At 38.4% G+C, this 72089-nt stretch overlaps 2 protein-coding genes and 1 long non-coding RNA gene across 3 annotated transcripts; 1 reads left to right on the top strand and 2 right to left on the bottom strand.

Moving 5' to 3' along the window:
* Positions 1 to 16151: 16151 nt before the first annotated feature.
* LOC311074838 lies at positions 16152 to 18695 on the bottom strand. Its single transcript, XR_014604373.1, has 3 exons — positions 18367 to 18695; positions 17830 to 18253; positions 16152 to 16607 (listed from the first exon to the last, which is right to left on the bottom strand). It is a non-coding gene; the product is annotated as an uncharacterized lncRNA (long non-coding RNA).
* LOC311074830 (uncharacterized protein) lies at positions 16509 to 20240 on the top strand. The gene is made up of 4 exons (XM_084101733.1): positions 16509 to 16619; positions 17837 to 18274; positions 18689 to 18907; positions 19787 to 20240. Exons 2-4 carry the CDS (start codon positions 17837 to 17839, stop codon positions 20006 to 20008), a joined length of 879 nt encoding a protein of 292 aa, XP_083957859.1. The 5' UTR covers positions 16509 to 16619; the 3' UTR covers positions 20009 to 20240.
* Positions 20241 to 30530: 10290 nt separating this feature from the next.
* Positions 30531 to 66804, bottom strand: LOC311077874 (adhesion G protein-coupled receptor E3-like). The gene is made up of 11 exons (XM_084106509.1): positions 66411 to 66804; positions 66257 to 66331; positions 65563 to 66133; positions 33266 to 33447; positions 32995 to 33156; positions 32713 to 32919; positions 32403 to 32635; positions 32101 to 32167; positions 31924 to 32015; positions 31682 to 31844; positions 30531 to 31171 (listed from the first exon to the last, which is right to left on the bottom strand). The coding sequence occupies exons 3-11, from the start codon at positions 65666 to 65668 to the stop codon at positions 31115 to 31117; spliced, it is 1269 nt and encodes a 422-aa protein (XP_083962635.1). The 5' UTR covers positions 65669 to 66133; positions 66257 to 66331; positions 66411 to 66804; the 3' UTR covers positions 30531 to 31114.
* Between the last annotated feature and the right edge of the window lie 5285 nt (positions 66805 to 72089).

Genomic DNA, 72089 nt, shown 5'->3' with positions numbered 1-72089 from the left:
AACTTTAAACTAAATTAAACTTCAAACTATTTTAAACTTTCAACTAATTTAAACTTTAAACTAAATTAAACTTCAAACTATTTTAAACTTTCAACTAATTTACACTTTAAACTAAATTAAACTTTAAACTACTTTAAACTTTTTCAAACTTTATGGTCCAAACTTTCTCAAGCCAACTTAAAGTTTGTCTCGACGAACTTTCGCATCTAGTTATTATTATTCTTCTGAGCGGAAAAAAATCTGACTCAAACTCCTCCTAGAGCTTTAACTCTACATACTCCAAACTCGGCTCAGACACTCAAACTGTTCTGACTTAGTGTGCTATATCTTTTCAGACTGATCGGACTTACGGTTTTCCTAAAAATGACGATCAAAACTCGGAAAAACTCCCATTGACTTACATTGGGGAGTTCTAAAAAATTCAAATCCAGATTCAAACTCACCAACCGACGAAAATTCAAATCAAAATACCTTGAAGACTAAACCAAACTGCCGTTCTATATACTATATTAGCCAATGAGACTTATTTAAACTAATGAACTCTAAACTCATACACTTATAAACTAATTAACTTATAAACTCATGAATTCATAGACTTATGAACTCTTAAACTCATAAATTAATAAACTCTGAACTCTTAAACTCATTTAAACTTATAAACTCTAAACTCATTAAAACTTATAAACTCTAAACTCATTTAAAACTTATAAACTCTAAACTCAAAAACTCTAACACTTATAAACTCATCAATTTATACACTTAAAAACTCTAAACTCATAAACTCTGAGTGTGTGTGTGTGTGTGTGTGTGTGTGTGTGTGTGAACACACACACACACACACACACACACACACACACACTAAACTCATTTAAACTTAAACTCTAAACTCATTTAAACTTGTAAACTCAAAACTCGTAAACTACTTTAAACTTCAAACCACTTTAAACGTTTTAAGTTTAAAGCTTCAAGCTCCCAAGCAACTCCATAGCAACCAAACTTGAGTACCCTAGCAACCGTTTTGCAAGACCTATATCTCTGTATCAGAACATCGTATAGAGATGAGGTTTGGCTCTTTTGACTCATGCTAGCAAACAGCACTTCCAACATGCTACACATGCTAGCAGTGAATAGCTACATGCTAATATCAATTAGTTAAGTGCTAAATCATACCAAGATCATGCTAAGGACTCTATAAAAACTCCATAGTAACCATCTGTGACAACTACCAACCACCTAGCAACACCATAGCAACCGCCCAGAACACCCTAGCAACCACCTAGCAACATCATAGCAACCACCCAGAACACCCTAGCAACCACCCAGAATACCCTAGCAACCGCCTAGCAACACCATAGCAACCACCCAGAACACCCTAGCAACCGCCTAGCAACCACCCAGAACACCTTAGCAACAGCATAGCAACCACTCAGAACACCCTAGCAACTGCCTAGCAATCACCCACAATACCTTAGCAACCGCCTAGCAACACCATAGCAACCACCCAGAACACCCTAGCAACCACCTAGCAACCACCCAGAATACCCTAGCAACCGTCTAGCAACAGCATAGCAACCACCCAGAACACCCTAGCAACCGCCTAGCAACCACCCAGAATACCCTAGCAACCGCCTAGCAACACCCTAGCAACCACCCAGAACACCCTAGCAACCGCCTAGCAACACCATAGCAACCACTAAAACACCCTAGAAACCGCCTAGCAACCACCCAGAACACCCTAGCAACCACCCAGAACACCCTAGTAACCGCCTAGCAACCACCCAGAATACCTTAGTAACCGCCTAGCAACACCATAGCAACCACCCAGAACACCCTAGCAACCGCCTAGCAACCACCCAGAATACCCTAGCAACCACCCATAACACCCTAGCAACCGCCTAGCAACCACCCAAAATACCTTAGCAACGTCTAGCAACACCATAGCAACCACCCAGAACACCCTAGCAACCGCCCAGCAACACCCTAGCAACCACCCAAAATACCATAGCAACCGCCTAGCAACCACCCAGAACACCCTAGCAACCACCTAAAATACCTTAGCAACCGCCTAGCAACACCCTAGCAACCACCCAAAATACCCTATCAACCGCTTAGCAACACCCTAGCAACCACCCAGAATACCCTAGCAACCGCCTAGCAACACCATAGCAACCACCCAGAACACCCTAAACTAAACTAAATTAAACTTCAAACTATTTTAAACTTTCAACTAATTTAAACTTTAAACTAAATTAAACTTCAAACTACTTTAAACTTTCAACTATTTTAAACTTTAAACTAAATTAAACTTCAAACTATTTTAAACTTTCAACTAATTTAAACTTTAAACTAAATTAAACTTCAAACTATTTTAAACTTTCAACTAATTTACACTTTAAACTAAATTAAACTTTAAACTACTTTAAACTTTAAACTACTTTAAACTTTAAACTACTTTAAACTTTTTCAAACTTTATGGTCCAAACTTTCTCAAGCCAACTTAAAGTTTGTCTCGACGAACTTTCGCATCTAGTTATTATTATTCTTCTTACTAAAAATTTATCGCCTATCTCCTCCTAGAGCTTTAACTCTACATACTCCAAACTCGGCTCAGACCTTCAGACTATTCTGACTCGAGTTGCTTTATCTTTTCAGACTGATCGGACTTATGGTTTTCATAAAAATGCCTATCTAAACTCGGAAAAACTCCCATTGACTTGCATTGGGGAGTTCTAAAAAATTCAAATCCAGATTCAAACTGACCAACCGACGAAAATTTAAATCTAAACACCTTGAAGACTTATTCAAACTGCCGTTCTATATACAATATAAGCCATTGAGACTCAATTAAACTAATAAACTCATCTATCTATCTACTTCAAACTATTTTAAACTTTAAACTACTTTAAACTTCAAACTAAATTAAACTTCAAACTAATATAAACTTTAAACTACTTTAAACTTCAAACTTAAGCTTTAACTCTTTTAAACTTATAAACTGTAAACTCATTTAAACTTATAAACTGTAAACTAATTTAAACTTATAAACTCAAAACTCATTTAAACTTATAAACTAAACTCAAAAACTTGTACACTTATAAACTCTAAACTCATAAACTCTGAACACACACACACACACACACTCTAAACTCATTTAAACAAACTCTAAACTCATTTAAACTTATAAACGCAAAACTCAAAAACTCGTAAACTACTTTAAACTTCAAACCACTTTAAACTTCTTAAGTTTAAAGCTCCCAGCTCCTAAGCAACTCCATAGCAACCAAACTTGAGTACCCTAGCAACCGTTTTACAAGACCTATATCTCTGCATCAGAACATCGTATAGAGATGAGGTTTGACTCTTTTGACTCATGCTAGCAAACAGCACTTACAACATGCTACACATGCTAGCAGTGAATAGCTACATGCTAATAGCAATTAGTTAAGTGCTAAATCATGCCAAGATCATGCTAAGAACTCTATAAAAACTCCATAGTAACCATCTGTGACAACTACCAACCACCTAGTAACACCATAGCAACCACCAAAACACCCTAGCAACCACCTAAAATACCTTAGCAACCGCCTAGCAACACTTAAATCTAAACTTTAAACTAATTTAAACTTCTAAATTTATTTCATTTAAACGTATAAACTCTAAACTCATACACTAGACTTCATAGACTTATGAACTCTTAAACTCATAAATTAATAAACTCTGAACTCTTAAACTCATTTAAAATTATAAACTCTAAATTAATTTAAACTTATAAACTCTAAACTCAGAAACTCATTCACTTATAAACTCATCAATTTATATGTGTGTGTGGATTAAGAAAGACAAAATCAAGTAATTATGCTTCAAAAATGATTTTATTTAGTTAAAGCCCATTTGGATCGCACTTAGTCTGGAACCTCACCCGTAAGAAAGTCAAACTGGAGTAAAAAGCTCCAGAATTACTCACTCTTGGGATCACTGGAACAACACAAGCCTTTCCACCACGTCAAGGTGGCGATCGTTGGAAAGGACATTCACTCTCCATCCATTCCTTATCTAACAAACAAACAAACAAACAAACAGTCTATATGTAACACATTCACACACACATGCACACAAGTAGACATCGGGGACAGTTTTGTAGTATACATTTATTTGTATTAGTATTTTTTTCATGAAATAAAGATGTTATCTTACAGCAGGGTTGAATGTGTGATGCAGATTAGTGATGATATATTTGATGTTTCTACTCTAAAACACAATACACAGGATCATGATAGCTGTAATACGTCTGTAGAACTCCTGCTCTGACGTTTGAGTGTGCGCCGCTTATGAATACAGGATCTAGAAGAGTGTTTTTTTCTGTTGTCCCGGTGCTGATTAGCTGTGTGTATCCTCTATCTTCAAACAAATTCAGAATAGGTTTGTTGCAACGAGAAAGCTGATCTTCATTGAAGTCGCCACAAACGATTAGAGGCCTGAAATCAATTACCTCCAGAGATGTCAAGAGGGCGTTCAGGTGTGCCAAAAACTCTGCCAAATTATAACTTGGTGGTCTGTAGATTACAGCGAGAAGTGCTTGTTTGGGGGCTTCTATCTTCAAAACCAAATATTCCAAGTCAGTAACATTCTGTATATACATCAGAGGAGAAACTTGAAAGTTGTTTTTAACATAAATGGCCACTCCACCACCATTCTTGTTTGCCAAATGTGCATAGTTTGTGTAGGATGCATGCCTGTTGCGTTTGTACATAGTGTATCCATCCAGATGTAGATGTGCAGGAACAGCTGAGCCTGACAGGTGTGTTTCAGTGAGGCACAAAACATCAGCCAAGAGAAGCTCATGGTGGCATTTTAAATCCTCCATATGACACTCCAGTCCCTCTGTGTTATGATGAATGATTTTAAGAGCTGAATTCAGGTTGGAATCCTGTACAATATGTAGGATGGGCTGGATACTGTGAAAATCCGCTTTTGGCATGTTCTCCAAGGAAGCACTTATTTCTGGATTACAGAAGACTTTCTTTTCTTCAAAGTCAGTAATGTGCAGTCCATGGAGTGATGTTGTTCTGCTGAGTGCAACGTATGCCATGCCTGATTCGAATATGTGCTTCAGAGATACAACAGCGTGATCAGTTGTCATTCCTTGCACTTTATGGATGGTACATGCGAAAGCAAGCTTCATGGGAAATTGTCTTCGAACTGTTCCTTTTCTTTTCAGCGGTTCCTCTGACCTCTCAATATAGACAATGTTGTCATCTCTATCAGGTGCTTTGTTGCGATGTTTTTGTCCAGCAGTCATATTATCTAAATGAAGACCAATTAATTGAACAAATCCATCTCTGGCCTGAGTTGTTATTTTTGCCACCTTGCCAAAAGTGCCATTAACCAGTCCATCTTCCACATCAATATTTCTGGTTAGCATCACTCGTGCACCAATAGCAATCTGTAGTGTGTCAATAAGGTCACGATTGTCTCCTTTAAATGGTGCCGCTTGCCTTTTCATTTCTCCTGTCCGGGGATCTTTTTTGTAATCATGTGCATTAATGGTAATGACATTTGAAAAGCGGGTAGATATGGCTTCACTGTTGTGATTGTCTACCTCTTTATTGGTTGCATAGATGTGTAATGCATCAGTGGGACACTCTTCAGGGGAGGATCTTATGACTGTTTCTAACATGCACCTGTCTGCATCCATCAGCTTCTCATGTTTCTTTTTTACTCTCAGTCTGTTGAGCAGCTCAGCGTATGCAAGATCATCTCTCTGTCTCATGATCTGAGTCATAGTTATCATTTGAAAATGATCTGTCCAGAAGTCCAGCACATGGTCCTCATACACACAGAGTGGTTTTGCTCTTCCCACAGGTGGTAATTGATAATAATCTCCCACAGCTAATACAGATAAGCCACCAAAAGGTTTCTGGTTTCCTTTAATCTGTTGCAGTCTCCAGTTCACATAGGAAAACAAGTGTTTTGACACCATTGATATTTCGTCGATAATTAAAATGTGTGCATTAGAAAGGTCTGCCCTGATTTCATCCAAGCTGTTTCCCAGGCCTTGGTATGGAGGCTTCAAGCTTCTCGGGAGTTTCAGAAGACAATGCAGTGTTTTACCTGAGATGTTAAAGGCTGCAGTTCCTGTGAATGCTGTTAAAAGAACGGTTGGCTTGGAAATGTCAGTATGCTCTCGTATGCATGGAAGCCTGCGCAAAATCTTGGTTGCTTCTGCATAAATAGATTTGATAACGTGTGATTTACCAACTCCTGCTCCTCCATTCAGGAAATACAGAAATTGTTGTGGGTTTTCACCAGAGACACATCTTTTGCACCAGTCTCGGACTGCATAAAATATGGAAGCTTGTGTTTGATTCAAGCTTTGGTACATTTTGCGAATCTGTGCATGATTTTGTTGGGCAGCTTCCACGAGTGGCATGGCTGTGTTACTGACAGAGGTAGATGCTGTGTATTCAGGAATATCCTCCTGCTCGTTCACATCATTAGGATCAGTGGGTTCACGTTCCGATATGCTCTCCAAACGGATCAGTTCATTTGCTGGAGCCAATGTAGTCCATGCATCTTCAACTGGACCATTCTGTTCAAAATCCTCAATTGCCTTTTCTATAGCCTCGTTATGTTTTTCATATTTCTCACGGTTTTCGTTCACAATATTGTGCACACGCTGCAGTTCATCAGTTCCTGGTAGCTTTACAGAAGCAAATGCAAAAAATGATTCATATGTTGGAAATCTTGTGGACTTCAGCTGCTCATCTGAGCGATATGGCAAGTAAAGTTTTAGAAAAGTTCCATAGAATTTTTCTGGGGTTTTCTGCTGTGAGAAACGGGCAAATCTGATGACAGCAGGTTTTCCTCTCGTTCTTTTCTGTATGTGTCCCAAGTTTTTTTGAAGTGGCAAAACATTTTTACCTTTTTTCTGTCCTGCATAAACAATGCGGTATTCACTTGCAAATTCAGCCATGCACATGTTCTCAAATTCAGGTCTGTTAGGTCTGGCTTTGTACTTTTCTGGCAATCCTGTCATCCACACATTCTCTATGTCATCATCCATGCTCTCCAAGCACCTCATTGGTAAACTCATCTTTACAGCGTTGTCATCAGTAGGTATGAATATGACAGCACGTGATGATGATTTTAATTTCAGACTGCATGTGCGAGCGACTGCCTCCTGAGCACTGACTTCTCTGTTCTTTGAATAGGCATTCATGACCTGCTTCATGCACTCACGTTCAGACAGGTTATCATGGCTTGAGTCTTTTATCACTTTCTTAAGGTAATCACTCATCTCATGTTCAGCTTTTGAAATGTACGAGACAATATACATGATGCAGCTGTAGGGGTTCAGAATGAACTGTATGTCCATGTTTGCATCCCAGGCTCTTAACAACATTGGATTATAGCCATTAACCCAGCAGTCCTGTGGTCGTCTCTCCATAAATATCGAACTTGATGTAGAAATAGCATCAATATGTTTCTCATACTCTTCATAAGTCATGTTTACTTCATGAAGTAGCTGTGTAATGCTATCAAAACTCTGAGTTGAGTCATTCAGTAGATCCCACACCTTCTGTAGCTGTTCTTTTGCAAAACTGGCATCATTTCTTTCCTCTGATTCATTCCCTTCATTAGACTGATCTGCAGGAGGAGGCCTGGGGCGTGATATCATTGTTCTGTTAATGGGTGGTTTAGGAAATCCAAACCGGCAGTGCTTCTTGTTCTTTCTACAGGATTTTGAGTGGTTACGACTGTGCATCTGTACTTCACTTACAATTTTATGTAGTTCTGGGTCTTTGTCTGGGTCTGGTAATTTGCATGAGATGTATTTATCAATGAAATCACACACATCCTGATCTTGATCTTTTTCAAACTCTGGAGCATCTTTAACCCAAAATAAGCAGTGAATGTGTGGAGAGCCACGTAGCTGGAACTCTACTCTGTAAAAAAAGTCAATTACCTCACCGATAGGTCGAGCAGGTGAATTGATCAAATCTCTCATCAAGGCTTCAACTCGCTTTTCAAAAATTCTCATCGCTGTCACAGGGTTACTTCTGAGGATTTCACATTTTTCGGACCAGTCTAATTCAGCAAAGTTCACGGTTTCACCTTGTTGTGCTTTGATAGCAGTAATCACGTCAGGCCATCTCATCTCAGCAGCACTAAACGTACAGAAAAATGTAGGAGTGCCCAGCTGTCTCAGCATAGCAAAGAGATCGCGGAGAGATTTCTCCCAGTATGCTGGAGTCCCTCTTAATGGTTGCATGAATCGTGTAGCTTCCTTATTTATTATAAGCTTTTCTAACTCATGTTTGTCCTGCAGCATTGAGCAGTTTATTCTGCGTCCATCACGGGTCATGGGTTTTCCTTTCCGTAGTTGGATAGACATACTAGATGTGGCCATGTTCATTTCAGTTACAAACTGCGCAAAGAAGATGTAGTTGGTATCCTTCGCACAACGATTGTCAATAGAGAATAGTCTAGAGTTAAAGTATCTGCTGGGGGAAACATGTTTTGCTCTACCAGGCTCATCAAAGGTGTTCTTGCCATCTGGAAACTGCACTGGAAACGCCATAGACTCAAGTTTAGGAATTTTGAAAGTGTTTACAGGACTGTTTCTCTCTGCTGGGGCAATGCAAAATATTCCATCATCATAAGACAACAGCTGCTGGCCGAGATCTGGGGGCTGAAGACATGTGTCCAAGGCAAGGCCTCTCGATTGCTCTTCTGCAGTAGTGTCATCATTAGCATCATTGTGTTCATTCTCAATGCTCTGTTCTTCAGTGTTCTCAATTTCCATTTCCTCATCAGGAGCACTGATGTCATCTGCACACTCTTCATGCTCATTAAACATTTCTTCTTCAGACAGTTCTGCATTAATGAAGATATCTTTATATTCCGAATGGATATCTTTTAGCTTTCTTAAAGCAGACAAAACCTTTTGCATGTTCAAAGTCTGAAACTGATAGTGGCCTTGGTAACACAGACGTCTTTTCAGTTTCACTGTAAGCAGTTGTGATTCACTACTTGGTCTGGGTAAGGAATTCACTGTTGTTTCTACTTCAGATGCAACAGAAATCACGGCGCCTTTTATAGCTCTTTGCTGGCCTTTCGGTAGTGTAACAATCTTAGCAAAAGGAATGTACTTTGCAATAACATGTCTTTCAAGAACATTCAAATCGCAGAGTTCTGGAGGAATGGGAGCGAACTGAAGATTATTGGCTAAAGCAATGTCTGGCATCAGACCTCTCAATAGTGTGTTATGGCAGCAGTGACAGATCCACTCTGTTTTCCTGTTCTCCAAGGCACATTGATCAGGGCAGTTGGAGCAGATGTGAACATAGTTTCCAGTCAAGCAAACTGAAGCAACTATCGGGTTTGTCTGATAGCGCTCACGATCACATGATTTGACTTGATTTGAGAAGAGCGCTCTGGCACAGCATGTGCAGACATAAGTTGGTCCCTGTTTTATAACAGCTCTGAAAACATTTAAGGCTCTTAACACAGTCGGATCTTGTACTGCGTCAGGTTGGTTATTTTGTAACGCGTCTCTCTGCTGGCGTATCAGATTCATGTTTTTGTATTTGCGCTGTATGTCTTGTGCACAGCGTACTGTATGAAGTATCTTGAGTGCAGATATTTTGTTTTTAGATTTGAATAAGTTATATTCTTTCTGACGAGCCCTAAAATGTGCATCACAGTGATACCGTTGTTTAAAAATGTTCTTCCTTCTTTCATTGAAGTTAGGATCATTTTTGCATCGGTTTGTATAATGGTCTATTTGCCTTTGCCTAAAAATAGGATCCTTTAAATATCTATCAACAAGATATTGCATATGCTGTTCCTTGTATTTAGGATTATTCTTATAATTTCTTATGATATAAGTCTTTTGTCTCTCCCTGAACTGTGCATCATTCCTGTAGTTTCTAATTATATAGCTCTTTTGTCTCTCCCTGAATTGTTCATCATTCCTGTAGTTTCTAATTATATAGCTCTTTTGTCTCTCCCTGAATTGTTCATCATTCCTGTAGTTTCTAATTATATAGCTCTTTTGTCTCGCCCTAAACTGTTTGTCATTCTTGTAATTGCTGGTTACAGTACTCTTTTTTCTCTCTCTGTATTCATTAATATGTTTATAATTGTTTTTCATGGCTTGTTTGTGGTGTTCTCTGTAAATTGCATTATTCCAATATTTATTCTTCATGGCTTGTTTATGAATTTCCTTATATATTTTATAATTATGGATTTTGGATTTAGTCTGTTTTTTGATGGAACTAATTTTTTTGTACTTTTTTGAACTGTAAGCCTTTTGCCTTTGAGTCTTGTTCAGTTTTTTCAATTGCTTATTTAAGTCAGTTGGTTTTGAATATTGTTGATTTGGAGCTGACAATGCTATCGGCATAGATGTACTCTGTGAAAGCATATCAGGAAATGTTTTACTGAATGACACATTTTTATATCTGTCGGTATCCTGAGAGACGGAAGTTATAAGTTTGATTTTATACTGATCAGTCAAGTGGACTTGTTCATCAGTCGATGCGTCACTGTTAACGGTAGTCTCAGATAGTTGTTGAAATGGATCTTGGACTTGAACATCCAGTTGTGAGACATCAGCAGACCTGCATTGTTCTTTGTTTGACAGAGCTTCGTTCTCAAAAGAGGTGGATGGTTGCACATCTTGGACTTGAACATCCAGTTGTGAGACATCAGCAGACCTGCATTGTTCTTTGTTTGACAGAGCTTCGTTCTCAAAAGAGGTGGATGGTTGCACATCTTGGACTTGAACATACAGTTGTGAGACATCAGCAGACATGTATTGTTCATTGTTTGACAGAGCTTCGTTCTCAAAAGAGGTGGATGGTTGTACTTCACTTTCAAGCTCACAGCAGTTTAGGGAGACTTCAGGACGTACACTTCTTTCAGTTATCCGGTTAAAGAACGATACAGGCAGCAGATCAAATTGTTGCTGGTCTCTCAAATCAAAACACCCCTGAAACAATAGCATCAGCCTCTCAATCATGTCTTCTAAACGGAAGAAGGTCAACATCACGGCTGTACCTGTGCTTTCATCTTCAGGCATTCCATATGCTGATCTGCAGTGAGAATCAAAATAACCAAACCTCCCTGAGCGATCTCTGAATACGGCGATGCACGTGCATCCACACAGCAGCAACGCGTCACTCACATCAGCTCTGAGGCACTGCAGAGTATTCTCAAGGTTTTCATACTCGCCTAGGACAGGTGAATCTTTCAGAAATCCAACTCTCTGAGGATGTTTCAGGATGTTGTAGCAGTTTGAGTTTGTCTTAACTGTGTTTGGCAGCTCATCAAAGTTTAAAAAATTAGCCACAAATTGTCTTTTGCTCTGCAGTGTTCGTATGACACTAGTGTAAACTGCATCACCTCTCTGTAAAATGCGGTCTAAATCGAAACCGAGTAGCTCATTGCGTTCATTATGGAAAGCTAGGAACATTAAGGCATTGCATGTACACTGACGGCCTCTGGAGTAAATCTTGTACCTAGGATCGCTTTGACAGTGAGATGCTGTAACAGACAGAACATAAGCATTTTCATCATTCATACCTGATACAGAGTTGGTAGCGCTACTGGTGCCACATGAAGCTACTAGGTTTCTGCGCTGTTTCTGAGATTGACTTCTCTTTCCTTTTCTTGGCATGGTGATGTTTCAGCACTGGCAATCAAGCAAATATGTTTTAGGAATGGATAAAAATGTTTAAATTTACTGATACTCAGTATACTAGAACACAAAGATAATGCCTTTTATGTAACTTGATACACAAAAAGGTTAAATACTGTATATACAACAAGACAACAATGAATTAAATAATGTGAAGTTGATTAAACAATTAGTTGATATTCCGACAATTTTCTCCCTCTGTATCTGTAGTTCACAGTTCACAGTGTAGTCTCTGTATCCTAGTTCACCTGGGTTCAATGATCAAGTTTTTCAGAGGGTCAAGTTTTTCAGAGGGTCAAGTTTTTCAGAGGGTCAAGTTTTTCAATAGTCAGGTGTGTTTCTGGTTCATTATTTTCAAAGATGCGTGCAAGCATGCAGGTGCGTTTTTGGATCATGCGTTGGGAAATCGCGGTTTGCGTTTGGGGTGCAGGCAAGCGAAGCAGCAAGCAGTGCAGCAGCGTTTTTTTGATAGCAGCCAGTTTTTTTGGGTGTTAAGAGAAAGAATAGAATGGGCGAGAGATAGATATTCAAGCGAGATATTGTTTGAGTGAAAATGGATATAAAGGCATAGATAGGACAGCACAGTAAAGGACAGTAAAGGACACGCACAGAGAGAGACACAAACACACACACACAGAAGAAAACAAGTTAATTACATTCTTTATAGAAAACAGGAATACAAATTTGAACTTAAAACTTCACTGATCAGAAAATTGTGATAATATAATAATAATAAAAAACAATTATATTAAAATAATTATAAAATGATTTAGAGGGGAAGAGAAACAAATCTCACACAAATCAAGCTGTTCATTTAAGCTACAAAACCTAGTTTTTACTCAACACATTTACAAAAACTGCACATGTCCTACAAATAAATGAATTAACCTTCACTCCAATTTCTACTAATGGGCAAATGTGTAAAATATCACAAAGTTATTTACATTAAATACTAAGACAGCAATGTGTATTTGAACCCTACAGGACCTGTATAATTGTATATAAATCAATAAAAAGATATGATTAATGTGTCTGATTAACAGACTTGCATTGATTGTGTGTTACTTGCATTGACAGTCAAAGCAGCCTCAACACTATGGATCAGAGGTCGGCAACCTTTTTGTCATAAAGTGCCATTTTTAAGTTTCCGAGTTCATCACTGTGCCACAACACACACATAGCCTATATATATATATATATATATATATATATATATATATATATATATATATATATATATATACACACACACACTCATATAAATACACAAACATTTTCATAATGGCTTACACAGAAATAGTACAGAAATTTAAATATTTCTCTTGAAATTTGTTTTAGATTTAGATAGAGAATTTAATAGCATTTATAACTCCTAGATGCACCGATTACAACTTTCTAGGCCGATTCCGATTTCTCATTGAGTTTGACCTGCCGATACCGATTTTAGCCGATTCCGATTTCTTTTTTTCTAACCACTTTACAACACACAGAAATAAGTAAATTATATAAAATATATATTTTTAACCAAACTGAATAATAAAAACAAGTTTAAATGGGTAGGCCTACATTTTATATAATTATTTTTGAGTCTTCATTTTCTTTTATTTCTGATATAACCTAATCCAGTTCTTGTTAAAACACTAGGCATGCACATTCTGTGCATTTTGGGCACTTTTGTTTGAAATCATATTTATTTTGTCCATCAAATGTGTGCTTTCACTTTAATTGAGCGTGAGCAGCGCAGACAAAATAGAGTCGGCGGCGAAACCCTCGCTTCACTGCTGCTCACGCGACGCTCCTGTTGGGCGCTCACGCGCTGCTCCTGCTCCCGGTGTGAATGCACTCATTGATTAACATGCACGCCGAAAAAAATATGCGTGAAACGGCCGTAATTCACGAGGTTCCCTACATGTGCGTTCCGTGTGCACATGTGATGCTGGTGTTGTGCGATGTTAATCATGGGGAGCCCGAGTGCATTTGACCGGCATAAAATCGGCATATGTCAGACTGACCGGCCGATCACGTGAAAATCGGCTAATTTCGGTCACCAGCGGATCAATCGGTGCATCTCTACTCCTAACTTAATAAAATAAGCTTTTTACTATGAGGAATTATTACATCAAAATGTAGATCTGTGTGCAGGTAGACTACTTTATCTGAATGAAATACATACACTTCTCTCGCATTTGCTTGCGTGCCAGCGATTAACCCTCCGCGTGCCAGTGTTGGCACGCGTGCCTTAGGTTGCTGACGTCTGGATGAATGAAAATAAAAACAGCTATTGATACTGAATCATATCAAAAACAAAAAGAAAACAAACCATGCAAGAGAGGCATTGCTTATTTGTATCAGTGCTTACCTGGAAATGAAGGTGCTGATGGCAGTTGGCAGTGGGTAGTGGAGATAGTGGAGGAGATACGAAACCTAATAAAGTAAATTAAATAAGTAATTTTGATCCCAAAAAATGTTCTTCAAATCTTAAATGCTTAATAAAAGTGGTTATTAATATTCTGAAACATGCCGATGTAGATTGCCATTCCTTATCTATTGTAAATGCAAATACTGAATGTGACAGTCAGTTAAAAATATTACTTACCGCAATGGATGCAATGAACTGGCAAGATTTTTACAGACATGTGTTCAGTCACATAAAAGAAACAGGGAGAAATAGGTCAGATAATACACAGGTATGGATGGATGGACTGATATGTTTCTATTAATAAAAGTAACGTTAGCATTATTAGTTTGGCTTTGGTGACTTTTGCAGTCAAAAGTGCATGTTTTCTCATCGTGACTTAAGCATCAACATGACAATAAGATGAATACAATGGCGTTGATAAAATAACTTTTTTTATCGATCCCAGATGCTTCTTATCACAGAACGAGGCAGAAAATACATAACGTTAGTATTATACACAGTGATAAAAGCTAGGCTATGTCGATTCGCATTGCATTTAATATACATTATTCTTCAGAAAATACGAGATGACAAATATTCTGTCACCATCGTGTTTATTGTTTTCATGTTTCATCAGTCATAAGTCTCTATCAACTTTTTTTATTCAGCGTTAGCTTTATTGGAAAGATTCGTGACTGATTCATGTGTTTTATGACTGACTTTAGTCTAACTTGTGCACTTTCAGCGCCCCCCGGCGTCGAGTATGAATGAAACCGATATTAACTTTACGTTTACCAAAAGCGTATCTGACGGCGTCCGCATTTCATATAAACAGGAACAAAAAGTCCAATTTAATATCAAAATAACGAATACTAGGGATATAAGTAAATGTTTTTAACATAACGAACAAATTAGACGGAAGACATAGCCTAAATCGTTACACAATCCTCCTCAAGACGAGACATAATATCGTAATGCTTAATGGAAATAAACTATTATTAGTGTTTCAGCAGTTATAAACATTTATAATCCAATACGTTTAACTGCATTCAAATCGTTGACCCACACACATTTTAATTACCTCAGATATCTTTTCTTACTCACCCAACGCAAACAGCTGGCCTGGAAAATTCCAGAATGATCGCTCATTATTATGCAGCATTCAACAGTCTAATTGGCCAGCCGTTATTCGTTTAAATACTAAAACCTTATACCCTTATAATCAAGTTTAATTAGTCAAATTACATTTAATAGGGGTTTATTTTAAATATAAAATATTAGAATAAATAAAAATAATTAGGAGTTAAAAATATTTATAAAAACGCGCGTGCACATAGAACATGAGATGCCGGCTGCAGCCAGAGTCCATTAAAAGCCTCGCACAGCCTTTTATTTTAAATAACATTAATTACAAGTTAAAAAATATTCATTACAACAAAATAAATTACAAGTTAAAAATATTAATAAAAACGACACAGAATTTTTTGCGACCCTTTAAAGCCACTGGGCATAACAAATGGGGGCTCGTAAAACACAAAGGTTTAATAGGCCTATTAATAAAATAGGCAACAACTAGACATGTTAGAATTCAGCAAAAGGGTAATAGGAAATCCATGTAGATCGGTTTTAAATTAATTAGAAGTCAGCAAAAAGGGTAATAGGAAATCCATGAAGATCGGTTTTAATCATTCGTAATTAAATTAATACAAAAATTGCAAATTTAATACAAATTAGTTTTAACAAAAATCATTACAAGTTAAAAATATTTATTACAATAAATAAAAATAACTAGCCTACCAGTTAAACATGTATATCAAAACCATCAAAACGCGCCGCAACACACACAGACCGCGCAGGAGATGCGCTCACCCAGAGTCCATTAAAAGTGCACAGCCACAATGGGGGCTCATCCGTAATAAAAAACGAAAATGTTTAATTAGGAAACAATTAGACAAGTTAGAAGTCAGCAAAAAGGGTAATAGGAAAACCGTGTAGATCGGTTTTAATCATCCGTAATTTAATAAAAAAGAAAAAGAATTGGAGGCAAAACAGATTTAACAGGGATTTATTTTAAATAAATGTCATTACAAGAATAATAATAATAATAATATTTATTACAATAAATAATAATTAATCAATTTAAAAATATGAATAGCAATAAAATTAATTAAGTTCAAAATATTAATCAAAGTGTGCACTCCTGTGCACAGACACACACACAGAGCAGATGCTCGCAACCAGAGTCTGTTAAAAGCTGTGCAATTCCTTTTATTTTAAATAAATTAATTTCAAGTTACAAATATTCATTACAATACCGGTACATACAATTAATTACAAATTAATTACAAAAATAATTACAGGTTAAAAAAAATATTTATCAAAACGCGCCCGCGCTCTCACAGACCGCGCAGGAGATGCGCGCACCCAAAGTCCGTTAAAAGGTCGTACCATCACAGTCCACTTCATTGCGCAGGAGGACTCCGGAGACCGCACACACAAAACCAACTACAGATAGAGGTGAGATGGAAATATATAGAATGTATGATTGTTGAGTTAATTTCACAATAAATTATATTAAATTATTTTTAAATATTAAGACATTACAATAATGTAAGTTTTAACGTTACACTGATAGGAAAGTCTCTGACAGGGAAATATGTTAACGTTACCCTGATAGGACAGTCTCTGCCAGGGGATATGTGTTTTATTTCAATAGTGCTACTGTATTAACATTTCAAAAAGAAACAATAACAAACAAACAAAAAAACATTTTTCAGGTTAAAAAAGAAATCCATGCACTGTCAGAATCTTTACTTCACAATAAATTTTATCAATGACTTTTAAATAAGAATTTATTTATTTATTAATGTTATTTATTTACTTATTCATTTAAAATCATTGATAAATTGTTTTGTGGAGTAAAGATTTACCTCAAAAAATGAAAAACTGTCCTGTCAGACAGTGAGAAAAAGTTCTCTGACCAGACTTTTCTCTTTTTTATTTACTTCAAACAGAGAATTACTCTCTTTTTTTTACTTCATACTTTACATATTACATAAATAAATACATTTTTGTTAAGTATGAAGTAAAAAATTATAATAATTCTCTCAGTTTGAAGTAAAAAGAGAGGAATCCTGTCAGAGAGATTTTTTCACTGCCTGAGAGGACAGTTTATTTTTTTCGGTAAATCTTCACTTCACAATACATTTTATTAATGACTTTCAAATAAGAATTTATTTATTTATTAATGTTATTTATTTACTTATTCATTGAAAGTCATTGATAAAATGTTTTGTGAAGTAAAGATTTACCTCAAAAAATGAAACACTGTCCTGTCAGACAGTGAGAAAAAGTCCTCTGACAGTACAATAACTTTTGGAACTTGGAAATGTTTTGTTGTTGTTGTTTTCTTGCACTTGTGTAGTATTTACATGTATTTTATAAGGGTTTTCACTACATTAAGGTGTTATAATGAGTATATTGAAGTAAATTAAGCTGCATGTAAATTCTGGGTGATAGTTGAGAGCTCGAGTTGCCATGGCAACTCTGGCATGAAGATGCCCAGGGTTGCCACGGCAACTCAAGCTCTCAACTGTCACCCAGAATTTACATGCAGCTTAATTCATTTAAATTGTGGGTGACAGTTGAGAGCTTGAGTTGTGAATTTTTTTTAATAGATAATCTTTATTACAAGTATTCTTAAGTATTTTGTGTACTTTTCTCTTACCCTTTAGATGGCAACACAGAGCCCATACAGCCGGCCAGCACCCATCCGCTGCAAATGCATTAGTACAAGAAAAACATGCAGAGCAGTTTCATTTTCAGCTGTTGGGAAAAAAATTCAAATAGAATCACTTAAGGCGAGATCAAGTAGCGCCTTAAGCGATGGGAAAACCGTATATATTTCTTCAAACAACAATGAGAGACCCGATTTCGAAGAGGGGGTGACATACTTTTTAAAAAACATAACAATTGGCAACCGGTATGGGCGACAAAATTTATATTTCGGCCGGGGATCCACCAAATTCAGGGCAGCACCACTCCTTATCAGCGAGGAACAGGAAAAGGCTGCCAAAGACGCCCTATATCCTCCATCAGTCCAAGTCACAGGAGAGGAAGAGGACCTCTTTTCCCGGGGAGACTTTCTAAGTCTTCAAGGGCAGGTGGAAAAAGTGAGTTATTTAAATGCCATTACTGAATATCTTCTGCATTCCTCTGATGCTTACATGAATATGAAAATAAAGTATAAGGTTTATTTACTCACCCTCATGAAGTTGAAAACATAAAAGCAAATGACATATTAATATATTTTTAAAGGCATCACAGCAAAGTTTGAGATTCCATTAATGTGACAACATTAATCAAGATAACTGAGAATCTTTACAAAAAGGTTTAATTTTTCCATTGGCTAGAAACAATATTAAATTAGTAAAAAAATAATAATACAAAAATACAGCTGAACCATAAAAATAATACTCACACAACCATCTAGACAACTCAGCCACGGTCCCAAAGCTGAATGAGGGTAATTTGACCTGAATTACTTACCCCTAACACAACAGAACTATTGGGCTATTGTTCTGCAGATACAAGCGCTGAGGATGGCAGAGGTGCAGGGAAGCCCGGTGCCCGTTCTGGATCTGTCCCTTAGATGTGGCCAGAAGCTCCTGGACATTTCACTGTGGAGGGAGGAAGCCTTGAGTGAGCTCTACCTCGGAGATGAGGTAGAGCTCACACATCTCAAGGTGTTCGTATGGGACAGCGGAAATGGGAAGATGAATTCTTCGAACTACACCACTGTGAAGGTACACAATACAAAACACATTAGCTGCTTCTCTAGAACTGGGGATACACAATATTGGGTTTTTTGCCAATATCCAACATTTAAAAAAAAAAAATTTGCCAATAGTCAATGCTGTTATACATCTCTCTTTTTTTATATATATTAATTTACAAGTGTTATGTTTCAGAGTCAGACCATTAAGTCAAATCAGACTTGTGACTTTATGACATCAATTAGAGCTTAATTAATTCTTAAACATGCATACTGTAACTTAATGTTACTTATAGTCTAACAAGAACAGCACCCCTAAATAAAGCACTAGGACCCAGGGGAAGCTCTTGCTGGATCACACACCTGTTAAAGGAGAAGTTCACTTTTAAAATGAAAATTCTGTCATCATATACTCACCCTCATGATGTTTCAAACCTGTATGAATTTCTTTCTTCTGATGAACAGAAAAGAAGATATTTAGAAGATTATCAGTAACCAGACAGTTTGACTTCCCATTGACTTCCATAGTAGGAAAAAAAATACTATGGAAGTCAATGGGACCCAAAAACTGTCTGGTTACTGATAATCTTCTAAATATCTTCCTTTCTGTTCAGCAGAAGAAATACATACAGGTTTGAAACAACATGAGGGTGAGTATGATGACAGAATTTTCATTTTAAAAGTGAACTTCTCCTTTAAGCACCCAATAAAAAATTGATCAACCTATTCTTATAATTGTAGCATTAACCATTCTCATTGCTGGTTACATGGTTGCTATAATTTTCCTATAGCAATATGTCATTTTTCTAGTATAGGGTGCAATATCACTGATGTATAGCATTTAATTAATACATTGTGCTTTTAAGGAGATCTAAACCTGAATGTAAATTGTATTTTTGTTAACATCCAGACCGTTGAGAGGAAGGAGGAGACAGCTGAGGTGCAGGTGGTAGGGGTCTCAGAGGAAGACGGCAACCTTACACTGCTATGTGAGGACTTTACCGAGTTCGCTGTCCCAGCTGACCTCTACCATGGCAGTGTGGAGGATCTCATTGACAAGCTGCCGGTGCACCTAAAAATAAACCACATAAAAAAACGTGTAATATCAGTTAATTTCATGGATGAAGAGTAAAATCAATTTAATCAGTGTTAGTTTGTTTAGTTTATTCATTTTTTGTTCAACTTATTAGTTAAATCAGTTTTTATTAAATAGTAGTAGTTCAGTTAGTAGTTCAGTTAGTTTTCATTAGATGTATTAGTTCAGTAGTATGTTAATAAGTTAGTTTAGTAATAATAAGTTAGTTTAGTGTTTATTTGAAAGTGTTTTTGTTTTTATCGTGTTTGTTTCATTTTTAACTTTTGTAAATGTTTGTTTCGTCATGTTTTAAATTTTATAAACTATTTTGTGTTCAAAAAGTTGTTTGTGTGATATTTTTTAAACATATGCTTTTATAAATTACCTCAATAATTAGTCATGTCCAGCTGTGGAGCACATGCTAGCTTTAGCACTAACATCCTCAGCCTTTCACAAAAGAGGAAACAAAAGCCCTTGTTTATGTTCTTTATATTTTCCATAATCAACATTTATATAATATATATGCATTTTATTTTTCTCTTACCCTCAGGATAGAAACAATACATTAACACTGTGTTAACGTCCTTCGCTGTGACTAATTTTCCAGATACAGTATTGAGAGTGAGGAGTTGTCGTCACGGTATAGAGCCCCTCCCCTCGATCCCGACGATCCGCCATGTTGGCAGGATTCCAGCGGCAAAACATGATTGTTTACGTGTGTTGTTAACTCGGTAGTAGAGGAGGTTTTCGCAATTCCGCACTGTTTTACCATGCCTGGAAGTAAAAACTGCTCCAGTGTTTGTCACAAGAAGCCAAGCGCCGGCCGACATTAGGCATCTCAATAGCAAGTACGCAAAGTTCGGACTTCAATGCCAAGTCCAGCTCAGACTCCCGAGGACGCGCGTCACTCAGCTCGCTCTGCTACTCCGGTTATCTCTGTATGTACATTTTAGGCAACAATAAAACGAAATATGTTATAAAACACTACACTTCCTCTTTTCGTTTTCATTTAAATAAATCTTAAACATTACACCAATGTGGTTCAGGCAACGCGTATTATTATATTCACTACATGTAACGTTAGCATATTTATAACAAAACATTTTGTAAAAATTGTTACATTTAAATGGTTCTTTTCGTTTAAATTTAAAAAATATTAAACTTATTAATATGGTTCAGGCAACATATTATGTGCATTTGTACTCTGAACATCACTGTAACAAAATCAAATAAAAAAAAATACAAAACTAAACCCTGTCTCTTTTTGTTAAATTTCAGTTTTATCAATAATAGCCATTATAAAAGTAGCCTATAAGTAAAAAGTACAAGAAGCTATACAATAAGAAATAAAGCAAACAATTCAGGCAAACATACAAAGTCAGTGCTCTAACGTTACAAAATGGTATAGTTAAATAGCCTAAATATAAAGTTACGAAATTTCACTTAGCCCTCAGTTTGGCCAGGGAACAAGATTCACAAGACCAAAGATCGCCCGTTAGGGTCAACACAAGACGAATTATATCTCATGTTATATCTTCTCCAAATAGCCGCTGTTTTGCGCTTGGTGTGAGCTTGTTCCCGTAAGGTCCCTTTTCTTTTGCCTTATCTTTTTGCATTGCTTTACTTTCTTCCTTTTCTTTTTCGTATTCGTATATCAGTCTCTGTCCCGCCGAAATAATAAATAGCCTAATAATAATAGCCTAATAAATGCGCAAAAATTAAAGAGCTCCGGAATGTTTAGTCGCGCTTCTGTGAAGTTCTGAAGGCGTTGCCCCTGGCAACCGATAGCGTCTCCTACCATCATGGCCTACCGGCTCAGACCCCGCCCAAATCAACGCAAGTCGGCACGTGACTCCTCACTCATACACAAATATAAAACTTAACACAATAGCTGAGATTATATATACGTTCATGCATTCAAAAGCACAATGCCGTTTGTCAATTTTTGGTTAAAATCGACATTTCTTAAAAGACAGATAATGACTGAATTTTAATCTGGTGATACATTACTAATTTGAAGTAGTTTGAAGTTAAAAGTAGTTAGAAGTTTAAAGTAGTTAGAAATTTGAAGTAGTTTGAATTTCAATGACTCACTCAATAAAAGTGAATTGCTGCCACCTAGTGGCAGTTTTAATTTCACATTTAAAGTATAGTTTAAATTATTTAAAAACTGAATTTTTCGACGTTGTGTTTTTAAAACAAAGCATTATTAATGAATTATTAATAGCTATCAATTAGGTCATTATTACTATCTAACTGAAAAAACATTCCGATTATTGCTCTGGATATTGTAATAATGAATACAGTCGATTAAAACAATATTAAACGTTTTTTTTGTGAGAGGGAAATTTCATTCTTGTATGACAAGAACAATACCAGACATTGTTATTTTAGTAGCATGACAAAACAAAATAATTATTAATTCATATCTTACTTGCATATTACTTTTCCATGAGCGAATTGACGGTAACCAGTCGGAGTGTGTCTGACTGACTGACTGACTGGTTGAGGTGCAGCACTGGTCGTGAACGCGGCAAAAATTCCCGCGAATCCAAACTTTTTTTTCTTCATCGATAACTAATCTAAACTCATCTGATTGGGCATTGCATCATTAGATCAACAGAGTCGTGTGTGATTGGTTGTAATGCTCAACGCTGGGAAAAAAAAGTATAATAAAAAGTAATCTTGCGTGAGCATCTATAACGGTTACTGTAATGGCGCAACACATTTAATTTATTTTTACATTTCACTTAAAGAGTGACAATCGTAATAGATTACAAGATTTACTGTGTGGGGGGAATGTTTTACCCCCTTGTAGAATATGCATTTTGTCTATCTATCTATCTATCTATCTATCTATCTATCTATCTATCTATCTATCTATCTATCTATCTATCTATCTATCTATCTATCTATCTATCTATCTATCTAATTCATAGACTTATGAACTCTTAAACTCATAAATTAATAAACTCTGAACTCTTAAACTCATTTATACTTATGAACTCTAAACTCATTTAAACTTATAAACTCTAAACTCAAAAACTTGTACACTTATAAACTCATAAATATAAACTCTAAATTCATAAACTCTGAGTAAACTTCAAACTACTTAGCAACACCATAGCAACCACCCAGAACACTCTAGCAACTGCTTTACTCATTTAAACTAATTTAAACTTCAAACTATTTAAACTTTAAACTATTTAAACTTCAAATGATTTTAAACTTTTAAACTTTAAACTAATTTAAACTTTAAACTACTTTAAACTTTTTCAAACTTTATGGTCCAAACTTTCTCAAGCCAACTTAAAGTTTGTCTCGACGAACTTTTTAATCTAGTTCATCTTTGACGTCTGTCTGTTATTCAGATATTTTTGTTTAATAAAGAATTGTTGTAAATGTTACTCATTTTAAATGGATAACTTTTAAGGAATTAATTTGATTAATTATTACTCAATTCTAATTTGTTACATTTAATTAATAATATTGCTTGTAACCTGTTGCCACAATTTTTTTTGAGTAGATATAGTGTATTCCTTTTGAGCGAGCGGAGCGGAATATTCAGAAATGCGCTCTCCGCTCACAAGCTCTGATCGGAACAAAGCATGACAAATTCAAACTCTTTCATTTTCTCTGTAGCTTGAACACTCAGTGCATTAGGCATAAGAGCTTTAGTTAATGCTGTCCATTGATGCCCATTTTATTTCACGTTTTTAAGTACAATATTATGTCAAGAGTCAAACTGTCCAACTAAAGCAAACACTGAACATTTTCAATAAAACATTGACATCTAAACCTCTGTTAATTCTCACAAATAACTTCTGCTGAGATTTATTGTCTTCTTTTATTTCCAGTTTATTTCAGGCTGTTATAGTTCTGTGTTTCTTTTTCTGAGAAACATTGATTCAATGCTATTACCGTTACCGTACCATTTTTGGATGACATTTAAAAAAGCTAAACTCTGCAGAGCTGTGGCCCTCCAGGACCGAGTTTGCCCATCCCTGGGTTAGAGTAACACTGAAGCAGTGTTGCAGTAACTGAGATAATTAAGTGATGATTGATTATTAGTGATGAATACCTGCTGTTAACAAGCAGAATCTCTCTGTAGTGTGGATTTTGCTATGTGAGTGTTGTCAGCATAAAGATGAAAAGTTTCTTTAAAAAATCTATCTCACTGGACAACATTTATAATGAAAATAAAATCATAGCAAGAACTGATCCCTGGGGTACACCACATATGTTTGTTCAAAAAAGAAAATAACCATTTTAAAATAGCGCCCTGTAGTCCAACACAACTCTCCAAGAACATTGTGCTTGACCAAGTCAAAAGAGCTTAAATCTAAAAGCAACAAAACTGGAAATGTTTTCGCTATTAAAAAAAAAAAAAAAAAAAAAAATCAGAAATAACATGTAGCCTACTTTATCACAACCAGCTATTAATTACAAAACTGCAAAAACTGGTAGATTGATAGTTTCATTTAAAGCATTAAATTCTCATTTAAGCATGTAAAGAGAGACTCACCTGATCTGAGTTTCTTCATCCATCTAGACTGACTACACATAAATATGTGTGTCAGAAGATTATATCGCAGTTTTCTGTTCATCTAAAGAGGAAACAAACATATTTTGTCAACCCTTCCTGCTAAAATTCAAATTTACATTCAAATTTAGATGGAAAGCACACTGTTTACAAAAACATATGAAATTAATACAATGATCACATTTCTAAAAACATGGTACATTTGCTTTAAAGCAAATTTTAAAAAAGAAATCTATCCTTGTTATCATCTGAGGCCTTTATTCTCTTTATCCTTAGACCTTTATATCATCTTAGACCTTCATATTTGTCATTATGCATATTTTTGATAGTACAACATGAAGTTCTTGTTGTCACCCACATAGCAACATTGTGTCGGCCCAGATCCGGCCCACATCTGGCACACGTGGAAAGATGATCTGGCCCACATGCAGCATGGATCTACGGCACTTGAGTGGCCCACTCCTGTTTGCCAGATCTGGGCCACAAGCAGGCCATAGCAATGCCACATGTCAGCCAAGAGCAAAGAAATAAACCAGAACTGGACCTTATCTGAGCCACAAAGTCTGTGTATATTAAATATGAAGTCATCTCAGCCTTAATAAGCCTGTTAACAAGCAGAATCACTGAAGGAAAGAAGAGAACAGAAAAAGAGACGAGCAGAAACACAAGATCTATAACTGACTTCAGACACAGCCTTAGAGGAAATCAACTGAAGAGAAAAGAAGACATTAAATCTGTGAAGATCTCAGCAGAGGAGGATTAAACAACTCCACAAACAGCATTACCAGCTTCACTTATTACTAACCAGACTGACTTTATTTCTGTCAGACATCTACAGAAGCTTTTATTGAGAATTAACAGAGTTTAACTCTAATGTGTTTCATTTGAAGTCACCATAACAGTGATGAGTGCTTCCATTAGTTGGGCTCTTAACTCTTCTTATATCTTTTGTCTTCTTTGGCTGTTGTGACAGTGTGTTTATCAAACACATTTGCAGCAGCAAAGAAAGCTAAAGTGAAATGAGATCAGGTGATGATGGTTACCTGTTGATGGTTTTATAATCATCATGATATAACCTGTTTCACTGATGTCTTTGAAATCTAAAAATTATGTTGTTCAACTAATATATTCACATTACATACATCTGCATACATATGTAACATCTGCAGCGTGAGGTCCAGCAATATTATTACAATCAGTTAGCAGACTTTAACAAACATGAGCATGAAACATTACTGTTCGATGACAAACACAGACATCAATAATCAATGTATGAATCTCAACAATGGTGACAATCAAAAGTACCTTGCTGCAATGCATGCTGGGTACCATCATAGTACAAAACTCCCAGCATGCATTGCAACATGAATAAATTATGCAGCTGAATTGTCCTATAATTTTGTTTGATTCTAAATATTTGCTTTTATTTTTTTGCTGTTGTTTTTGTTGTGACATTTAGTAGCTTTTCAGTGATGTTCTGAATTATTCTGTTTATTTAAAAAAAAAATATTGTCACCATTGTTGAGATTCATGTGCTGATTTCTCATATCTCTGTGTGTCACCATTGCTTCATTTTTTGTGCTCATGTTTGTTAAAATCTTCTAACTGATTGTTATAATATTGCTAAATCTCACGCTGCAGTAACACAGGGTTTGTGATGAGAATATATTAATGGAACAAAACAATTGTTAGATTTCAAAGACATCAGTGAAAGGTTGGACATCAAGGTTATTTCATGATGAATATGAAATCATCAACTGGTAACCATCATCACCTGATCTCATTTCACTTTAGCTTTCTTTGCTGCTGCAAATGTGTTTGACAAACACACTGTCACAGTGGCCAAAAAAGACAAAAGATATAATAAGAGTTAAGAGCCCAACTAATGGAAGCACTCATCACTGTTATGGTGACTTCAAATGAAACACATTAGAGTTAAACTCTGTTAATTCTCAATAAGAGCTTCTGTAGACGTCTGACAGAAATAAAGTCAGTCTGGTTAGTAATAAGTGAAGCTGGTAATGCTGTTTGTGGAGTTGTTTAATCCTCCTCTGCTGAGATCTTCACAGATTTAATGTCTTCTTTTCTCTTCAGTTGATTTCCTCTAAGGCTGTGTCTGAAGTCAGTTGTAGTTCTTGTGTTTCTGTTTGTCTCTTTTTTCTGTTCTCTTCTTTCTTTCAGTGATTCTTTTTGTTAACTTATTAAGGCTGAGATGACTTCATATTTAATATACACAGACTTTGTGGCTCAGATAAGGTCCAGTTCTGGTTTATTTCTTTGCTCTTGGCTGACATGTGGCATTGCTATGGCCTGCTTGTGGCCCAGATCTGGCAAACAGGAGTGGGCCACTCAAGTGCCGTAGATCCATGCTGCATGTGGGCCAGATCATCTTTCCACGTGTGCCAGATGTGGGCCGGATCTGGGCCGACACAATGTTGCTATGTGGGCAGTGATCTGATTTTTAACATGAAGCACTTGGTGGCCAAAATTGAAAATCATACAGCTTTGGAAAAACAAAATGGTGAGTAAATTATAACAATTTTTATTTTGGAAATGTGTCACTTTAATGTGCCATTTGATAATGTTTTGAAAGCAGGAACCTTGAGAAGTAATCAGTGTTTCGACCCATCTCACTACTTTACATGTTGTATCAGTATCATTATGCAAATCTTAAAAGAGTCAACCCAAGTTTACCATATGTTAAACTTACAAAAATTATAAAAATGTGTGTAATATTATTTAACCATTTATTTGTTCAGATAAGTTGATTCAACAGGGGTAAAAAGGCAACAGATACACAAAAAAGCAACTAATTTTCATGATTTTTTCAGCATCTATAAACATTAGAAGTGAAAGAGGCAGATTCTGAAGAGATTCCTTTAAAAAGCTGCAATTTATAATATCTTGTGAATAGATTAACATGTCACATGTTTGTTATTAAAATTTTAATATTATTATCATGATGGATCTGTTATAAAAATTCTAATTGGTTTTTGAATAAAATCAATCCGATCATACTTCATATTTACTAGCAACTCAAAAATGCTGAAAAAAATCAAATGAAACATTCATAGATTTACTGATTAATATCAATAAGTATAAAAACAAAATCATCTACAATCTTCACACACTAAATATTTATGCACAATAATAGAGGTGATTAAAAGAAAACCAATTATAAGAGTCTCAAGTATAATATATCACACACGGGTCTAAAAAAGAAAGAAAGACCAATACAAGAATAAAAAGAAGAAACTAATAGTAAGAGATAATAGATCTTACGCTAAAAGTCTCTTACGCTACACGGCTAACCTGCTCCAGGTTTATGTTCTGGATTCAAGATCTCAGACTGAAATTTGACCAATAAGCTGTGAGCAAAGAAACATAGGTGATGTAACTAATTCCCAGCTTCCGTTCTCTGTTGCAATGGCTTCATCTTTTCTTCTGAATCCTGTGGACATCTCAACGCAAATTGTTAGACAAGCACTTCGTAGAGAAAGAATTTTTAGGAACAGACAAAATCCCCTTGACTCTCCTGATACTTACTTGTATGAAAGATACAGATTTTCCGCAGAAGGAATGTCTTATCTTTGCGAACTTCTTGAGCTGCACATAACAAATGTGATTCCTCCAATTCATGCACTTACTGTACCACAAATGACATGTATTGCGTTGCGTTTTTTTTTTTTTTTTTTTTTTTCGTTTTTCACATTGCGTTACGATCGCTGATGCAGAGAATCTAGGGAAAAACACGGTTTAACGAACCATTCGCAAGGCGATCCTCGCACTGCAGGGGTACATTAATAGCTTCATTGTGTTCCCTGGACATTTATCGAACATGTACATAAAAGAGGGCTTTTATAAAATTGCCGGTAAGATATATTTATAGGGTGACATGAACAAATCTTTTTAAATATTTTTTCTTCAAAAAGCAGATTATATCTTATATATACAGATACAGATTATATATATATCTATCTTCGAAAACAAGCAGGGAGTCCAGTATGGCGTCGACGGCTACGTGACTGACCTTATGTTTGCGGACGACAGCGACATCCTGGCCAATACAGATACGGAGGCCACCGACACCCTCCACAACGCTGCCCGTTTCGCCAAGCCGTTTGGACTAAAAATCTACATCGATAAAACCAAAATTATGAACACCGATATTGCTAGGATCCCTGGTCCAAGAAAAGAAGATCACCTCAACCGCCGAAGTTCTTAGCCGAATCAGCCAGGCAACAGCGGTTTTCTTGTTGAAGTGGTGTTTGTGGAAAAAGGCCAACATCACTACTGTGTCTAAAATAGGACTCTTCTGAACCCTGGTCATTCCTATCGTGTTATATCACTCAGTAACCTGGACCATTCTTAAGTCGTAACTCATCTAGCTCGAGGTCTTCCAAATGCAATGTCTCCAACAAATCCTCAGCGTCTCCCGGCGGGACCGACTCTGTAACGAATGTATCTGAAAAGAGTGTGGCGACCATCCTACAGTGGAAGAGGCCATCCAGAAGCAACGTCTGAATTGGTTTGGACACGTCTTAGCAGAGCACATCTTCTTCAGCATTGCTACATCTGAACACCAACTTTAGTTAATGTAGAAACACAATCCTCTACACTTGTTTTCCCCGTTTCCTCTGTGATGTGATCCGCTCTGAACAGCTGGAAGTCAGGCAGATGTTGAACTGAGCTTCACTCAGCCAGGTTTCAGTGAAGCACACTGCAGCAGAGTTAAGTCCTTGAAAAGTCCTTAATGCAGGTGAGAAGAAGTTAATCAGGCTTGTTAGGATGGGATCTGAGATTATCAAGATGAATGCTTTGGAGCGTGGTTCAGAACCTGCATTCCCGGAGCTTAACCAACGCACCGGCTTGTTTTCCCAGTCTGTGTCTGACTGCGCATTTGAACAGCACCGCTGCCCCTTCAACTAGAAATGTCCAACAAAACGTCTAAATAGTCAAAAACTGGAAAAATATTGTCTGGTATGTGTTGCGTAATGTTAAGGAGTTTTGTATCTGGTAAAACTAACAGAACAAAAAAAAAAAAAAAAAAAAACAACAGAAGAATTGGAGAGCACCACACCGAGGCCGCCTTTCGCAGCGCCATCTTGCATGCAACAAATATACAGTTCTCAGGGTTGTTTATGTTACATTTTAAAAACAGAAATGCTGTGGAAGATGACTTAATTTAGTATTTCATATACAAACTAGGATATTCCTCTTAAATCATTATGGAGCTTTTTTTTATTTTGTGCAACATGAGAAAAAAATATTATATCATTATTTATCTCAACGGACAGGAGACAGCACAGTTCTCAAAGGTTTATTTGCAGGTGGAAGAGATCGAGAGGAATAAACAGGTAAGTGTTCTGAATGATGGCATGTTGAATAACCTTAGCTTGATGGTAGTTGCCTCTTTATGCTTGCAGGTGCTGGGATTGTGCTGGCGGATGAAGAGCGGAAGATCTGGAGTGAAGATGAAGGACGTAGAAGGTGAGGATTCTCAAACGTGAGATGATCAGGTAAGGAGCCGGTGAAAGGAAAGGAGCCGGTGAAGTTAAGACGTAGTGATCAACAAGACCAGACGATTGTGAAGTGAGGGGTGACTGCTGATATAGGCAGTGCTGAAGAGTGATGACGAGGGTGACGGCTTGCAGGTGCAGGTGATGAGGAGTGTGTGCAGGTGATGGAGGAGTGTGTGCAGGTGATGAGGAGTGTGTGCAGGTGATGGAGGAGTGTGTGCAGGTGATAGAGGAGTGTGTGCAGGTGATGGAGGAGTGTGTGCAGGTGATGGAGGAGTGTGTGCAGGTGATGGAGGAGTGTGTGCAGGTGATGGAGGAGTGTGTGCAGGTGGTGAACAGGAATGATACTGGGAAGTGTAGTGCTGAGGGTGACTGAGCTGGTGACTTTGACAATCATCTTGTTAAGATATCTTGTAACAAAAATGCATTTGAATAATACAGGAAAGTGTGAATGTGACCTGAACAAAAGCAAAAATATTTCACGTGTTTTAATACAAAGAAATCAAGACACAGATTTAATTTGAATGAGACATTAGTTGCACATTTAATTATTTTTTATAGCTTAGTTTTTACATTTATATCACTATACCGATAAATCCTCTGGCCCTCCCTCTCGAAAATACATTTATGACATATTTTGTACTAGACAATTAAAGTAGTGTACTGTAAAATTGGTCCTTACAAAAAGAAACAGCTTTCTGACCTTCACAAACAAAAATATATTTTTGCAAAATTAACAAATTTATAACTTTACAACTCTGAATGTAAATTCATTTATTTCCCTTCACCATGCACACATGAAACATTTTTTTTTTTTGCCAACATTTACTTGAAAATATTTCAGCTTAATTATTCTGAGGAATCTGTAAAAATATACTTTTCACCCTCCACCAAAAAATCCTGTTTACAAAAGACTAAATAAAATTTAAGAGCTTTACATCAATAACATTAACAGCTATAAAATACGACACTCGTATAACATGTTTTCCTATCGTTCAAGTTGAATTATGAATTTAAAATTCCCAAAACATTCACTCTGTTATATAAAATACATGTATAATAATGGCACTTTTTATTTCCTGATCGTGATTGCTGTAGTCCTCAGTGTTGTTTGACACAGCAAAGACATCTGAAGAACTTCCTGAACTGCTGTCTGACCTGGACAAGAATGAGACGAGAGGAGCTGAGTGACTTCATGACATCATTTAACCTCTGAAACTCATGAACCACAGTGGAATTTCCTTATAATAAACACGTAATAAAACTTGTTTAAAGAGACTAGATTTGCATTTTCACAAGTAAATATAGATTTACTTTTATATACTGTCTCTGAAGAGAGTGAAACAGTTTTTCTATGGAGTGTGATGATAAAATGGCTGAACTAATTACGGAGGACAAAAATGATTTTAAAAACTGAAGTTTGAGAGTGAGAGGGTTTGAGTTTGAGAGGAGTAATGTGACAGACAGACATATCAAGACATTCTGTATTTATATTCAGACAGTTGGAGTTTGAATAATTTGGGCTCATTTGAATATTCTGACTCTGACATTTCTCTATAAAAGTCATGGATTGCCAAAATAAGAACAGGACCTGCATGAACACAACTGTAATAGTCTTTCATATTCAGTTTTGAATGGAATATGGTGGTAAATTGAGTGATATCTGACCTCATTATTGAGGACACAATAGACCAGGAAGATGAAGGTTCCCTGCTGGGAGTTCAAGATCAGGAAGATGATCTCCAGCTCCTTCCTGCCATTAATGAAGAAACCCAGAATCCAGGAGCAACCAAGAATCACAAACTGAGCCAGTGTTTTAAATGTCATAATCCTGCAGAGAAAGAGTTCAAGTGTCTTTATTGACTTTTTTTTTCTTTTCTATGGAGTGTTTGAATCTGAATGTTTGTTACTTGGTTTGTTTCATCTGTGAAACTTCAGCGTTCAGATTTTTGAGAGTTGAGTTCAGACTGATGATGATGTTGATGAAGAGAATCATGTTTAACTGAAAAGTAGAAAAATAATAATGAATCACCTTGTTTTCCCTTTAAAATAAATTAAAATCACGAGGAAATAAGAAATGTGCTTACTGCTAGTATGACACAAACAGGACCCAGAAAACTCCAGATAAAACCTTTATCCATTTTAATCCAGCAACTGTTTAGAGGAAACATAATATAAGAACTGAATGAATGTGTCAAAAATACTATGTCTGGTGTTGACTTTTTTTTTTGTCTTTTTAATCTTGTATGTGCTTGTACAGTGTGTGTAAAAATGTATTTTTTATCAGATTAGAAATGTCACAAAAGCCCCAAGCTGCTTTATTTCCCTCTAATTAAACTTAAAAAAATTAAAATAAATTAACTTAAAAACAACAACAACAATAACTCACTGTTCGCTCCCGTATCCTTCAGGAAGCAGCCCGACAGACACGGCCACCACAACCAGAGCAACCGTATATCCAATCACACACAGGAATCCACTGCTAAGCACCTCCCTCTTTTTGGAGCTGATCTGTGATAGGTTCTTCACACAGATGAAGAGCAGCACAGCTTCAATGAACATCCACACAAAGCCGGAGAGAAAGAGGAAGTGCAGCACACCTGATATCACGGCACACAACACCTGGAGATCATGAGAGACGGTTATGATGATTCTCAGTGAGACTGTGCTGAGCTGTAGGGCTCCTTCATCATTCTCACCTGATGAGGGCGTATGAGGCTCAGGAACTGTTGTGTGAGCAGGAGCAGAAGGTGAGCCAACAGCAGACTCACGCAGATGTTGATTCGAGCCACATTATTCACTCCAGGACTCCACTGACAAAGGGCAAATGTCAACAGGGCCAAACTGAAGAACACCAGCCCCACGATCACACACACCAAATTCAACAGGTCCAGCAGTGAGTCACTCTGAGAAAACATGTCAGAGTACATGAGTGCCAAATCTGTGGCGTTCTTCAATGCTCACTATAAATGTTCTCGTACCTCTGATGGGCGGCTGGTTTGCATGATGAGAGCGAATGTGGACAGATGAACACAGGAACACACAGTGTAGCTGCTGTTGGTCTCTAAAACAGAACAACCATCTACAATCCACTCGCTGATATTCCAGTACACACAGGACAGGGAACCGTTGGGGTCAAACTCCTGCAGAAAGAAGAAAGAACATGCAGAAAATATAACAACACTGAATATTAGATGTTTTCAGATGTTCATCAGTTCTCAGGTTGGACAAAAACACATTTCAGTCTCTCACTCTGATGTGTTTGAGGGTGAAGTTGACTGGTTTGGTGAGTTTAGTGTTGGTGGTTTTGGGAAGAGTAGCTGAGATCACAGTGGACATCATGGTTTTAATCGTGTCATTTGATGTGTTGAAGAAGTCTGGCTTCAGTAGATTATCCATTGTGTTATAACTCATGAAAGCCACAGCAGCCGATCCTGTGTGACAGACATACAGTAGAAGCTTACATACAAAACTACTTGCATAACTTTCATAATACAGGAGTTCAACATGTTTTATGCACTGTATAATTTCAATATCCTTCAAAATAACTGATTGTACTTAATAATATACACACTAATATTGAAACATTGCTGGATCTCATGCTGTAGAATCACATATATACTTTGATCAATAAATATACATTTTAAAATTAGTCATAAAAACACGTGATCCTCTTGGCTTTCTCTTGCCATAACAAATGTGATTTACAAACTCAGTCACAGCAGCCAGAGAAAAACTAATTTTAAAAAGTCAAGAGCTAAAACTAAAGCAAATACTGATACTGAAACTTTATTATTTTCAATAAAACATCAACATCTAAACCTCTGTTAATTCTCAACAAGAACGTTTGTACATGTATGAAAGAAATAATGTTAAACTGGTTTGTAAACTGGTTTCACACTCAGTGTGGCTGGAAGTCAGTTGTAGTTCTTGTTTCTCTTTTTTCTGTTCTTGTTTCTGTCCTTCAGTGATTCTGCTTATCAGGTGTTCATCAGTGTCTCAGTTCACTCATTTGTTTTCATTTACTCTGTCAAGTGGACTATATTAGCAAATATTATATTAGTTAAATTCCTGTGGGCTACTTTCTCGAAAATTGCAAATATTTCCCAGAATGCATTGTTTTCTACGGTATATTATTGTTTTAGTGGGAAAATGTGTGTTATTGCCAGAATTCTGCAGATTTTTTACAGCAAGGTTTAACAGTGTTCAACATTGGAAACTGCAGTAATCCTGTGTCTAAACTATCACTGCAATACTGAAAGCTGTAGTGAACCACACAAGAACCTTCTGCAATTCTATTAAATTACCACACATGAAGTGCAGTATTTTAAACAGTGTCCTTACTAACAGTTAATGCATTTACACACTACTGAAGTGGTTTCAAACTTCAACTACACAATGCACTGAAATTTACAAGCAGAAACTTGACCAACAACTGCAACACAAAAACAGCAATTTATTAACAAACATTAAAAGCTGAATAAGCAAACAAACAAATAAACCAGTATATTCATTACAACATTGCTGCACGTAACTGCTGTTCATTGCAGTTGCTGCACAGTAACATTGTGGATCACTAGTTTATTTTGAACTAGTGAGGTGAACGGACGACCGGGAGGAGGACAAACAACAAAGTCCAGGGTGTGATGAAGTTGGAGTGAGCCAAGTGGTGGCCTTGAGCAGGGGCTGCTGGATCTTCCTCCAGGCCACAGCCAGGGTGGTGCCCCACGGTGGCGTTGACGGAAGGAGGAGCCATGGAAGAATACTGATGAGGGCCGCCATGGGGAGACGATTTATTTATTTATTTATTAATTTATTTGACAGGGACAGTGTACATTAATTAGCATTTCCTCAAATGCACCAGAATTAGCCAAAAGGCTATTTTTCATCCGTTGTCCCTGGACAGATCTTAAAATTGTCTACCTAAAATAACACAATAAAAAGATTACAGTGAACAATGCAAATATAAAAAGCAGTAAAATAGATATATCTCCTCATATCATGTTGATAAATACAAGTTTACCAACATACAGACATTATGTTGATAAAAAAATAAAATAATAAAGAATTAATAATATACACATTAACACCACAGAGACACGAGTGGCAACAGGTTGGGTTGAGTGAAGATACATTTTCTTATTAGTGATGACATGTTTGATGTAATATGAGCCAGATTTTTAGATGTTTTTTAAACAGAGTGTATGTGGTGAGTTCTCTGATGTTCTGAGGGACAGAGTTCCACTCCTGCGCTGCTACGACTGAAAAGGCACTCTGACTAAAAGCACTTTTCCGTAGAGGAACAACACAGTCTCCTCGGGCCGACCCTCGTGTTACTCTCAGTGTGGTGTAACACGAGGGTCGGCCCGAGGAGACTGTGTTGTGTCCAACGATGATGGCGAGGATGGAGCCCACCGCGCAGTTGATGAGCCGAGGTGGTGGAGAGATAGTGAAGATCCTGTAGGCCGCGACGGAGCCGCAGCGACGACCTCCCGAGAGCGAGGCGGGGGTCTGGAGGTTTGAGGGGGAGTTGGAGCAACCGAGGGCGGGAAGGGGTGGAGGACCAGAGAGCAGCAGACAGTCCGTGAGTCCGCAGCAAAGATCGAGGTCGAGGGTGGAAGGAGTGCAGGTGCAGTAGTCTGGGCGACAGGTCTCACTTCCAGGTGCGGGGGGCTCACATCCGACCCCTCGAAGGCCACCATCACTCTCTTGGTGATAGATTGGCTCGGCTGGCACACACACCTGGTCAGGCGTGCACTGCTTGGGCTCTGTGGCGACGTTGTCCTCTTGAGGGCGCGGGCTCACTCATCGCAGGCGGTCTCCATCATGCTACCTGTGGTGGGCTCAGGTCGTCGATCTTCGCCGTCCAGGTGGTTCTGGCTGGGCACTGGATGGGGAATGGGGCTGGCGGCTTCCAGGATGTGAACGCTGATCCGCAGGACACCAGCCCCCACTCAACATATGTCTTTTGGCATAGAGTGAGGCATGATGGCGCCGGTGTGTTTGGCTGGCCATCTGTTCCCTGTCCTGTTTATTTGGTTTTATATTTCCGTTTTAACTCAAAATGTTTTTACTTTATTTGTTTATGACTGTCAAATGCTTTGAATATAAGGGACTCTGTTGAGATTTCATCGAACGCTGATTTAAAATTCTTTCAATCAAACTACTTGCCTCCATTTTTGAAAACTGTCCCGGCCTGGGAAAGCCGGTTTGCCGTGGAATTTGCATGGAAAGAAACGCCGTAGGAGAAGAGGAAAGCGAGCGGGCGTTGCGGCTAAACTGAAGTTAAGTTTAGTGTGTCAACTGAAACCGCGTCATGGTTTGGATTGCTGCTCTCAGCTCGGGCCTGGATCCGGTCGCTTTGTTATGCGGCGATCGCTTGAGGTGACTCAATGGATTTTACGTGTGACCCAGGATACACTTTTAAACTATTCCTGCTGTCAGACACCCCGATCTCGTCGCAGAGGTGTAAATCTCTGCAATCTTCGCCCGCTGTGCCGTGCAGCACAGCCGGACTGCGATTCAGTAAGTGTCAAGATGGCTCTGGTAAACGCAAGATCTCTTGTAAATAAGACATTCATTTTGCGAGATTTCTTCAACTTAAATAAACTGGATTTTTTACTAGTGACTGAGACTTGGATGAGTATGGGGGATACAAGCCCCTTTTCTGAACTTGTGCCTTCAGACTGTTCTTTTTTGAACTGTCCTAGACTTTCTGGCAGAGGCGGTGGGCTTGCGTCTGTTTTTAAAAGTAATTTTGGCTGCCGATCTTTAAAGACAGAAATGTTTTCTAGTTTTGAAGTTCTCCTGTTTCTGCTAAATATGGATCATTTAGCGATCGCTGTGGTTTATCGCCCTCCAAAACCAAATAAGGATTTTTTAAATGAGTTTGCAAACTTTTTAGGAGACATTGTTCTTCAGTATGATCGTCTTTTGATTGCGGGGGATTTTAATATCCACATTTGTTGTGAGTCCAATTCCTTGGCCAAGGATTTTACTAATCTGACTGATTCTTTCGATTTTACGCAGGTGGTAAATGGTCCAACCCATAAACAGGGCCACACACTAGATCTTGTGTGGTTGCACGGTATTTCGATCTGTGAACTTGAAATCCTTGATTTCAGTTTATCTGATCATATGCCTGTTACATTCACTTGCTCCTTCCCAAATGAAGTTACAAAAACACAGAGGGTTTCACAGCAGATTCGTACCTTTAGCCCTTCTTCTAGTGATTATTTTTCTTTTCTTTTCAATGAGGCTTGCCAAATGTATGATCTTGATTCCCTTTCAAATTTGCTTAATGTTGATGAACATCTTATGTTATTCAATTCCATTAGTAATGACATAATGAATTCTGTGGCTCCACTAAGAGAAAAACGGCAAAAGCCTAAAGCTGAACCTAGCACCACACTTGAACTTAGACGGGTTTGTCGTAGAGCTGAACGAAAGTGGAAAAAAGACAAATTACAAGTGTCTTATGAAATATTACGTGAGTCATTCATTACATACCAAAAGTCAGTAAAAGCTGCAAAATCTCAGTATTTTTCTGACATTATAGCAAAAAACTCCCACAAACCTAAAATATTTTTTACTATTTTAAATTCGGTTGTGAATCCTGTGAGTGCTGTCTGCTTTAATGCATCAACTGCAGTATGTGATAGCTTTTTAAAGTTTTTCACAGATAAAATTGTTGATATAAGACAAAATATTGTATCCTCAAACTATGATCCATCTATTCTTTCTCTCTGTCTCATCCTTTCAATTTCAGACAGTTTCTTTAAATTTACTTAAAGATATTATTAAGAAACTAAAACCTACTACATGTCTGCATGACATTATTCCAACACATTTTTTGCTGCAGATTTTTTATGTTGTTGGGCTTAGCATTTTAGATATAATAAATAAGTCCCTTCTTACAGGGGTTGTTCCTAAATACCTAAAACATGCAACTGTTAAACCCCTACTTAAAAAACCCAATCTCGACCCAACCATACTTTCCAATTATAGACCGATTTCAAATCTATCCTTTATTTCAAAAATTTTAGAGACAGATGTTTTGGAACAACAACAGAGTCATTTGGAGTTAAATAGTGTTTTTGAAAAATTCCAATCTGGGTTTAGAAAATATCACAGTACTGAGTCCGCTTTATTAAAAGTTTTTAATGATATTTTATTGTCTGTTGACTCAGGGGATTCTGTGATTTTCCTACTCTTGGATTTAAGTGCTGCCTTTGATACTGTGGACCACAAAATTCTTATCTCACGACTTGAACAATGTGTGGGTATTGAAGGTTGCACTCTAGATTGGTTTAAGTCCTATCTGAATGCTAGAACGTTTTCTGTTTGTCTAGATGGGTTTTCTTCTTCTGTTTCTGTTTTGGATTATGGAGTCCCTCAGGGCTCAATTCTGTCGCCAGCTCTGTTCTCGTTGTATTTGCTTCCTTTGGGGACTATCTTCTCTAAACACGGGGTGCCATTCCATTTTTATGCTGATGACACCCAGATGTATCTGCCTCTAAAGAAAAATGATGAAAAGGGTCTAACGTGCTTGTCTGATGTTAAGTCAGTACCTCAGGTGTTTCTGTTACTCCTGATGGCGACCTGGGAGATTTGGCCCCCTATGTAAAACACTCGGTGACAAACTTGGGTGTTATTCTTGATTCTGCTCTTAAATTTGACAAACAGATAAGTACCGTAGTTAAATCTAGTTTTTTTCCAATTGAGACTATTATCTAAGGCTAAGAGTTTTTTTAACATTTGCAGAGTTTGAGAGAGTGATTCATTCGTTCATTTCATCTAGACTTGACTATTGTAATTCTCTTTATATTGGAATGAGTCAATCCAATATTAGTCGTCTTCAGATGGTTTAGAATGCAGCAGCCAGACTTTTGACTGGCACAAGGAAGTTTAATCATGTTTCTCCAATACTGCGTTCGTTGCACTGGCTGTCAGTTTGTTATAGAGTTGATTTTAAAATTCTGCTTTTTGTTTTTAAAGCCATGAACAAATTAGCTCCAAACTATCTCTCTGATCTTTTGAAATTAAATGACTGTGCTAGATCATTGAGGTCAACTCAACAAAGACTGTTGATGGTTCCAAGATCAAGACTGAAGACGAGAGGTGACGTGCATTTTCTGTTGTTGGTCCAAAACTGTGGAATAGTCTTCCTGTATCTTTAAGACTAATATCCACAGAGTCTGTTTTTAAATCAGTTAAAAACCTACCTGTTTTCACAGGCTTACAATTGTCCTTGATTTTAATGTTGAATTGTCAAATTGGTGGTTCTGATTTAAAGGTGAACTAAGTAACTTTTTTTATCTTAACCGAACAGCTTCGGAGTCATTGGAATGGTTATATGGCTGTTTTCGGGTTGAATGGTGGTCTTCTCGCACCCCTTGAGCGCCTGTGAGACGAAAAACCACCCTTGCAACTTTGGGCCGCCGGGCCGCCGGCCGCTGCATCAGGAACTATCGCGTGATATCAGGTCTCGCGATGTAACAAACTGCTTTACGGCACTGTACACATATACTATGTAAACATTTATCTGCTAGCCTTCTGTGTATTATACATACCTCAGTGGACATGGCTCCGTGCGTTCGCCGGGTTTTTTGAAAACAAATGCACATGACCAGCGGGAGAAGATGGGACGAGCCAACGAATTTTAACGACAGTGTTGTCAAATATCTATTCCGAAGCTGTAGGGGGAGCTCTATAGAGAAACCCGTGAGCAAAAAGCGAGAAAACAGCGAAGAAGTCGGCAAAGCTGCATAATGCAGCTTTAAACTCCCTTTATCATTTGTTTTGCGGTCGGTCTTGTTTTTAAGATATTTATCCTGTTGTACAGCACAATGGCCAACTACTGTTGCTTTTATTGTGCTATATAAATAAAAGTTGATTGATTGATCAACATATGTTGCGAAGCTCGCTCGATGATCCTCCCCGGATAACTGCCTTTAACGGCAGTTATCCGGGAAGGTGGTCTGATGGGCGAGATCCAGAAATGTTCCTTGAGAGAGCGTTAGTAGTATTAACATATACCATGTGTCACTTTTGGGTTGATATTTGATTGATTTATGACCCCTTGTCACTCATGATTGGCAGGGAATCCATGTGTCACTTTTGGGTTGATATTTGATTGATTTATGACCCTAGTGATTGACAGGGAATCCATGTGTCAAAAACAGGGTCTCTGATTTACAGTGTCAAGCTTGGTGAGATTTGCTTCCTGGTTGACATGTGAATACTCACACCTCGCCATATGCCAATGAAGTTTTATGATATGGTCCTCCCTGGTCTGCCTTTTCACACCTATGTCACTACCTACACCATGGATTAAATAAGGTTAGGGGCTGCAGTGTTAGACACAGAATACTTTCTGCATCTTTTCCTGTTACAATGTTTGCTCCGGGAACTCCTAAAACCCCTAGAAAGGTCATGTGTATTTTGCCAACAAGAGGACCTGTTGAAATGAGAGAGGAACTAACTTTTGCACCTAGGAAAAAGCAAAATGTTAGCTTGACAAAGTTTCTTCATGAAGACATAGCTAATGTGAAATGTGATTTCCCAGTGTCTGGTAAACGCGTGCTGAGATATGCGTTTGACAAGGTGTTGCGTATTGTGAAACTCTACACTGCAGATGATGGAGACGAATTTACATGGCATACTCCATGTCTGATTTTTCAAGACAAAGACTGGTTTCTGTTTTTCAACTACGTTTGGAGAGATTTGAACGACTGTGGTGATGATCCGTTATACATCGCCGAGTGGGATGGCTTAACTCCTAACACAAGATTTCGTGTGGTCGGGGACCACAGTAAAAAGCTACCAGACGACTGTGTTTATATTTTTTGCTGCAACGACAAGACAAAGCTCAATGTACATGTGTGGCCTATTTGAGAATCTGAGCATCACACGTGCTCATCTTCATTTATATAGCGCTTTTAACAATGTAGATTGTTTCAATGCAGCTTTACAGAGATAAGCGTATAATTTAAGGTAACAGAGATTGTTTTGGCTTTATAGCGGTTCTTTAATAAAGTTATTTTCCAGCTAAAGTTAGTTTTGATTGATTCGCTTCCGTCGCAACGATCATTTGTTATTAAATTAGGGGCCGCTAAGACGACACCATTCTCTCTACACAGACTTTAAACGCGAACCTGTGAGAAATGCTGATGGTGCTCACATGCGCATTAAGAATTGGTTCTATAGTTATGTGTGTTTGAATATATGTGCACAGGTTTTTAATTCCCTACAAACCAAGCCTAAACAAAGTACTGGTCTTTCCTTATACATTTTGATACAGAATTTTATTTTATCACTTCGGGGTAGGTACACGAAACGAATTTTCCCGACAACGCCTTAGAGTGATAAATGTTCTTTTAAGAACAACTGTGTGTGTGTGTGTACCTCAGTAGTACCTGAACTTTAGGTTTTATGTTAATGCCTAAGACAAAGAATCAGACACGTTCATCAAGCCAAAGAGGCCTAATTACCCACACATCCCGTGCTATATTCTTCTCAACAAGAAAAGGTGTCGTTTTTTCTAGAACATCTGTATCTGTTTCCCAACGCCAATAGGATCAGTGTTAAAAAGACAAAGAATCAAAACATTTATCTAACTCACAGTGAAGGTGTTTGCGAGTGGAACTGGCGGGGGAAGAGTGCATCCTAAATGGGTTTGTAAATGGTTTTACGACAGTTGCTTAGGCTAGCCTAGATGTTTAAAGAATGACACTTCATCAAAAGCTTTCTGGTGATTCTCTGGGCTCGCACACAAAAACATCTTTTTAGTGTATATAAATTTGGTTGTTACTTTTGTTATTTTAGTATTTTTTAAAGAAAATGTTTTAGTTTTTAACCCGACCCGTAACAACCACAAGGGATACATGTTGACACTTAAGTTTCGGGTACAGTGCAAACATGCAATACTCAAGAAATCTAATCTTAGTGTTATCTTCGTGTGGTCAGAACACAAAACTTTGTGTTGAGTGATCCAGACCAAGCTTCATGCTAGAAAATATCATGGAAGTCACTAGCCCTTCAACATCCAGCACAAAATTAAAGAGATGAGCTTAGGATGTTTAGACTATTACCATCTTCTTTGAACATTGATATCACCCGTTTTTGGGGGTCAATCAAAGCGACACAATATATAGTTAGATATTTGTGTGTGTGTGTGTGTGTGTGTGTGTGTGTGTGTGTGTGTGTGTGTGTGTGTGTGTGTGTGTGAATAGTTGTGCTAAACTCTTTGTGTGTATTTTTACACGCCAACATATTCTGGCAGGGGTGTGTCACACCACTCTGGTGCAAAGTGTTCACACTCTTGAATAACTTTCAAACATATTTATACAGGAGTTACTGTATGTGTGTCCAAAACACCTGTAAATTTAAAAAGACCAAATCAGTAAGAAAAGAGGGCACAGCATACATTGAAAAGTAACATTTATAATAAATACACAAAATCCATTCGTGAGCAATGAGCAAAGTTTGTTAATTTTGTCTTGTAAGTGTTGTTTTATCAGATAGCACTATTTTGTTTGTGGGACTCTCCTTTGAGAACTGTCAACATTCGGTGTTTATAGGAATAAATGTAAATTAAGAATTTGAGTGATAGTCTTTCTGCTTGAGAGTGTTTGACTAAGTTGATATTTTTAAGTGTAACTTTACAGCTATCTGATGTGGGGTCACATGAAGCATCAGCACAAAAAGTAAGTTATTCTGTTTTACACTTAATCTGTTACAACTGAATCACATCTGACTATTGCACTGAGAGCTGCACATTCATTAATGTTTGTGGCTGGTAAACAAAGTGCCACACTCTGGTAAAACCTGCAGATAAAATAAAAAAATGATGTGTGAAGAAATCACCATGTAAATTAAGACCCCAAATCACTAAGAAAATAAGTTAGGCCATACAAAAAAATGTTTATGATGCATACAGAATATAGAAAACTCAAATGATGAGCAATTTGTAAGTTTGTTACACGTTTGTAAGTATGGTTTTGCAAATGACTTTTTATTACACCTCTAGATTAGTCATCTTGTTGAGATGACACTGTTCACATTTCTTTGTTTGTTGGTCTGTGTTTTGTTTTAGGCGAAGACAAACCGATGTAAGTTCATGCTATTCCGCACATGGGAAAACGTGTGTGATAAACGCAGGCCTTTCATTTAAGAGGCTTTTTAAATATATGACTGAACTTTCTCTTTTTGACAAACCAGTATTTCATATTATATTACATTATACTTAATATTATATTAAGTTGTTCAACGTCCACAGAATTGTTAACGCCCCACTTAACATTAAAGATTATAGTTTGTTTTCAATTGTTATCACCATCTTCTTTGACTCAAATAAAGGTACTATATGTGCTTAAAATCTTTGTACATTTTGTGCTCTTCTGTCAGATTTGTTAGAGGAACTATGCCACACAGTTGTAATGCAAACTCATTAAGAACTATAAAGTTACATGTCCTTGTAAAGACTATGAATAAAATTCAAACATATTCGTTATACAGGATTTATGTGTGCACAAAAGTAAATTCAAGAGGTCAATGTATTACAAAAGAGTGTAAGGCATATAGGAAAAAAGGACAATTAGCCATAAAGAATACAGAAATCCTCTCTCCTGGTCTATTGTGAAAGTTTATGTCGATCCAGTATGTAAAATGATATTTTTTCCCCTAATCGATGACCCGCTTTACATTTAGTTTCTCGGTTTTGTTCAGTTTGTAAAGACTACTCTCTGAGCGTGGTCAAACATGTTCATAGGAATAATGAAAACATGAACAACTACTACATTTTGAGAATTAAATGACAGTCCTTCTACATGACACTGCTTGAGACTAAACAAATGAAATTTATTTTAGAACATCTTTCTGGTCTATCTACGCTGTGGGATCGCAAGACACAATTAACCAACATGAAAAGTGAGTTATGCTGTTTTTCTGTTACCTATTCAACCATTACACTTCAAACTTTTCCAACTATTACACTTAAAACTTTGCGTTTCACCGCACAGTCATAGATACACAGTTCTTTTGTGTTGGTCTCTAAACAACTGTTAAGTAAATGAACTAAGTTGATAAGTAGTAATTTTAAGTGAAAGGTGCAATGTTTCTGTCCATGCCAATACTTTGACACCAGTGTTTTAGCCGTCTGTCTTTTAGGTTTGATCCAGAAAACAGATGGTGTGTTTTATGTCTTAATATATTGTTCTCCTTTTTTTAATGAAAACTGCAGTTTTTGTTCACAGAAGAGTACCAAAATGTTTAGTATATCGTAAATTTCAATAGTTAGCTAGCAAATGCAAGTGAACTGTTTATTACTGTGATAATTTACAGTTATATGTGAAACAAGCTCAGTCACATCAGAGTTGAATTGGAGCAGTTATTGTCACGCATGTTTAACAGTGCTAGTGTTCTTGGCCTCATCAAAGTTCACACAAGGCACAACGTTTTTCACTGTGGTGCGTTTCATTCTTCCAAAGTTCCATTGCTTCAAAGTTTAATTGTAGCATGTAACAGTTTGGAGACATTTTTATTATTATTATTATTATTATTTTTATGGTACTTTGATTTTGTGTGCACTTTTCCTGAAACAAACTGTTAACCGTGTGTGTGTGTGTGTGTGTGTGTCTTCCTTACACTTTGAAAAACAACTGTTTCCTCTAATCTGCTGTAATTTTAGTGAGCTCTAGGTGTTCTCGACTTCTCTTTGTTCAAATAAGACAGTGCTCCCATGAATTTTGGGGTGGTATGTGGATATAGAATGCAGCGCAAGGAACTCTTAAATATTTAATCTAATAAAACATCTATGTAGTGTTTCTAAAAACACCGTAAAACAAAGGTATGAAGACATCTGTCTATCAGAGACCTTCACAAACTATGGTGTAAAACAAAATACAGTGCATCAGAGTACAACGATTTACCTGCAAATTACTGTAATCACTTTTGTTTGAAGAAAAAACTGGTTAATCTCACTAAGTATGATGTTTTATGACTACTGAAGGTGTCACATCCTTAGAGCATGTAACGAATACGACTCTGGGTAAATATGAATTAGCTCAAGAATATGGGGAATCTTGGGAATATTAATATTTATGACTCATGGTCATAATTCATAAGTCGTATGTACATTTATTTTATCAATTATCGAGATTACCTCGTTCTGTAACTGGTCTGACCAACCTTTAACTCGGCCAGCGAGTAGATGTAAGGTCAGTAGGGGAGAGTGGGGTAAAGTGAGACATTTTTTACATTTGTTACCCTCTAAGCAAGCTAAAATGATATATCAGTCAAATTTACACATTTCCCATTAATTCAGGATGTTTCCTAGCAATGGAAATTATTAGAATGTATTCAGGATGAAGGGCAGTGAAAATATGATTGTTTTTAAAAAAGTGGTCTTGTGTCTCACTTTACCCCAGCTTAGGGGTAAACTGAGACAGACCAGAGAAATCAAGGGGGTAAAGTGAACCAGCTGGGGGTAAACTGATCCACTTACTTTTTCCACTCTGAAACTTCCATAACAACACATGTTGTAACAGTAATAATCTTGACAGCTAGCTTGACAACCACACATTCCAGAACTAGTAACAGAATCATGGGGATTGGTCAATTAAGCACAATTTTTTGATGACCCACCGGTGCGCATCCAAGTGAAGGTGCAACGCCCTTGGCGTGCTTAGGGTGAATGGCACACTGGAGGAAATTCCTCCTAAAAAAAATTAACTATGTCCAAATTATTGTGATACATTTGGAAAACTAAATGCTGTCAGACCTCCCCTGGCCAGCCCAGGGAGAGTGGCCCGTCCTGAGCCAGATTCGGATTTGTCCGCCACCGCTGGAGCTCCGTTTGGAGCAAAGTCAGTCCTAAAATGGATCTTTGGGTCTTTGTGGAGGAGGGACAATGCTCCGCTCGGACAAGGAACATGGACCAGAGAACCGTGGTGGTCAGACCGGGTGGAGAAACAGCCTGACCCAGGCCAGAGAAAGTGCACTTTGTGCGGGCGAGACTTCCAGTAAATAGGGTCTGGTTTGGACACCCAGTCCCTCGGTGCCAGGGCGTGCACAACGGTGAACGTGAACCATCCTGGGTGAGCTAGGGGTGAAAGACACACGGGAGGATATTCCTCCTTGTAAAAATGTCCAAAAATATCTTGTATTTGAAGAAGAGCTCCATGCTCGCAGACCTCCTGGGCCGGCCCCAGGGAGGGTGGGTCATCTCCGGTCAAAGTAAGATCCGTACACCTACTGGCGCTCCTGCTGGAGCAACGACGGTCCAAACATGGACGCTCGGGGTGTTGTAGAGGAGGGAGACGACACTCTTATCGGACTAGGTAATGGAAAACAGGCGCCTCCGGGTTGCCTGGGGCCCAGAGGAGTGCACCCTCTCCTTCGGGCCGTCAGGTTTTCTTCCTGGTGTATTGCCTTGGCATGATGGCTTTTCTACTATGTTTATGACATTAAAAATAAAACATATGTCATGTAATATTACATTAAAATATGTTTAAGACTAAACTTAACTTGTGCCTCATGTCTCACTTTACCCCACAGCATTTGTCTCACTTTACCCCACTGCCACATTTTAGAAAAAAACGATCTCTCTTAGCAATTCAGGCTTATCTTCAGCTAGCATCATCACATGGTTTTATATGTTGGTAGTTCATCAACATGTATGACATAAGTTTTTCTACCTGAATCAATTTGCTTTGGCACAACAGTTGATTAAGTTGACAGCAAGAAAATTTACTTTTACATGCAAAAAAAATATTTTTGTGAAAAAAACATGCTTGCTACAGCACCATGAGGTCCTCTTCTTCATGGCCAAGGTGAAATGGAAGGGGCTTGAAAACATAATGGTCAAATGACCAAAACTGTGTTCCGTTGCCTAGATATAGGGGGTGTCTCACATTACCCGATGTCTCACATTACCCCGTTCTCCCCTACAGTTAAGAAGGGGTATTCACAAACTCCACTAAAGTTTAGGTTCTGGCCACGAACATTAAACTTTATTGAGTTTATTAATTAAAACTACTGAATGTAGTCTAATATCGAGCTTGTAGCTTAAGATCTTTTGTTTCATTGACTTTAGAATGGTGGGCTTTCAAATACAGAGACAGTGAAAAGTATTTATGAATTTTAATAAATGCAAAACTAGAGATTATATGAGTTACGAATATAAACGTACGTAAAAATACAAAACAATAAAACAAACACACATTTAACCAAACAAGAAAATACGTGATCAGGATAACATGAAATGAAAGAAAGAAATAAAAGAGAATAAAGAGAAGAGAAAAGCTAGTAATTATTACATACAGAAACCTAAATTCACGAGACAACCTGGAAAGCAGTTTTATCAGATAAGGTTACCGTCACTTGCACGTTTGTTCTCTGTTCGGCGCGATGCTGAAACTGGCAGGACAGCGCGGATGGTGTCCTGTTTCTGTTGCGTCTTCAGGTGCCGCGAAGTTTAAAGGCTCACTGGATGTAACTTTACCGAGAAAGTTCGTCTTCCGTGCGGAAGAGGCCAGAAATCTTGGTTTCTAAGGCAGCAGGCTTTTACATGGCACGGGGGTTTGTGTCCCAGAGGCCACGGCGAGGCCTGTTCAGCTGGTTGCCATGGAGCTGCGCTACACGTGGATGAGGTCCGGGATGAGAGCGACCGGAGAAGAGAGGAAGTGGAATCAGCGGGGTCGAAGAAGGAAGAGCAGGAATCAGAGAAGAGCGAAGGGAAGCATGATATTTTGAAGGGGCCAAAACTCACGCCCTCTCATGGACGTGGGCCAACCGTCTTTAACAACGGATCGGGCACACCTCCTGACGTTTCGAGATCTATACCCCCCTTCCTCTTAGAAATTGGAACGATAGATTCGTTCGTAACATTAATATCACTGGTATTAATAAAACAATGCATCCTCTGATATGTTGCGTTAAACATTCGAGACCGTTGGGATCTCTGGAACAAGACGATACCATGAATGGCACTGCTATGACATAATGACACACAGATACACGATTATAGTCACATCACATTGATTACAAACCAATAAAGTTATATAGGCATAATGTTTGGGACAAGGGATCATGCACCCATCAAGAAAATACATTTTAAACATTGTACCAAATGATTTTGATCACACGTGGTAGGATCCATGTGTGTTTCTGTGTGTGTGTGTGTGTGTGTGTGTGTGTGTGACCAGGACTGAGAGTTCACGCTGCCGCTGAACTTTTGCTCTCTTGCCTATGTGTGTGTGTGTGTTTGGTTTGATGAGATCATTAGCCAGCGCATCTGGCCAGACAAAGTCTTGTTGTTTTCTGACGTATAAATCAGTGTTTAAGTGTAAATCAGTGTCTAAGAATATCCCTAGGGGATCTGCGTAATCTCAGACATTGTGGCGCCTTGCGCTCGTGGCTTCCCGTGTAAACTCATAAAAGAGGTGTCTATAGACAGCCATCAATGAGTTACTTGAGCTGATAGATGCCATCTGTTGTTTGTAGACAGTTCAAGAAGGACAGAGTTCGTTTGTTGGTAATTTCAGTAATTTAAATATATATAGAGAGAGAGCTGGTAATCTGGCCATCTTCTTTGCGTTACAAGCATTACAACCCTGGTTGTTTCTCACCTACAGCTCCTGAATTTGGTATTTAAATAAGATTTAGGATAGTAAGTAAAACTCTAGTGTTACAATGGCTACACTGTTAGACCTTACCGGGTTTTTTTACAGTAAAATACTGGCAACACTGTTGCCAGTAAAATACTGTTAATTGTACAGTTCTTTACTGTAGTCTAGTTTGTTTCTGTAAAAATGCACTAAATTCTAATTCAAATGAACTAATTACACTTGCAGAAACCGACTGCCTTAAATTGACCAACTGTCATTTAAATGTATTAACTAAAATTTATAATGCATTAATAATGTGAGCAAAGTAAAACTGTGAACTTCTTTCATTTGAGACCACTAAAAAACTATTGTACATAAAAAGATTTCCACTGGATCAGCATCTACACTGTCACCGTCTGTTAAATAAAGCAACATGCAGCAAATCATCAATGTTTGTAGATCTTCTCCTGGACTGAAGCACAGGCTCTACTCTTCTGCACAATGGTGACCCAAAAAAATAATTTTACAGTAAACTACTGGCAACAATGTTGCCAGTATATACCTGTTTTATAACTTACAGTTTATTACTGTTAAAATACATTTTGTGGGTGTGTCTTTTTATCTTACACTGTTAACCCTTTCAACCCCACAGGAAATCCACACTACAATGAGTAAAAAGTTACATTGAGTCAGTGCTGCAGTGAGATAATTAAGGGAATATGTAAGTGATTGTTGAGCATTAGTGATGAACACCTGCTGTTAATAAGCAGAATCACTGAAGAAAAGAGAAACACAAGAACAGAAAATAGAGAAACACAATAACTACGACTGACTTCCAGCAATTACACATTATTACACTTCTTATTAACCAGTATGACTTTATTTCTGTCATACAGAAGTTGTAATTGAAAATGTTTGGTTTGAAGTTACCATTATAGAGATCAGTGCTTGCTTTAGTTGGGATGTTGATGCTAAAATATTCATTTTTCTTTTGCTGCTTGAGCTGTGTTTTTGCAAGTCACACTTGTGCGCACTCAGTTTATGAATGATTGTGGTTGTAATGCTTATGATGACAAAATCATCATATTGCCTGTTCATTCACTAAGGAATTAATTCTTATTCATTCAGAGTTTTATCCTCGATGAAAAGTGTTACATTAGCACTACTGTGAAACTACAGCAATAAATTACTATGACTCATATTTTTTAACACATCATGCATAAACCAAAAAAAACAGAGCTACACTATGTTTTAGAAACACAGAGATATCACAATTTAGCACATTAATCTCAACAATGGTGGCAATATTTCTTTTTTTTTATTATTCATGCAGCAGTGCATGCTGGGAGTTTTATATTATCCTGGAACCCAGCATGCATTGCGACATGAAACTTTTCACCATTGTTGAGATTCATATGCTGATTGTTGATGTCTGTGTGTGTCTGAGTCAAGCAGGAGTAAAATAAAATTGAATGCACTATATGATTGTTATTTTTCAGAAGACCTGATTACAGAAATATTGATTTCATTTTGTAGATACACAGATTTATACTAAATATGACATACCCATAATTTCAATGAATATATACAGGAATAATCTGAAAATCAGATAGTCCAGGATGATTGTGACATCATCACAAAAAAATAAAAACACCTGATCATCTTCCTCATGACTTTTTCTTGCCATAACAAATGTGTTTTATAAACTCACTGTTACAGCAGTCAGAGAGAGATGAATGGTAAGAAGTCAAGGGACAAGAGACCAACTAAAGCAAATACTGATCTCCATCATGGTGACAACAAACTTTATTATTAACTAAATCTTTGTTAATTCTCAACAAGAACTTTTGTACATTTATGAAAGAAATAATCGTAAACTGGTTTGTAAACTGGTTTCACACTCAGTATTGCTGGACGTCAGTTGTAGTTTTTGTGTTTCTCTTTTTTCTGTTCTTGTTTGTCTCTCTCCTTCAGTGATTCTGCTTATCAGGTGTTCATCAGTGTCTCAATTCACTCACTTCTTTTCATTCACTGTCAAGGGGACTATATTAGTGAACTAATGTAGGGAATAGTGAATGAGGGTATAGGGTGTGATTGTGAAAACAGCCTCTGAGTGTCGATTTTGAGCACTGTTAATTTACAGTATATTCCTGTAGGCTATTTTTGTTTTCTACGGTATATCACTGTTTTAATGGAAAATGGTATGATACTGTCTGAATTACGCCTTTTTTTACAGCAAGGGTTAACAGTGTACTCCAAAAACTCCTGAAAACATCTAGAGTGATGTGTGTAACACCAACAAGAACAGCAACAGATGAACAGTTAACAAGCTTCAACAGATGAAGACCTTCACTATCCACTCCAGAAAATTAGTTTGACAAAGTTTCTACGTGAAGATGAAGATTTGGTGAAACAGGACTTTCTGATACTGTATCTGATGAGCGCGTAGGAAGATTTGTGTTTGACAAGGGGTCACACACACAGTCAAACTCTACGCTATGGAACCTTACGAAGATTATACATCGAATGTGGTTATCTGCTTTTGACTGCCATAGACTTGCCATTTTTTTTATTTTCTTTACTACTTCAATGTATGAATATATAATAAATATTGTATGTGCATGAAATAAAAGGTTGAGTCACTTAACTTGTTATTCTTTTGTGACCATGTCTGAGCTCAAATAAAAAAATAAATAAATAAAAAATAGTAGCTATTGCACAACTTGCGACCCTGATTCTTTAGGAGGTGAAAAAAACAACACAAATTAACATATGCACTGGTGAATTGTTCGCAAAAAGATCCATAACATGCATTTATAAAGTATATGGGATGGAATTTCATTCTGTGGAGACTTTGTTAACTTCTATACCAATGATAATGTTAAGATGCTATGTCAAGTTAAAGACTTTTAGGTGACATTGTCACACTGTTAGACCTTACCGGGTTTTAGTACAGTAAAATACTGGCAACACTGTTGCCAGTAAAATACTGTTAATTGTACAGTTCTTTACTGTAATATAGTTTGTTTCTGTAAAAATGCACTAAATTATAGTTAACTAATTACACTTGCAGAAACCGACTGCCTTAAATTGACCAACTATCATTTAAATGTATTAACTAAAATTTATAATGCATTAATAATGTGAGCAAAGTATTACTGTGAACTTCTTTCATTTGAGACCACTAAAAAACTATTGTACATAAAAAGATTTCCACTGGATCAGCATCTACACTGTCACCGTCTGTTAAATAAAGCAACATGCAGCAAATCATCAATGTTTGTAGATCTTCTCCTGGACTGAAGCACAGGCTCTACTCTTCTGCACAATGGTGACCCAAAAAAATAAATTTACAGTAAACTACTGGCAACAGTGTTGCCAGTATAAACCTGTTTTATAACTTACAGTTTATTACTGTTAAAATACATTTTGTGGGTGTGTCTTTTTTATCTTACACAGTTAACCCTTTCAACCCCACAGGGAAATCCACACTATGAGTAAAAAGTAACGATGCAGTGAGATAATTAAGGGAATATGTAAGTGATTGTAAGCAGAATCACTGAAGAAAAGAGAAACACAAGAACAGAAAATAGAGAAACACAATAACTACGACTGACTTCCAGCCATTACACATTATTACACTTATTATTAACCAGTATGACTTTATTTCTGTCATACAGAAGTTGTTATTGAGATGTTTAATTGAAAATGTTTGGTTTGAAGTTACCATTATAGAGATCAGTGCTTGCTTTAGTTGGGATGCTGATGCTAAAACATTAGTGTTTCTTTTGCTGCTTGAGCTGTGTTTTTGCAAGTCACACTTGTGCACACACACAGTTTATGAATGATTGCGGTTATAATGATTATGATGACAAAATCATCATTTTGCTTGTTCATTCACTAAGGAATTCATTCTCACTTATTCAGAGTTTAATCCTCAATCAAAAGTGTTGCATTACCACCACTGTGAAAACGCAGCAATAAGATACAATGACTCTTTTTTTTTTAACACATGATGCATAAGCAGAGAAACAGATCTACACTGTGTTTTAGAAACACAGAGAAATCACAATTTAGCACATTAATCTCAACAATGGTGAAAATATTTCTTTTTTATTATTATTATTATTATTATTATTATTATTCATGCAGCAGTGCATGCTGGGAGTTTTATATTATCCTGGAACCCAGCATGCATTGCGACATGAAACTTTTCACCATTGTTGAGATTCATATGCTGATTGTTGATGTCTGTGTGTGTCTGAGCCAACCAGGAGTAAAATAAAATTGAATGCACTATATGATTACAATATTCTTCAGAAGACCTGATTACAGAAATATTGATTTCATTTTGTAGATTCACAGATATATGCTAAATATAACTATAATTTCAATGACTATATACAGGAAAAAACTAAAAATCAGGCATGTCCAGGATGATTGTGACATCATCACAAAAAAATAAAAACACCTGATCATCTTCCTCTTGACTTTTTCTTGCCATAACAAATGTGTTTTATAAACTCACTGTTACAGCAGCCAGAGAGAGATGAAAGGTAAGAAGTCAAGGGACAAGAGACCAACTAAAGCAAATACTGATCTCCATCATGGTGACAACAAATTTTATTAATAACTAAATCTCTGTTAATTCTCAACAAGAACTTTTGTACATGTAGGAAAGAAATAATCGTAAACTGGTTTGTAAACTGGTTTCACACTCAGTGTGGCTGGAAGTCAATTGTAGTTTTTGTGTTTCTCTTTTTTCTGTTCTTGTTTCTCTGTCCTTCAGTGATTCTGCTTATCAGGTGTTCATCGGTGTCTCAGTTCACTCACTTCTTTTCATTCAAGTGGACTATATTAGTGAACAAATGTAGGGAATAGTGAATGAGGGTATAGGGTGTAATTGTGAAAACAGCCTCTGAGTGTCGACTTTGAGCACTGTTAATTCACAGTATATTCCTGTAGGCTACTTTTATTTTCTACGGTATATTACTGTTTTAATGGAAAATGGTATAATATTGTCAGAATTTTACAGCAAGGGTTAACAGTGCATATTAAAATTGTCTTGAGTAAAATTAAAACTCAATGTTGTATATAACAGCACAGATCAATAATAATTTAAATGTTTTTCAAAATATATAAACACTTTTAAACAGTATTCCACAATCTGAATAAAACATGATCAAGTCTGTATCATAGAAATGCTTAGAAGCAATGGAAATTATAGAATAGAATTGAGTAATAATTAATCAAATTAATTCCTTAAAAGTTAACCATTTAAAATTTACAAAATATCTTTTATTGCCAACATTGAAGACACCTGGTGTTAACAAGCAGAATCACTGAAGGAGAAAACCATAATTAAAGTCACCGTTGTGGAGATCAGTGTGTGTTTTAGTTGGGCTCTTGACCTTAAATTATTAACTTTAAGTTTTGTTTGGCTGCTGTACATGAGTTATAACAGCCAGATGAACAAAGAGAAAAGATGATTTGATGGTGTTGGTTGTGATTTAACATAATCATTATTTCACAATCATTAGACCTGAATCACTGAACCTCATATAGAGTCCAATGATCTCCACAATGGTGACTTTAATTATGGTTTTCTCCTTCAGTGATTCTGCTTGTTAACACCAGGTGTCTTCAATGTTGGCAATAAAAGATATTTTGTAAATTTTACTCATTTTAAATGGTTAACTTTTAAGGAATTCATTTGATTAATTATTACTCAATTCTAATTTGTTAAATTTAATTAATAATATTGCTTGTAATCTGTTGCCTCATTTTTATTAATTAGATATTAATAAAATCAATGTATTCTTTTTTACAATGTAGGTGAGAAACAACCAGGGTTGTAATGCTCTAAGGATGTGACACCTTCAGTAGTCATAAAACATCATACTTAGTGAGATTAACCAGTTTTTTCTTCAAACAAAAGTGATTACAGTAATTTGCAGGTAAATCGTTGTACTCTGATGCACTGTATTTTGTTTTACACCATAGTTTGTGAAGGTCTCTGATAGACAGATGTCTTCATACCTTTGTTTTACGGTGTTTTTAGAAACACTACATAGATGTTTTATTAGATTAAATATTTAAGAGTTCCTTGCGCTGCATTCTATATCCACATACCACCCCAAAATTCATGGGAGCACTGTCTTATTTGAACAAAGAGAAGTCGAGAACACCTAGAGCTCACTAAAATTACAGCAGATTAGAGGAAACAGTTGTTTTTCAAAGTGTAAGGAAGACACACACACACACACACACACACACACGGTTAACAGTTTGTTTCAGGAAAAGTGCACACAAAATCAAAGTACCATAAAAATAATAATAATAATAATAATAAAAATGTCTCCAAACTGTTACATGCTACAATTAAACTTTGAAGCAATGGAACTTTGGAAGAATGAAACGCACCACAGTGAAAAACGTTGTGCCTTGTGTGAACTTTGATGAGGCCAAGAACACTAGCACTGTTAAACATGCGTGACAATAACTGCTCCAATTCAACTCTGATGTGACTGAGCTTGTTTCACATATAACTGTAAATTATCACAGTAATAAACAGTTCACTTGCATTTGCTAGCTAACTATTGAAATTTACGATATACTAAACATTTTGGTACTCTTCTGTGAACAAAAACTGCAGTTTTCATTAAAAAAAGGAGAACAATATATTAAGACATAAAACACACCATCTGTTTTCTGGATCAAACCTAAAAGACAGACGGCTAAAACACTGGTGTCAAAGTATTGGCATGGACAGAAACATTGCACCTTTCACTTAAAATTACTACTTATCAACTTAGTTCATTTACTTAACAGTTGTTTAGAGACCAACACAAAAGAACTGTGTATCTATGACTGTGCGGTGAAACGCAAAGTTTTAAGTGTAATAGTTGGAAAAGTTTGAAGTGTAATGGTTGAATAGGTAACAGAAAAACAGCATAACTCACTTTTCATGTTGGTTAATTGTGTCTTGCGATCCCACAGGGTAGATAGACCAGAAAGATGTTCTAAAATAAATTTCATTTGTTTAGTCTCAAGCAGTGTCATGTAGAAGGACTGTCATTTAATTCTCAAAATGTAGTAGTTTGTTCATGTTTTCATTATTCCTATGAACATGTTTGACCACGCTCAGAGAGTAGTCTTTACAAACTGAACAAAACCGAGAAACTAAATGTAAAGCGGGTCATCGATTAGGGGAAAAAATATCATTTTACATACTGGATCGACATAAACTTTCACAATAGACCAGGAGAGAGGATTTCTGTATTCTTTATGGCTAATTGTCCTTTTTTCCTATATGCCTTACTGCGAGTCCAGAACGATACCCAGAAACGAAATCATTTGACTGGGGTTCAGTGAACTCTTCGCCCAATTGACCGTGATACCAAGATTCTCGAGGTGATCGAGTAAAATGGTTCTGTGCTCCACGAGCTGAGATCGTGATTGAGCTAGGATCAACCAGTCGTCCAAATAGTTCAGCACTCGCATGCCTCTGAGTCTGAGAGGAGCGAGCGCTGCGTCCATGCATTTCGTAAATGTACGAGGTGCCAGGGACAAGCCGAAAGGCAGGACTGTATACTGGTATGTCTGACCCTCGAAGGCGAATCTCAAGTATCGCCTGTGATGTGACGCTATCTGTATTTGAAAATACGCGTCCTTCAGATCTATCGACATGAACCAGTCTTCTCGGCGAACATGCGCGAGAATTTTGCTGGTCGTGAGCATTTTGAAACTGCGTTTCACTAATACTCTGTTTAGCCGTCTTAGATCCAGAATGGGTCTGATACCGCCGTCCTTTTTGGGGACTAGAAAGTATCTGCTGTATAGTCCCCCTTCGCTTTGAGCTTGGGGAACACGCTCTATCGCCCCTTTGCTTATCAGTTTTGATATTTCGGCGCGAAGTAGGTGTGCTACTTCTGAAACCACCGTAGTCTGGACGCGCGCTGTGAAGCGGGGAGGGCGCCGACAAAACTGTAGCGAGAAGCCTCTCTCTATAATGCCTAGCACCCAGTCCGAAACCCCTGGAAGCGCTGCCCATGCTTCTGCATGGCTGGCTAAGGGCTGGATGCGAAGCGCGCTCTGCTCGCCGTGCGACAGAGGCGCTTCGGGGCGCAATAACATAGGCATTATGCCTGTGGCATTCGAGGCGGGGGGCGCGCTTATTACAGCGGGCAGAGCGCTCGTCCTCGACCTTACTACAGCGCTTGACTGAGTGAGGGAGGGCTGAGCGGGTCCCGTGGGACTCATGTCTGCGAGTAAATGTGGGCGGGAAGCGGGCACATTCACTGCTTTGGGCGCAGTGTCTGACTGAGCAGAGCGAACGCGCACAGGTCTCGTTTTTACAGAGAGCCTGTGGCCTGTGAGACATAGTGTTTGTGCGGGCACTTTCACTATGTTGGAAGCGCAATCGACCTGAGTCGATTTTATGTGCGCGAGCCCTAAGTGTAGGGCTGTGCTTGTGTGTAGAGATGGGCACTGAGGAGTGGGCATCGACACTACACTTATAGCACCATCGGCCGTGGCCGGGACACCAGAAAATACACTCTTTTCGGGATATATCTGGGTAGCCGTAAAAACGGCTTTTGTGTGCAGGCAAGCGGGCGGCTGAGCAGGCTTGCATCTTGCAGAAAACGCTGGAACAGTCGCAAGTCTTGGGACTGAAACAGCGGCGCGCTTGGGTGAGAGACCGGCCGCAGCGGGACTCACACACCTGCGCTTTCCTAGGCGAGCTAGGACTTCTTCGGGGCTTCCGGCTTCACCACAATCCTCGATCGCGGCCCGCGCGGAGCGGGGCGTCGGCTGGTAGAGCGAGAGCGGGGCCCGGAGCTGCGCTGCTGTCGCTGCTGTGAGGATGTGGCCGAAGGCGGGGGCTGAGGCTGAGAGCTCCGCGGAGTCTGTTTTTCACGACCCGCTGCAGAACCAGAGCGCTTTGGGAGGAAGTGCTTGAAGGCTTGAGACGCTTTCTGGGCTTCAGTAAATCTCTCCACGAACTCGGAGAGAGAAGAACCGAAAAGGCCAGCGGAAGACAGCGGGGCGTCGAGAAACGCGTTGCGCTCGGAATCAGCCATCTCCGTGAGCGTCAGCCATAGATGCCTCTCAGCAACAGTGGCGGAAGCCATACACTTTCCCATGGCTTGTGCAGCAGACTTGGTAGCGCGGAGTGTTAGATCTGAAGCGCTCCTCAAATCCGCGATGCAGATAGCCTCAGGTCCCATCTCGTCCAACTTACGGAGGAGATCACCCTGAAATATCTGCAGTGTAGCCATGGTGTGTAGCGCTGACGCGGCCTGCCCAGCGGCGGAGAAAATTCGCGCGAGCAGCGTCGACGTCATGCGGCAGGCTTTTGAAGGCAACACCGGTTTAGTCCGCCGTCCAGCAGAGGGCGGGCAAAGGTGGGTTGCTATCGCCTGTTCCACCGGCGGAAGTGAAAGGTAGCCTCGGTCTTTCGCATTATCCAGGGAGGAAAATGCTGGTGACACAGACGAGCGCGTTCGCGCAGAGAAGGGCGCGTTCCAGGCCTTCGCAACTTCTTCATGCAGCTCAGGAAGAAAAGGAGCGGGCTTTGAATCCGGAGAAGTGCGCTCACCAGGGAGGAAGCTACCATCCAGCCGGGTGCGAGAGGGGAGCTCCGGAGCAGACCACTCGAGGCCGAGGCTCGCCGCGGCCAGCGCGAGTACTCGCATGAGCTCTCTCTCAATGTTGGCTCTCGTAGTGGGCTTGCGGGCAGCAGGCGCGAGATCCTCGGAGCTCGCCCAGTCCTCGCTGCCTGAAGCTAGCAGAGAGCAGGAATCCTTTTCCCCCGACGCGGCCTCGGAACCGACTTCCTGTGATGAAGCGGCGGCAGACTGCGGGCGCTTCTTCTTCTTCGAGTCCGTTGCAATTTCAGATGTCGTTCTGCCAATATCTGGCGCAGGTCACAGCTGATGGGGTCGGTTCAGCCAGGTCCTGGGGGCTGCACTGGGGGGCGTTTTCACACTCCAGTAGATGAGACATTGTCTGAACTGCTCCACAGCTACATGTGTCATCTGTCTGGTGGTTCCATGTTTTCATAAGTGCTTTGCACCTCCCCTGTTCCACTCGTAGTCTGTTGAGGGTCTTCCAGGTTAGCCATGGGAGGTCGTGCCCGCTGGCAAGACATTCAGTCGGGGTGATTCCTCTCTCCATCCAATCCTGGGCTCGTGTAGTTAGCTGGTTCCAGTCATCTTTCCAAATGTTGGTCCTCGCTATTTTTTTGGTTGTCTGGAGAAGTGGGACTGTCAGCAGGAAACTGGCTCTCGATTTCAAACGGGGTGGGGGTGCAATGTGTCCGTGCAGGGGGTGCCTGGTGTCAAACTCCTGTGTTCTCCGCTCGTCTTGGGCAATGATGGATCGTCTGATGTAAGGGGGGGCAATGCCAGCTAGAGCATAGAGGCACGGGACTGGCGTTGTCTTTATACATCCCGTGATAATGCGGCAGGTGTCGTTGAAGGCTATGTCAATCAGTTTGGTATGGTGGGAGCGGCTCCAGCTTGAGCACGCGTATTCGGCTGTGGAGAAGCACAGGGCTAGGGCAGTTGCACGGATGGTTGATGGATCGGCACCCCATTTTGAGTTTACCAGTTTGCGCAGAATGTTGTTGCGAGTGTTGATCTTGGCTTTGGTATTCTGGAGGTGAGTTTTGAAAGAGAGTGTCCTGTCGAGTGTGACTCCCAGGTACACAGGGTGAGGGTGGTTGGAGAGTTTGTGGCCATCCCATGGGATGCTCAGTTCTTTTTTCGCATCTCGATTTTTGAGATGGAAGCTGCATAGTTGAGTTTTTGATGGGTTCGGTTTCAGGTGGTTGTTTTTGTAGTAGGTTGACATCTCTTGAAGGGCATTTTCCAGGACTGCCTCAATCTTCTGGAAGTTCTCCTGTTGGGTGGTGATGCAGAGATCATCCGCATAAATAAAGCGGCGGCATTGTGAGTGAAGTGGTTGGTCATTAGTGTAGATGTTGAAGAGGAGTGGGGCCAGTACACTGCCTTGTGGTAGGCCGTTCTTTTGGGCTTTCCATTTGCTCTTCTTGTCATTTAATTGGACAAAGAAGCGCCTGTTGTTGAGGAGGCTTTTGATGATTTGGCACAGGTCGAGGTCACCAGTCATGTCAAAAAGTTTCCTAATCATGGTGCGGTGCTGGACTGTATCGTAGGCAGCAGTAAGATCTATGAAAGCTGCTCCAGTGATGAGTTTACACTCAAAACCATCCTCAATATGTTGGGTGAGGTTCAATAGCTGCCCAGCACAGGAGCGACCAGGACGGAAACCAGCTTGATCTTTAGTAAGCTTGGAGTCTATAACTGGCATAAGGCGTTGGAGTAATAGCCTCTCATAGAGCTTGTAGGTGATGCAGAGGAGTGAAATTGGTCTGTAGCTCTTTGGGGATGATGGGTCCTTTCCAGGTTTGACAATTGCGACTATCTTGGCCTTTCTCCATGCCGGAGGGATTATTTTCTCTGCCATGCATGAGTTCAACATTTCTAGGAGCCAGGTCTTTGCTTTAGGTTCCAGGTGCTGTATCATTTCCGTCAGTACGTCGTCGGTTCCTGCTGCTTTCCCAGGTTTCAGCATGTTCATTGCAGCTTCCAGTTCTTGTGGATCGAATGGCTTGGTAAGTGCTCTGGCTGGTTGTGGGTGGTCCGGTACCGCTGTCCGGCGGTATTCTCCTGTGGGTCTGCGCCGGTTTTGGCTGCGACCGTTTGCCACCAGCTGTGCTGCAACTGCGTTTGCTGTGACTGTTGAGAGCGTGGGTGGTGTGGTATGGTCTTCGCCGAGGCGGCGGATTGTGGCCCATGCCTTCCTGCTGTTGTTGGTCATGTTGGTATTTTCTAACAGCTCCTTCCAGGCTAGCCTTCGATCTTCCCCAACTTTGTTTAGCAGGGTCTCTCCGAGTTCTGTGACGGTGGGGGAGAAGGGGTCCTCATGATATGCCTCGTGGTAGGCTTTCAATAGCTCATTAGATGTTTCTGACAGTCCGGAGATGTACTCGGTCTGGCATCCTCTTGGTATATGTCGCCTGGCTGACCTTTTCAACAAGTCTATGAACATGTTGTAGTTGTTGGGGTGTGATGGAATGCTGGAGATGGAGTTTTCAATCTCCTGTTGGAACGGCAGCCAGTCTGCCCTCCGCAGATTAAACCTTCTGCGGAAGGGGACGGTAGTTGCTTGGAGGACAGATTTGATGGTTATGGTGATTGGCCGGTGTTGCGTGTGGGGGATAGAGCATCAGGGCGCTGAGCATCAGGAAGTGATTCGGGAGAAGCCGGTGAAGCAGGCGGGCGAACCGGCGAGCTTAGTCGGGCTGGAGCGGGTTCCGGGACCCGCTGCGAGCGGCGCTTCTTACGGCGCGGCAGCGCGGCGGGAAATGCAGGCTCTGAGAAGAATGCCAGGCGAGTCCGCAGAGTCACCATAGGCAAAAGCTCGCAGTGAGGGCAGCCGCCGTCAGCGAGCGCGAGCGCTGCATGGTCCTCACCCAAACAGGAGACGCAGATGACATGGCGGTCTCCCTCGGTGAGTGGGGCTCGGCACGAGCCGCATGAAGGCATCTTTAAAAAGACGCAGCTCTTTTAGGGGGTGAGTGTCGCAAGGCGAACACACACACACACACAAGAACAGTAAAAGGATAATGAAAGGATATGCGTCGGAAAGCGCAGCAGGTACGGCTGTAGAAGGCGGCGTAGGCCAGCGGCTTCAAGTGGCTCGTCCCGCTGAAGTGCTTGCCTCAGACGACGCTTGCTTCCTCGTGATCCAGCGATGCGTGCGCTTCGCTGAAGAGATGAAAATCAAGTGAATCAGCCTTTTCGAGCTCCTTTTATAGAGGTTAGCCACACCCGTCTCGGCGGGAAATGGCAAGGAGGGCGCGAAGCGCCCTCATTGGCCTGACGTCACCTCAGGCCTCGCTCGATAGGCTTATGCAGTTGCCGCAGAGCAGCCAATGAGCGAGCAAGCCGTCTCGCCATAGTTGACTACTGCTGCAACGCGCTTTACATGTATGAAAATTAAGGATAATTTTTTGCTTCAGTATTTCGTGAAAAGAGACTTTTCCCGTAGCGTTTTGATAAAAACGCAGTACGAGAGGACTCTCGTAAGAGAACACAGACCAACAAACAAAGAAATGTGAACAGTGTCATCTCAACAAGATGACTAATCTAGAGGTGTAATAAAAAGTCATTTGCAAAACCATACTTACAAACGTGTAACAAACTTACAAATTGCTCATCATTTGAGTTTTCTATATTCTGTATGCATCATAAACATTTTTTTGTATGGCCTAACTTATTTTCTTAGTGATTTGGGGTCTTAATTTACATGGTGATTTCTTCACACATCATTTTTTTATTTTATCTGCAGGTTTTACCAGAGTGTGGCACTTTGTTTACCAGCCACAAACATTAATGAATGTGCAGCTCTCAGTGCAATAGTCAGATGTGATTCAGTTGTAACAGATTAAGTGTAAAACAGAATAACTTACTTTTTGTGCTGATGCTTCATGTGACCCCACATCAGATAGCTGTAAAGTTACACTTAAAAATATCAACTTAGTCAAACACTCTCAAGCAGAAAGACTATCACTCAAATTCTTAATTTACATTTATTCCTATAAACACCGAATGTTGACAGTTCTCAAAGGAGAGTCCCACAAACAAAATAGTGCTATCTGATAAAACAACACTTACAAGACAAAATTAACAAACTTTGCTCATTGCTCACGAATGGATTTTGTGTATTTATTATAAATGTTACTTTTCAATGTATGCTGTGCCCTCTTTTCTTACTGATTTGGTCTTTTTAAATTTACAGGTGTTTTGGACACACATACAGTAACTCCTGTATAAATATGTTTGAAAGTTATTCAAGAGTGTGAACACTTTGCACCAGAGTGGTGTGACACACCCCTGCCAGAATATGTTGGCGTGTAAAAATACACACAAAGAGTTTAGCACAACTATTCACACACACACACACACACACACACACACACACACACACACACACACACACACACACAAATATCTAACTATATATTGTGTCGCTTTGATTGACCCCCAAAAACGGGTGATATCAATGTTCAAAGAAGATGGTAATAGTCTAAACATCCTAAGCTCATCTCTTTAATTTTGTGCTGGATGTTGAAGGGCTAGTGACTTCCATGATATTTTCTAGCATGAAGCTTGGTCTGGATCACTCAACACAAAGTTTTGTGTTCTGACCACACGAAGATAACACTAAGATTAGATTTCTTGAGTATTGCATGTTTGCACTGTACCCGAAACTTAAGTGTCAACATGTATCCCTTGTGGTTGTTACGGGTCGGGTTAAAAACTAAAACATTTTCTTTAAAAAATACTAAAATAACAAAAGTAACAACCAAATTTATATACACTAAAAAGATGTTTTTGTGTGCGAGCCCAGAGAATCACCAGAAAGCTTTTGATGAAGTGTCATTCTTTAAACATCTAGGCTAGCCTAAGCAACTGTCGTAAAACCATTTACAAACCCATTTAGGATGCACTCTTCCCCCGCCAGTTCCACTCGCAAACACCTTCACTGTGAGTTAGATAAATGTTTTGATTCTTTGTCTTTTTAACACTGATCCTATTGGCGTTGGGAAACAGATACAGATGTTCTAGAAAAAACGACACCTTTTCTTGTTGAGAAGAATATAGCACGGGATGTGTGGGTAATTAGGCCTCTTTGGCTTGATGAACGTGTCTGATTCTTTGTCTTAGGCATTAACATAAAACCTAAAGTTCAGGTACTACTGAGGTACACACACACACACAGTTGTTCTTAAAAGAACATTTATCACTCTACAGATAAGGCGTTGTCGGGAAAATTCGTTTCGTGTACCTACCCCGAAGTGATAAAATAAAATTCTGTATCAAAATGTATAAGGAAAGACCAGTACTTTGTTTAGGCTTGGTTTGTAGGGAATTAAAAACCTGTGCACATATATTCAAACACACATAACTATAGAACCAATTCTTAATGCGCATGTGAGCACCATCAGCATTTCTCACAGGTTCGCGTTTAAAGTCTGTGTAGAGAGAATGGTGTCGTCTTAGCGGCCCCTAATTTAATAACAAATGATCGTTGCGACGGAAGCGAATCAATCAAAACTAACTTTAGCTGGAAAATAACTTTATTAAAGAACCGCTATAAAGCCAAAACAATCTCTGTTACCTTAAATTATACGCTTATCTCTGTAAAGCTGCATTGAAACAATCTACATTGTTAAAAGCGCTATATAAATGAAGATGAGCACGTGTGATGCTCAGATTCTCAAATAGGCCACACATGTACATTGAGCTTTGTCTTGTCGTTGCAGCAAAAAATATAAACACAGTCGTCTGGTAGCTTTTTACTGTGGTCCCCGACCACACGAAATCTTGTGTTAGGAGTTAAGCCATCCCACTCGGCGATGTATAACGGATCATCACCACAGTCGTTCAAATCTCTCCAAACGTAGTTGAAAAACAGAAACCAGTCTTTGTCTTGAAAAATCAGACATGGAGTATGCCATGTAAATTCGTCTCCATCATCTGCAGTGTAGAGTTTCACAATACGCAACACCTTGTCAAACGCATATCTCAGCACGCGTTTACCAGACACTGGGAAATCACATTTCACATTAGCTATGTCTTCATGAAGAAACTTTGTCAAGCTAACATTTTGCTTTTTCCTAGGTGCAAAAGTTAGTTCCTCTCTCATTTCAACAGGTCCTCTTGTTGGCAAAATACACATGACCTTTCTAGGGGTTTTAGGAGTTCCCGGAGCAAACATTGTAACAGGAAAATATGCAGAAAGTATTCTGTGTCTAACACTGCAGCCCCTAACCTTATTTAATCCATGGTGTAGGTAGTGACATAGGTGTGAAAAGGCAGACCAGGGAGGACCATATCATAAAACTTCATTGGCATATGGCGAGGTGTGAGTATTCACATGTCAACCAGGAAGCAAATCTCACCAAGCTTGACACTGTAAATCAGAGACCCTGTTTTTGACACATGGATTCCCTGTCAATCACTAGGGTCATAAATCAATCAAATATCAACCCAAAAGTGACACATGGATTCCCTGCCAATCATGAGTGACAAGGGGTCATAAATCAATCAAATATCAACCCAAAAGTGACACATGGTATATGTTAATACTACTAGCGTTATCCCTGCTCAAGGCACATGAGTTTAACTTAAGTAGGGGTGAAAAACGGAACCAAAAAATTGAACACGAAAAATGGAAAAGAAAAAATCTTACAAATGCGTTCACTTGTTTGCTCTTATTGAGAATTAAAAGATGTTTAGATGTTGAAGATTTGAGTATAAACAGGTTTAGATGTTGATTTGTTGAAAATGTTTCAGCTTTTGATTTAATTGGCCTTTTAACCCTTGACTCTTTAACATTATTTTATTTTTTTGATAGTGTGTTTAAGACACATCCATTATCATGAAAAAGCCAAGAGAAAATGTGATCAGGTGGTTTGGCTGGTTATTGATCACCATCTAGTGACCTTAATCACTGATCTCATTATCCAGTGTCTAAACATTGATCATGTGTTATTATTTTTATATTTTGCATGTTTCTGGATTTGTCCATGTTCAGCGCCTGCTGGGAAATTCCCACTAAAAACTTTATAAGAATGTTAGGGGACAATGTTTTAACGATGTTATCACTAAACAATTTTAGACGTTTTTTAGAGAATGTTATCCTACCCTTTAGGAAAATGTTTATTTTTTATTTTTTATTATTCCTTAATGAAGATGTTCATCAGTGATTGTATAACAAATGCAGGCACTTTGTTTTGTGGTTTCATCAGTGAAATGCAGTTAATTTTAGAAAGTGTACAGTAGGTCTGCTCACTGTCAGTAATTATGGTGAATGTCAGATTTTTTTAAAATACGTTTTACATACTTGTTCCGTTGTTACTCTTTGCAATCCCAACGAGATCAATGTCCAAAGAAGCATTTTTTGTGCCCAGCTGAGGGATTTGGTCGGAAGTAAATTTTGGTCCAATCATGAAGATTTGTACCTCTAAAGAAAACAATGTGAATAAATCTGAACTCTTGTGTCTCCTTTTATTTACTTTACATTTAACATAGCAAGAAATGCATGAGGAACTATCTGCAAAAAGCCAAATTCTGCACCTTAATCCAAAAAGGGATTACTAAATATACAAATAAATCAAATTCTAGAAATTCTATATAGTAGTTAAAATGATTGATTCCTTGATTACTTCACAATCTCTCTAGAGCAAATTTAGTATGTAAAATTGTGTGTAGTTCTAGATACAGTTGCGTCTTCACTTACCTACAGTGTCAAGAGTAAAACTGACACTGTCATTTGTGTTTGTTGGTTTAACCAGTAAAGATATGAGCTTCTCACTGGCTTTTAATACACGGTTTCCAAATGTCACTAGTTCCGTCGAGTCAGCTGATTGAATCTCTGAAGTGTTAAGAGCCACATCCAAAATTGTAGTCACAACCTAATTGGTTATGATACAAAAACACTTATGATTGAATATCAATACTTCCAGACAAGCAGCATTAAATGTTCTGTTAAATTACTGATATTTGGTTATTTTATGATTTCTCTCTTTAAAGCTTACATCCAAAGAGAGCTGAGCTGTAATGTTCTCTATGTTGTCAAGAAGATTTTGTAAACATCCTGCAGAAGTCTGACTCTGAAATCACAAGTGAGCTTTATAAATAAAACTGAAAGACTCTGTGCACTTTGAAAATTAAAAAAAAAAATCAGCGTACCTTGCATTGATCCGGCAGTATGTTATCCAGAACTGCAATGAGGGAATTCATCATTAAAACATGAATACAGTAAAATCAAACACCACATTCCATTCTACATATGCTCACCTGTAGTAGTAGGACTGAGTGTGGTTGGGGTGGTAGTTGGACTGGTCAGGGTGATGTTATTCTCGCAGAAGCAGGAGGAGGTGCGACTGTAGCATGTACAGGTGTCCTTATTACCAACGCAGTCACAGATATCACTTGTACAGCGATGGTTATTTCTACTGTAATATAAATCATGTACACTTGTGTTGCAGTACATGTGATATTGAGCACCAGTGCAGATGTATGATGTGTCACTATAAAGCACACAGTCATAGACTGGAGTAACTGCTGTAGTGAGAGCAATGATATTACCGTAAGTCTCACAGAAGCAGGAGGAGAAAGTGCTACTAGAGCATGTACAGGTGTCCTTATTACCACGACAGTAACAATCATCACTCATGCATTCGTACTGATTTTGGTTTTGGTATCTATATCTATAGTAGAAATCATGCATTATTGTGTTGCAGTACATGCGGTACTGAGCACCAGTGCAGATGTACATGTCGTTATAAAGCACACAGTCATAGACTGGAGTAACTGCTGCAGGGATGCTATAGCTATGATTAGTACAGAAGCAGGAGGATGAAGTATTATAGGAACATGTACAGGTGTCCTTATTACCAAGGCAGTTACAGTTATCACTTATACAGCGGTGCTCATTTCTGTTGTAATATAAATCATGTACACTTGTGTTGCAGTACATGTGATACTGAGCACCAGTGCAGATGTATGATGTGTCGTTGTAAAGCACACAGTCATAGACTGGAGTAACTGCTGTAGTGAGAGCAGTGATATTACCGTAAATCTCACAGAAGCAGGAGGAGAAAGTGCTGCTATAGCATGTACAGGTGTCATTATTACCAATACAGTAACAATCATTGCTCATGCATTTATACTGATATTGGTTTTGGTATCTATATCTCCGGTAGTAGAAACGATGCATTCTTGTGTTGCAGTGCATGTGATACTGAGCACCAGTGCAGATGTACGTGTCGTTATAAAGCACACAGTCATAGACTGGAGTAACTGCTGCAGGGATGCTATAGCTATGATTAGTACAGAAGCAGGAGGATGAAGAACTAGAGGAACATGTACAGGTGTCCTTATTACCACTGCAGTCACAGATATCACTTATACAGCGGTGCTCGTTTCTGTTGTAATATAAATCATGTACACTTGTTTTGCAGTACATGTGATACTGAGCACCAGTGCAGATGTATGATGTGTCGTTGTAAAGCACACAGTCATAGACTGGAGAAACTGCTGTAGTGAGAGCAATGATATTACCGTAAGTCTCACAGAAGCAGGAGGAGAAAGTGCTGCTAGAGCATGTGCAGGTGTCATTATTACCAATGCAGTTACAGCCATTACTCCTAAAGCGCCTATATCTAAAGTCAAATAAAAAAAATTTCAAATAAATATCTGTGTTGATGATACCATTCCAGCATTTGTACTGGTCTTGGTTTTGATATCTCTGGTATGAGAAATCATGCATTGTTGTGTTGCAGTACATGCGGTACTGAGCACCAGTGCAGACGTATGTGTCTTTATAAAGCTCACAGTCAGGGTCTATGACTGGAGTAACTGATGTAGGGTTAGTGATGTTATTACCGTAAGTCTCACAGAAGCAGGAGGACAAAGTGCTGCTATAGCATGTACAGGTGTCCTTATTAGCACGACAGTAACAATCATAGCTCATGCATTCATACTGATATTGGTTTTGGTATCTATATCTCCAGTAGTAGAAATCATGCATTCTTGTGTTGCAGTACATGCGGTACTGAGCACCAGTGCAGATGTACGTGTCGTTATAAAGCACACAGTCATAGACTGGAGTAACTGCTGTAGGGATGCTATTGCTATGATTAGTACAGAAGCAGGAGGATGAAGAACTAGAGGAACATGTACAGGTGTCCTTATTACCAATGCAGTTACAGTTATCACTTATACAGCGGTGCTCGTTTCTGTTGTAATATAAATCATGTACACTTGTGTTGCAGTACATGTGATACTGAGCACCAGTGCAGATGTATGATGTGTCGTTATAAAGCACACAGTCATAGACTGGACTAACTGTAGGGATAGTGTTGCTATAGCCATAAGTCTCACAGAAGCAAGAGGACAAAGTGCTACTATAGCATGTGCAGATGTCCTTATTCCCAAAACAGATACAGTCATTACTTATGCACTGGTACTGGTCTTGGTTTTGGGATCTCTGGTAGTAGAAACGATGCATTGTTGTGTTGCAGTGCATGCGATACTGAGCACCAGTGCAGATGTATGTGTCTTTATCAAGATCACAGTCCAAAACTGGACTAACTTCTGCTCTTGATTCAGCAGCAGTGGTGGATGTTAAACCTGAGGATGAGAATATCTTCAGCATGTTTTGCACATTTAATTTGAAACACATGAAACAATACTGGAAAAGCAAATATGCAGACTCTCTGGGCTACACTGTTCATTTTTGTGATAGTTATTTCAAAATAATATTGGGGTAGATATATTGTAATCATCCTTTAAAGGGATAGTTCACCCAAAAATGAAAATTCTGTCATCATTTTCTCACCTTCAAGTTGTTCCAAACCTGTATGATTTATTTTCTTCTGCTGAAACACAAAAGAAGATATTTTAAAGAAGGTTGGTAATTTAACAGTTGCTGGTCCCCACTGACATCCATAGTATTTTTTTCCTACTATGGAAGTCAATGAGGTCCATCAGTCGTTTGGTTACCGACTTTCTTCAAAATATCTTCTTTTGTGTTCAGCAGAAGAAAGAAAGTCATACAGGTTTGGAACAACTTGAGGAAGAGTAAGTGATGACAGCATTTTAATTTTTGGGTGAACTATCCCTTTAACATTTATAAAATATTTTCTAAAATGCTACATTTACCTTATTAGAGTAACAACCCCATTCTAAACCAAAATTAATCCCTAAAAAAAAAAAAAAAAAAAAATCACAAATTCTGTAGTTTCTCCCAACAGCCCAAAACACTGTGAGTCTTGTAATAGGAATGCAGATTAACCCCTTAACTGTCACCCCCCACCCCCCTACCCCCCTTTTCGCATAGACATGAAAACCACGATCCAAACTTAAATGGTTGTAATTCAAGAATGCTTTAGAATATAGACATATATTTGGTCTTGTTTTAAAGAAGACATTTGCCAGATTATTGAAGAAGTGAAATAAATTATATTAAAAAAAAGTTATATAAGTTTGAGTTTACGAAAATGTACAATGTAAAAATATAATTATTTATATTTTATATAAAATACACACACACACACACACACACACACACACATATATATATATATATATATATATATATATATATATATATATATATATATTACAAAATATATTTTACTCTAAAACTGCAAGAAAATTAAAGCCAAAAATCTAAACAAGTTGTGTTTCAAATTTTAGGTTGATATCTCAAAAAATGAACTTTCAGTAAGATTTTATTTGGGCGCAAAACCAAACCTTTTCACTAGATGGACAGCCAAGCTTCCTTACTGACCATATAAGGGCGCCTACATTTTCATATATGTTTTGAGTGATCTGAACCATGCATTTTCATAATTTCATACAATTTATGAAGTATACATCCTATTCAGAAATAGTATAGGTGGTTTGGCAGTATTTGATTTGATTTCAACCTCTAATAAACACATAAAAAGAGCACATTTGTGTGTTGTAGCTTCACAAATCGAGAATCCATAATATTTTTCTATAAATCAAAACATTTTCAGACCTTTTGTTTCTCATAAAATTGAATTGGTGTTATCTTTTGAACTCTTGGCATGAAAACAAACTGAGGTTTCTACCAATCTTTCATGATTTTTCGTGTTTATTTCTATTTCAAAATAAAGGCCTAAACACGCCTAATGAATATGAAATATTCTTATGGCAAATTGATAAATTACTGCTCCTCTGTAATTTATTTAAAAAAAACAGCCACCAAATATGAAAACTAGAGATTGTAAGCTTTCAAATGATATTGAGCGTAAGCGTCAGTTCTGGCAGGTAGTCAAGACACTGCTAACGATATTGGCCAATAACACTGTCTCATCAGCTGAGATGCATCAGCGCATCAGCTGTTCAACTCCCCTCTAGGGCTGGTCTGAATACAATTTTTTGAGCTTCGAAGCTTCTGTAGTAATGAACATCGAATATTCGAAGCTTCGGAGAGAGGTTGCTGAACATATTCTTCTCTCTAATAAAGGCAGTATTCTCTAAGTGTCTTTCTGTCTGTTTGCATTTTAATTATTTCGAGAACTGTTAATCCAATTGACTTCACAAGGGAGTGCAGTGTCACATTTGGTGCAATATAGATAAACACGCGAGACGATCAGAATTAATAAACTTTTAATAAACTACAGAACAACGCGAGCGGGAAGCGGCACGCCTCACGCGAGCAGGGCTTACCCCTCATTTACACTGCACACGCCTGCGGCGCATTACGGCTGCGACAAGGTTTTATTCCGTCCTCCATGCGGTGCTAACTCACACTGGGAGCATATCAGAAGCGGAGCGACTGGATGCATGAGACCACGTGATTTGCCTGTCCGACGTGTTTTTCTGATTTTGGGGTTTCTCTTACCACGGATATTTTGCCAATATACGTGCAATACGTTTGGGAGTCTGTAAAGGGTGTTTATTTTGAAATTGACTGGGGTTTTTTAACTTTTATTTTGTATTTCCGGTGCGACTTGGACACGTGTCCATCAAAAATAGACTAGGCGCTTATATTTAGCGAAGCGGCGCGGAGAAGGAAGCTTCTGAAAGCTTCTGAATGTGCGCGATCAGCTCCGGTGTCGCAGCCTTAAAGGGATACTCCACCGTTTTTTTATATTAAACTGTTATTCCCTTAACTAAGATGAGTTGATACATACCTCTCTCATCTCAGTGCGTGCACTTAATCGCTCTAGCGCGCGGTGACACTTAATCGCTCTAGCGCACGGCGACACTCTGATAGTACTTAGCTTAGCCCAGTATATTCAATGGTATCTAACAGCAATGAATTTAGAAGTGACCAAACATAAGTGTTTTCCCTATTTAAAAACAGTTACACAATAGTTAAAGCCTTTCTTTAAAGTGAATTTTGTTTTGTATAAATTGTATCTTAATTTTAATAAATTTTTCATCAACCAATTGCCTGGATTTAATAAATAAGAAGCAAAGAATATAATATACAATATAATCATGGAAGCGCCCGCGCGCGGTCACTTGCATTGCACGTGAACTGGAACGCATCTCATCCTAAGTTAACGCAACTCTGTGTATGCCTCACACAGACATGAGAAATACATCAAATACACAAAGCTTGAAATGTCTTTAAACAAAATAATTCAAAACGAAAAGAAAAAGTCTACTCTCTGATTATGTAATCTATTATGTGCATTTCTCTCTATAGGCGCGTTCACTACAAATATGGCGATCGTCAGCTTCATCTTTTCAGCCGAGTCAACACTGTCAGAAAACACTAGTTTATTAATAACAGTCAATGCACGCGCCACAGGATTTACAAATGCACATCTTGCTTGTTGCACGCACACATAGGCTATTATGTCGAAATAACGAGATATTATG

This window comes from Abramis brama (genome assembly GCF_963993115.1).
Source record: "Abramis brama genome assembly, chromosome: 2".
Lineage (NCBI taxonomy): Eukaryota > Metazoa > Chordata > Actinopteri > Cypriniformes > Leuciscidae > Abramis > Abramis brama.
This window is presented reverse-complemented; position numbering and strand designations above follow the sequence as displayed.

What these genes read in the sequence shown, in the direction of transcription:
- LOC311077874 (XM_084106509.1), bottom strand. Translation starts at nt 65,668, where the DNA reads ATGATTGGACCAAAATTTACTTCCGACCAAATCCCTCAGCTGGGCACA. An exon ending in AAAGAGTAACAACGGAACAA is followed by an intron (nt 33,448 to 65,562) that starts GTATGTAAAACG and finishes TCTGTCACACAG; the next exon opens with GATCGGCTGCTGTGGCTTTC. An exon ending in TCACAGATGAAACAAACCAA is followed by an intron (nt 31,845 to 31,923) that starts GTAACAAACATT and finishes CTTTCTCTGCAG; the next exon opens with GATTATGACATTTAAAACAC.
- LOC311074830 (XM_084101733.1), top strand. Translation starts at nt 17,837, where the DNA reads ATGGCAACACAGAGCCCATACAGCCGGCCAGCACCCATCCGCTGCAAA. An exon ending in TTCAAGGGCAGGTGGAAAAA is followed by an intron (nt 18,275 to 18,688) that starts GTGAGTTATTTA and finishes ATTGTTCTGCAG; the next exon opens with ATACAAGCGCTGAGGATGGC. An exon ending in CGAACTACACCACTGTGAAG is followed by an intron (nt 18,908 to 19,786) that starts GTACACAATACA and finishes GTTAACATCCAG; the next exon opens with ACCGTTGAGAGGAAGGAGGA.